At 41.7% G+C, this 72,089-nt stretch overlaps 2 protein-coding genes across 2 annotated transcripts; both read right to left on the bottom strand.

Moving 5' to 3' along the window:
- Positions 1–37,164: 37,164 nt before the first annotated feature.
- Positions 37,165–43,235, bottom strand: LOC134286340 (uncharacterized protein K02A2.6-like). The gene is made up of 4 exons (XM_062847947.1): positions 42,519–43,235; positions 38,361–38,752; positions 37,610–38,288; positions 37,165–37,221 (listed from the first exon to the last, which is right to left on the bottom strand). Exons 1-4 carry the CDS (start codon positions 43,233–43,235, stop codon positions 37,165–37,167), a joined length of 1,845 nt encoding a protein of 614 aa, XP_062703931.1.
- A 9,450-nt stretch (positions 43,236–52,685) lies between these two features.
- On the bottom strand, positions 52,686–63,835 carry LOC134287894 (uncharacterized protein K02A2.6-like). Its single transcript, XM_062851077.1, has 2 exons — positions 61,074–63,835; positions 52,686–53,741 (listed from the first exon to the last, which is right to left on the bottom strand). The coding sequence occupies exons 1-2, from the start codon at positions 63,419–63,421 to the stop codon at positions 52,844–52,846; spliced, it is 3,246 nt and encodes a 1,081-aa protein (XP_062707061.1). The 5' UTR covers positions 63,422–63,835; the 3' UTR covers positions 52,686–52,843.
- Positions 63,836–72,089: the final 8,254 nt, after the last annotated feature.

Genomic DNA, 72,089 nt, shown 5'->3' with positions numbered 1-72,089 from the left:
TATAATTATTTTGTTCCACTTTTGCTTTCTCCATGATCAATAACATTCACTACTTGTTGGCAAAATTAGAACAGCAGTACTGTTTTGGTATTTATTGTAATCGATCTAATGTTTTCGCGTGTAAAGATACGTCATTTGTATAAAATTCAACTCAAAAGAAGTCAGTGGAGCGGACCTGGTGTGATGGTTAAAGCACGTGACTTTCACCCCGAGGACCTGGGATCGAATCCCACTCCCGACAAACTCGCAAAATGTGAGTTCTTCCTTCTGAAGGTTTTACATCCCGTGGGTCCCGAGATGAACTAGTCTAGGGCTAAAAATCTTGTTAAAACAATAAAACGCATGATTGATTTACAAACTGAGAATTCACTTATTCCAAAGTTGTATTTCTTTGTTCTTACTTAGAGTTTATCGATAAAAACAACCCATTATCATCATTTCACGTTCACAATCTTCCTATAACTTTTAAACTGTTCGTCCAATCAAGTGACTGATTGTTTTTGGGATACACAAATGTGTTGGAAATAACATAATGTTGTTGATGGAGCATCGAATAACTTATGAAAATAGCGCATCTTCTTATATATTGAGAGACTCATGAAGTTAAATTCCGTATATCTCGGAAACGGTTACATTCAGAAAGGTTATTACAGTAGACGTTCGGTCAGTGCAAGCGGTTTAACTGCAATGCTTTTTAACTGCAAGCACCTCCAAATGTCAAAATGGTGCGCCATGTTAGCCCAAATGAACACACGGATGAAGTTCTCGTTCATTTACCGTCAGTTAATGGTTTGTTGATACAGTCAGGCGTTCCAGTTATCGGATTTTTGTTCGCTAAGTGAAACGTATACATGTTGCAGTTATCGAACGTCTACTGTATCTTTGATATCCTTTTAGTAGTGAAAACGGTCTGATAAAAAGTTCCAAACCTTTTTTCACGTTGTTTACCCGACTACCTCTCGCGTAATAATACAAAACTAAGGTTAACAGAGAAGAAAGAAAAGCTAATGATCTGATGAAGGGTAAGATTGTCAATGTATTCTTGATTTGTTTTACACCAGACAAGACTTAACCCAAGTAACACACATGGTTACAAAACAGTGACGGCAGCGTATGTAAGGGTTGCGTAGTAAGTCACAGTGAGTTCTGTGCAACCCTTGCATACGCTGCCGTCACTGTTTTGTAACCATGTGTGTTGCTTGGGAACAATTGTGTCACAAAACTAATCCAACATCATCTAGATTCTACAAAATACTGTGCTGTTGCGTCAACAGGTTCTTCGCCACAGCTTACGGCTAAAATATAAACGACTCATAAGAAAGTGATCATTCTTCCAAAAGTGCCAGTGAAGAAACAGGGGTGTAAACAGTCATAAATTACAAAAGTTCCATAAACAAATAAAAACATGCATAAATAAATCAAAAGTTTCCATAAATAATTGATTTTTGAGCAATTAAAAAAGTCAAAAATGCAATGAATAAATCAACTGTTGCAATAAAAAAAAAGCCATTTTTCCCACCAAATAACATCGAAATTTCCATAAATAAATCCGATTTTTCCATAATAAATTAGAAAATTCACAATAAAAGAATATCGAAAAAGCAATAAATAATTTAAAAAGTGCAATAAAAAATGACTAAATTTCTAAATTTCTAATTTATTATGAAAAAATCGGGTTTATTTATGGAAAATTCGAAGTTATTTGATGGAAAAAATGGCTTTTTTTATTGCAACAGTTGATTTATTCATTGCATTTTTGACTTTTTTAATTGCTCATAAATCAATTATTTATGGAAACTTTTGATTTATTTATGCATTTTTTATTTGTTTATGGAACTTTTGTAATTTATTACTGCTTACACCCCTGTTTCTTCACTGGGACTTTTCGAATTATTTATGGGAAATTTTGTATTTATTATGGAACGTTTAATTGTCTGCCGTATACAGCAGATAGTACCCGATCAGAAAGGCATAAAAAAAACATAACATAATTATATCAACGGTTGATATCTATATCAAGGTTTGTTATATTCAGATATATTTGTTGGAATCGGTACGAAAACTAGTTTGTATTATTTCAAGGTTCTAACAAAGTCAGTTACAATAAATGAATATGTGATTTGATCATCAATACATCAACATTATAACAAAATCAGTAATAATTTTTGAAATGCAATGTGTAACTAATGGTGTCAGGCCATTCGGCCGAAGGTCATTAGGCCGAATGGTCATTAGGCCGAATGGTCATTAGGCCGAATGGTCATTAGGCCGAATGGTCATTAGGCCGAATGGTCATTAGGCCGAATGGTCATCAGGCCGAATGGTCATTGGGTCTCTTCTTGCCGTTACGTCCCCACTGAGACAAAGCCTGCTTCTCAGCTTATTAACTGAGAGCTTCCTCTGCAAATGACCATTTTGCATGTGTGTATCGTGTGACAGGCACGAAGATACTTTATTGATGCTGAATCTACTGATATTTTACCCATGAATTTTTCCTTCTTTTAAATATAGGCTGTTCTTTCTAGTATCATTGCTGAAATAGTTTTTGGCGCTGAAACTGCTGATATTCAATTCATAAATTTTTCCTGCTTTAAAACATAGGCTATTCTTTCTAGTTCCATTGTTAAACTAGTTTTTGTCAAAAATTGTTGGAAAAGGTAAAAACAACGGCTAACTTTCAATTCGTCCTGATGACCATTCGGCCTAATGACCATTCGGCCTAATGACCATTCGGCCTAATGACCTTCGGCCTAATGGCCTTCGGCCTAATGACCCAGCATCGTAACTAATCAATATTTTTTTGGTAGTTTTAAGTGCGTAAATTAACCGCTGTATGGCGTCTTTGTGTTTAGAAAACACACAATTGTTGATATCCTTTATTATATGAACTACCAAAAAAGCTCATGTCTACATCAAATTTGTACAGAAAGCTTATGACTTTGGAAGGTGGAAAATGAGGTAAGCAACTCCACCATTACGTGATGATATTGGGTAATTTTAAATGTTTCTTATCATAATCCAGATCACTTGCACAGTTCGTATGTTCAGCAAAGTTGTTCATGATTCTTGAAATTTTCGTATTGTGTAAAATTTTATTCACAATTTCACTACTACGAGATATTTGATATGTTAAATCTCATTATTCTGCTGTCCTAGGAAGTTCGGATCATCACTCATAAGCGAAGTTGTCGAGAAGTCCTTGGCTCTCAAGTGGAAAATGTTATATGTAATTGAACCGCGGCGTTTACATTTGTTTACAGGATTTTGTACATGTCTTGCAGATTGTTTGTTTATTATGGATGGCCACGGAGTACTTTCAGGGAATATTCCTAGAAATATTAAAAGTGTTTCTCTTGTAGGCCTTCTAGGGAGCTCACTAGAAGTTCTTGCAGAGATCTCTCCGAGAGTTTTCTCAACGATTCCTACGTGAATTCTTACTGGCGATCCTCCAGTCAAATATTCAAATATTTCTCAAAAAGTTCTTAAAGAGATTTCCCCTAGAGTTCCTCTAGAAATTGTGGTTGGAGAATTCTTCAGCAACTTCTCCAAGGATTTCTTAAGAAAGGCTTCCGATGATTCCTACAAAAAATACTCTAAAGATTCCTACGGTAATTCCTCCAAGGAATTCCTCTAGAGATTTTTTCCAAGGATTTCTCCAGGAATTACTGCAAAACAATCATAAGAAAATCCTCCACGTATTCTTCCGGGTAATCCTCTAAGGAATTCTTCAACAATTCCTCCATGATTACTTCCATGACCTTTTCTTTGCATTCTTCAAAGAACTTTGCCCCATGGATTTGTTGAAAGATTATTTCATATACACGATGGAATCCCAAGTAAACCACTACTATGAACCATCATCTCTGATCATAGATCACGAAAACACTTTCCAATTCACCAATTATATTTCACCGACCATTATCACTATAATTTCCTACAGCTTTTTTCCGCATAGATAATCTGTGTATGCAAATCATAGTTATGTACTACCAAATGAAGTGAAGTTGTTTTGTAAGAGTTATTAAAATGTTTAGTTCAACAGCGAAACGAAGTGTTTGGATATCCCTTTGGATTTCCTGAACGCTCTGTGTTCGAAAACAAGTATTTATCGAAAGGTTTCTTTACAAATTTTATCGACAATTACACCAATGACTCATGGAAATGGTTTTTCTATACTTTTAAAAATTCATTCATAGATTCCTTCAAGGGAATATTCCTGCAAGAATTTACGGTGGATATTCCTATCGAAACATTCACCACTTAAGCGCCATAATACTACTGAACAACTTTGCAGAAGGCATATCATGAAATAATAATGGAATAAAACATGCGTAACAAACGCTTTAAACATTTAAATAAACGCTGGCGCAACTAGTGCTTAGTTCCACACTTTTCACTATTTCAAAGTCGTTAACTATCTGTTCACGTTAGTTAATAACACGAAGATATAATTGCTATCAATTGTATTAGGAACAGTTTTGTGTGACGTCCATTCGCGTAAGTACAGCGATGAAAGCTCCAACTCCGAAGTAGTGGACGCTGGCTCTAGTGCACAACAAGCGCGCACGACATTGAAGCCGAGGGACTAAATGGGCAGTAATAACGTGCATGGTGACGTCATAAGTGGATATGGTGACGTCATACTTTCCCTCTCCGGTTTGTTGGATCAGCGAGTCTATTTATAGAGGACCCGGGTAGAGGTGAAATACTGACGATCAAGACGTGATATTGGTTTGATTGATATAAGAGATAAAAGATCTGAAAATAATATCTGAAAAATGATCCTGGAACATCTGAACAATATCAAAATTTGATATTCCAAGATCAAGCGAATAGCTTGCTGCTATTGGTTAGATCTTACAAGATCTAATTATGATTTGATGATGATGTTCCAGGAGTAAAATTTAGATATTATTTTCAGATCTTTTATCTCTTATATCAATCAAACTAATATCACATTTTGATCTCAATATCAAAATATGCTATTATCGAGCTCTTTTCCTCTACCCTGGGAGCTACCAATATGAAGAAACATTTCAGCTTATATCGCCCCTCACTTCAAGTGCTGCGATGGCCTCACTGGTAAAAACGACGAGCTCCTGTTCTAGGTTCTAGCCGTCGCAGGATCGAATCCCTGGGTTTTATGTATACTATGTGGAGAAGTTTTTTGATGCCAGTAACTTTTTACTGAAAATAAAATTTCGCTCTTAAAATTGATTACCCAAAAATGAGTTAATTTTTACACTACTTTATTTTTACCCAATATATTTATAACTGCTTTAAAACAACATGTGATATAATTTGATTGATTTTTTATACCTAATTTTGTTATAAGCTTGTTATAGTTGTATCAAGACCTGTTATAATTATGTTATGACTAGAGCAATTTTAGTTATAATTTTTGTTATTTTAACACCTAATAGGCGAATTTTATAATTCATTCTGTTATGAAAAATCTTTGAAATAAATTAAATAACTTGATCAGTTATAATTTTGTTATGCCTTTCTGATCGGGTATGTTCTTTAAAACGCTACAAAGCACTGCTAGTTTGGGAAGAATTTGGCAGATTATAACTAAATGATAACTCTGTTGCAGATTTTTTAACATATATGACGCCGTCTCCAAATTACGCGTCGCTCAAGGGAGAGGGAAAAGTACAACCGAACGTTACGGTCCGTACAAAAATTTTAGGACTTTCATACAAAAAAGCGTAACGGAAGAGGGGGAGTTGTTAAAACATGACGATTTTAGCTTTGCGTTCTAAATGAATGCTATAAGTTTTGTTTTATGGCTATTGACTCGAGTTATCAGTATTACAAAAATGATCAAACTATTTCTCGTCAATATAACAAACCTTACACATTTGGATTTATTTTGTTGCAAAAAATGTAGCAAATACTACAATAAATGTGTTACGATATTTTGTTATAGGCAATTATTTTGATATGCATAATGTAACAAATGCTGTTATAAATCTGTTTGAATAAATAATACAAGTTTTGTTATAGTTTTGTTTTTAAAATTATAACAAATTTTGTTACAATTTTGTTATAGTTATTCACATAGACGAAACCTTCCAGCAAAATTATATCAAATTGTGTTGTTATAATTTTTGTAACAACAGTTGAAAAATTTTGTTATAATCTTGTTAGGAGCTTCTGGTCGGGAAATAGACTAAAACACGGTGAATGGGTCCCTACTACCACGGTGAATGGTGGCCCACCACGGAATCAGGCGACCTTACTACCCTCTACTAATTGTACTATATCACCAATTTTTTTGAAAATTGTTCTACTTTTGTGAATATGTATTACATTAACTTTAACCTCTAATGAAAGCAATTAACAGCGGCACCAACAATATTTATAGGATTGGTGTCAAATGACAGCCCTTATTCGCCTCAAATCCTCTTAGATCCACGGTGAATGGTGCCTTGGCGGTAGATTAAAACAAAATCGCTAACGACAAATCAAGTCTATTATACGCCAACGAGCTCAATGTGACATCATACTACCCCGCTCGTGGGCGTCTGACAAACAAGGATTTGAATGAGGAAACTGGAAATACGTAGAACCAGTAATAGTAAAGCTTCTATCACCGCCCTCTTCAAGTGTTGTGATGGCCTCACTGGCAAAGTTGTCAGATTGCTACCGATGGTAGGTCACCAAGCATTTAGTCGCATCGTGCTAGGAGCGCGGGTTCGATTCCCGCCGCAGCTGTCAGGAAAAGTTTTCGGCTGTGCCACTGGGCGTTGCATGCTAGTCCGTTGTCTAGTGTCGTGCTTCCTTCAAAGAGCGAATAGCTCACTGGAAGTACTAAACGTGTCCGTGTCTTTTAAAAAAAAAATCCCGTTTGGATCCGAAAATTTTATACCGTACTGGATTTTTTTATGTTACCTACTTTTTTTAAAAAAAGAATAACACACTTGAAAATATTTACCCAAAAAAGAGTATAAAAATTTAGTCTTTACCCTAAGAGGTTGCCAAGGAATTATAGCACAATTTGTTATAATTTTGTAAAGTTCTATCATATTTTATGGAAGAAGTTTTGTAATATTTTTGTTATGTTCATAACAAAAGTTATTACATTTTTGTTCTTTTCTTGTGGGAACTTTGTTAGATTTTTTCTTATTTTAACTACTAACGGTGCATGTTTTATAACAACCCTTGTTATAAAAATTTATTGTAACAAAATAACACAGCTTGTTATAATTTTGTATGTCCATCTAGTCGGGTAACATTTTATAGTGTCGAATCGATTCAAAGCATTTGATTATATCGGTATTTTGTTATATCTTTTTAGGGGGCGAAAATGTTTTTCTCGAGCTTCAAGGGGGCGATACCTCCTAAAAGTTTTGGAAACACTGTTTTAGAGGGCCCCAGGGGGTTTCCTGGATGTCTGAGAGCGTTTACTGGCAGGGTTCCACTGACGCATGTATGAAAGTGAGTATTTTATTCCCTTGTGTGGCGATACTGAACAGTGTACTGTTGATGACCAAATCTGGTTTAGATGCAATTAGGAATGCAAGTGTTTTTGATAATTTGTGTGTTATTTGTCAAGATGCCACTAAAATGCCAATCAATCGTAATTATAATTTCTAATACTTTGCAAAAATTTTTATACCAACGAACATAAATTTCTAGAAGAAGCCAGCATCTTCACTTTCAAAACTATTATTCAGCTGCCTCACATGCCTCAGTAATATTGCCCTTGGGAAGAAATATCTTCCTTGTTTCACTCTCCGCATACATTTAGTTGTAACATGCCTAGATGCACACCTCCGTTTTGTTCGATTCAAGAAAGTTGCAAATTAGTGCTCCACGTCCAAGTTTCTCCGCCTTGCAATATGCTATAAATTTGTCGTGCTCGCGCATCTCTAGATAATTTTCTTGTAATTTATGATGGCTTTTTTGTCACTGAAAGAAACAAACTATCGGGAAGCCTAGGGCTCAAAATACCGACATATTTGACTTTGCAGGTAGGAATGTTATTATTGGGGCTAAAGTCTACGATGATACAAAGGCAATTACATCGTTTCCTAATCTATTTTTTATTCCAGTAAATGTTGTTAGCTAATTAAAGAAAGAAAATTTTCAATGTGTCTCCATGTTTTGTCGAAAAAGGCAAGCCGTAATAAACTTATTGAGTATTTTTCTTCATTAGATAGCCCCAGTAAAGCACCAAATCATTGACACGAACCCCAAAAGCAGCAAAAGCATCCATCGGCAAACACATAAAACATTAACCCTCTTGGACAGTTGGTATTTAACACGATCATTTCAGTAATGCCAGAGCTGACAGAGTAGTGCGATGAGGACGACAATGATGGCAACCGTCGTCATCGTCATCATCGACGTCGTCGTCCGTCCGTTGCTCAGGTTCAGGTTGTAAAACTGCTGCACTCCAGGAAATGAAGCACTCTTCCGTTTCTCATTCCGACCCGAGAGAGAGAGGGGTACCGTTTTTGCACCGACGGCCCTCACAACGTTCCGGGTAAGGTCCCGTGGGACGAATTTGCAAAACCCTTTCTGGCTGGTATACATTCGCCCTATCCACCTACATTTCTCTGCTATTTAACATTTTTGTTTGTTCAACCAACCAACGACGTTTCTGCTGCTTGCTGCTTGCCAACCGTGACCGTACACAAGTGAGCAAGAAAGACTCTGCTCTTCTGCCCTGTATAGCAGAGTTTGGGTAAACTGCACTGCACTTGTTCCTTCAGGCTAAATGTTAGTCTCAGAAGATTTTTTGAATTTGTTTATCTGAAAGTTGAAAAAACCAGATAAATTGCTGGAAGAAAATTAAAAGGATTTCCTGTTTAAACTTATATAAATCCTAATACTTCCACTGGTCAATATGATTAAAATGATCTCCAGTCAAGAGTTATTTGGGCTCCTGGGTAAACACATATTGGAAAGAGCAGAAGAGAAAGGAATGCACCGCAACCAGAAGTAGCACGAAGACAGTGTGATTGCTGAAGCATAGGAAAGCATGGATAGGAACGATATGCGGAGATTTGATGCAACTGTCAATGGTCCAAGACTGCAACAAGCCCGCCAAGTGAAATGACCGGAAAGCAAATTTGCTGACAGACAAAACAAGCAGGCAGATGGTCTTTGATGATTTGACAAATACATGAGCCCTGACAGATAATCTAAAAACATGATTTCCCGACGAAACTAATTTGACGAATGAATCAAACCAAGTGTCCAGATCGCAGTGGGTCGGGTTTGTGATCTACCTTGGATGAATTGCTGTAAGATGCTCTTCCAAATATACTATTCAACATTCCCCACAGGCTCATTTTACTCCTATTCCCCCGTACCTTTGTGGTTGTTGCACACTGGTGACGTCAGTCCGAGGGGGTAGCTGTATGATGCAAGTAGAAATATGAATTTTAAAATGAAGTGTTAATGTGCGACAGTGGAACGCTAGCAAATCCGGAATGATGTTGATTTATGATTTTCGGGTGTTGGTTGGCTCTCCGAGTTGCATGGCTGTATTCTGGGCTCGCTTTACTCTGATCCTAAAAGCAAACACATCTCACCGTAAACAAGACCGCCCATCCCCACCCACGGTGCAACGTATCCATCCCCTCTCTTTTAGGTAGGGGGATGTGTTTCTACCGGTTGGTTGCCGGTCGTGGTTGATGACGATACAAGTCTTCTCTCTTTTCGTAGGATGACAAATGGATACAAGCACGACGATGAGACGGATTTCCTTCGACTGGTTTGAGCCTTTGTAGACAACTGTTCCTCCCCGGCATCCCGGTCGAATCCTTTCCGCTCCCTGGTTGGCTGACAGCTGATGTTTACCCAGCAAAACCATAGGTAGAACTCATCTTGGAGAAGCGACTACTGCCAGCGTGGCCTAGATTCTCCTCGCTCTGCTGGCATCGTGTGTCTATTGTGTGTGTTCCAAGAAGGTATGCGTTCTCAAGCTCCATCAGGAAGCATCAGTTTGGAGTTATAGAGATTAAGTGTGTGATTAATGAAGATATACGTGTACTCTGGAGCTGACTGTCTGCTGACAACTGCCTGAGATGGGGATGGTTTCTGATCCGGAAAAAGCAAACCATTTGCTTCGAGGCTTACATACATATAAATGTTCAGTTGAAGAACCCCATTCATCCTCCATTGACGAATTGTACCGATTGAAGTTTGACGGAAGGGTTTCGAGTTCGGTGAGAAGCTGTTGCGTTGAACTACATGAGTTTGTTTGTCAAATTTTGTAGAGCCATGCCGACATTTTTTTAGGAACGTGAAGCGTAACATTAAGGAACACTCTTTTCATGATTTCATAATTCATTCATTTGAATTTGTAATGGTCTATCAATGCAGGTGTACATATAACATTACTTACTTTCAGTACTGAGTAGCATTGGGCACATCTGGCTGAGACATCGATTTTTGTGAATCGATTCGAATCGGATCAGCAGAATCGTTTCACCGATTTAATCGAATCCTTTGAATCGATGTTTTCACATCCAATTGATATTATAAAATATTACAAAACTATAAAATGATTCGTTTGCTGCATGTAGTTTAAGTTCATGGTATGTTTTATTTGTCTAAATAAAATCAATATCAAAATTTGAGAATGCACTTCACGACTCTGAATTGAAAATGGATATAACGTTGGGATGGTGGATTCTAAAAAAATGAAATTTGATATTTTTGAATGGAAAGAAAAATCCCGAGATCCAGAGGTTTCCCAGAACTTGCCATATGGTACTAAGATAAATTATCGCAAACTGCTGAGAGAAATTCCTCCAAAATTTTTAAAGATACTCCTCCACAATTTTGAATTGAGTTCCTCTAGAATTATGGGAGAGCATTCAGACTGCTTAAAATGATTATACCAGAATCCTGAGTGACAATATCCAGAAAAGAAAGCAAGACTTTTCCGGTATCTTGGTAGGAATTCTCACTGGATTCTGTTAAGGATTTTCGTACAACCCTGAGAGGGGTTACTCAATATCTATGAGATGGATTGTCTCAGAGTCCCGAGAGGAATTCTCCCAGAAACCTGTGATAGATTGTCCCAGAATTCTAAGAGAAGCTTTCCCTTGGAATTCTCCCAAAATGTTCCAGAATCCTGAGAGAAATTCCAATAGTGGTTCTTCCACATTCTTAAGATAAATTCATTCAGAATACTGAGAGCGATTCTTACAAAAAAAAAGAGATTTTCGGAATTCTAAGTTGATCTGCCCAAGAAACTTGAATGAAATTACCCAGATTCCTGAAAAGGGACCCTAAGAAGGATTACTTCATAATCCTGAGAAAGGTTTCTTCAAAATAATGGGCGGGATTGTCAAAGGAACCTGAGTTATACTCTAACAGAATTCTGGGATATAGAATTCCCCCAGAATCCTGAGAAGAATTCCTCCGGAACCTTTTGAGTATTCTCCCAGAATTCCCCTAAAATCCTGGGTGGAATTCTTTAGGATGCTGAGAATAATTCTGCCGTAATCCCATAAACCCGAAAGGTATTCCCCAGAATTCTACGAGAAATTCTCCAAGGATCCTGAGAGGGATCATATCTAATATATCTATAAATCTAAGCTAATTGTGGAAACGACCGACTGATATGCAGAATCACCCCGCTCATAATTTTCCGGACCGAAAAGCCAATTGTGGAGGGATAAATTCTATAAATCTAAGAAGAATTTTCCGAAAATCTAATAAGGTTTCTCCCTGGAAGGTATTACCAAAACTTCTAGAATGGACATCCCCAGCATCCTGAGAAGGATTCTCTGGGGTTCTAAGAGGTATTCCCACATAAAACAGATAAATTACAGCAGATTCCTGAAAGGCATTCTCCCAGAATCTTTGAAAGGACTCTCCTAACCTCCTGGCCTGAAAGGGAGTGTCTCAGAACTTTGAGAGTGAGTCCTGTAGAATACTTTAAATCAGGGGTTCCCAACCTTTTTGAGGTGGCGACCCTCTTTTAAGAATTTTTAAAACTTCTGCGGCCCAATGAAATTTTTATGAAAAAATATTAATTGAAAAACGAGTTATTTGGGTACAGTGATGTAGCCAGATATTTATTTATCTATTTATCTTTATTCGGGGATTTTCTGCCGTAGGCAGGTTCATCCCGGATCATAGAAAAGCAGAACAAGCCAGAGGGACTCACCTGAGAAAAAGAACTAAAGAAGTATTCCTTATGAGCTAATGTACAGAGTTTTATCGAAGTGATTTAGCATACTTGCATGAGAACAAATAGGACACAAATTTAAAACCGTCGTGCGGGGCTTCTTTATACACTTTTTCATAGTTTTTCAACTTTATGACATTATAACTCCCAGACTAGTGAATGAATTTCCGCAATTTTTATACACAATAATTGTGAGTATGTATGTAGGATGTATGCAAAATTTGAGCTAAATCCATCAATAAACAAAAAAGTTGTTCATACACCAATCGGACACATCTCATATAGAACCGGATGGGGGCTACTTTGGACATTTTTATCTATAACAAAACTGCATTTCAAATTCCAGGGTTATTTGGAAAACTACATTGTACCAATACTGTAGTATACTGTATCATACATAATTTCAATAAAAATATGCGTTTCAAGATGGTTCTGAGCTACCTTTGGTATTATGAGCAGCGTGATATTGCTATATAGATAGCCTGAAAAAAGGGACCATCAATCCTTTATTTGGACGAAACGGTCATTTATAACGTATAACGATACACATATTCGATTGTATATGCTACGTTGATACATTTTGAATGAATTGATCAACCCTTTGAAATTTATAAACTATAGAAACAATGCCTACAGACCAAATGTTCTGATACGATATGTATATTATATTGGTTTATTCGATGTTTTTTCGCGTCCTGACAAGCAATAAACGGTCTGTTTGAAAAATAATATCAACCAAATGAAGAGAAAACTATTGCTTTATAATAGTTCCTAAGACATCAAACAGATTTGAACCATATTTTGAATTCAAAAAATCCATATTCAAAAGTGTCCAAAGTAGCCTCCTCTCCTCTTCTTGGCGTAACGTCCTCACTGGGACAAAGCCTGCTTCTCAGCTTAGTGTTCTATGAGCACTTCCACAGTTATTAACTGAGAGCTTCCTCTGCCAATGACCATTTTGCATGTGTATATCGTGTGGCAGGCACGAAGATACTCTATGCCCAAGGAAGTCAAGGAAATTTCCTTTACGAAAAGATCCTGGACCGACCGGGAATCGAACCCGTCACCCTCAGCATGGTCATGCTGAATACCCGTGCGTTTACCGCCTCGGCTATATGGGCCCTCAAAGTAGCCCCGCATTTCAAAAGTAGCCCCGCACGACGGAACGCAAAAACAATTGATACATCATTGAAAGTTTTTAGGTAGCTTTTTAGTAAATTAAAATTCTGAACGAACAGAAAACACGAATTTTGTAAACAGGGATCGACTGCAAAGTATCACATAGTGCTTGAGGAATCACGATTAACTATTACAAAAAGTTTAACATGGCAAGAAGTGAGTGTGCTATATTTATTGTGGGAGGGATTTTCGACGACCAATAATACTTTTTTTTATTTGACACACACATTTCGTAAACAATGATGCCATGTACATTCAATTTGAGTAAGCTTCTGAAAGCATATTATACTGAAAATTTGTTCCTCAAATTGTGGCTTTTGGGGGTGGCGGTTGGAGGTTGGGTAGTGGTTAACCAAAAAAAAACCCAGATTAATCCACCTAGTGGTGATAGCGCCTTTCTCGTCGAATATGTACTCTAAGATATTTCCGTCGCCATAAGCCGAAGTGTTCTTGAATCCTGAAAATACTCTAGAACGGAGCAAATATCATTTTCTTCTTTTGTCACAGTGCTCGTTCGTCAAAGAGGGGGGTGGAGTTGATAAATAATAAATGTATTTGATGAAAAAAAATTCTCAAACAATTAAGCAAAACCGCTTAACTCATCGAGTTTGGTAAGAAATTTTCTGGAGGACTCTTCACCCAAAAATTTAAAAATTTATTGGTTTATTCATTTGTGCCCTTCCACAAAATGTTGAATTTCGACCCAATATTTCCAAGGGGGGCCCTCTTGACTTAAGAGAAAATCGGAATTTGTGTCAGCCTTGTTCAGAAAAGCAAGAATCTTATCAAAGCCATTATCGAATTTGGAAACTTATTGATGGCTCATATTCCTATGTTATGTTAAACGTATAAGCAGAGCTGAAAAATATTAAACCTCTCAGTTGACTGCTTGACCACCTTCACTAGCACTGGATGTCGAACATTATCAAGACATTTCAGCAATTTTTTTTCTGCACAGTTTGGCCTATACTTTGTTATCATTGGTTATACTGCCGTTCTACGCATGATTATCCCATGTTACATGGGATTCCCATAACATGGGACAATTGGGCGTAGAACGGCAGTATAAGATTAATGTAAAATTTGACAAAAAAAAGTGCAAGCAAGTAAAATTTCCCATAATAAAACCCATTCAAATGTCAACCGTGATACAGAGCGCGATAGCTCAACCAGTTGCATCAAAATTGTGCGAAGTAATTTAAGTCGCAAAAGGGGATTGATGCTATAAAATTATATTTTTTTCATACAATGTTGATCCATCCTACTGTATAATTACAACTTAGGAAAATGGTGGGATTTGACTAGATCACTTAAATTTTTATCAAGATTTTGTTCTTTTACGCATATATATCGCTTGCATCGATTTTGTTTTGTTGTAATTTCAGCGATGCATCTAATCCTGATTATGCAACACTGCCGGTAATCTTAGGTGTGGTCAATGCTTGGGTCAAAGACTATTTTCCTGCTGCCCGTTTATCTGGTTATCGAATATTTTTGATGATTTGATATTTCGCATGCATGGGTTTGGTTCACTTTTTAAACTGGCCACTTCCGGCGCGACATCTGGAAACGGTTCAGGAACACAACCGGTTCAGATATTTTATTTAGAGGATTGATTGGTGATTATCGGTGATGAACAGCTTGTTTAGCGTTAAGCGTTTCGACCTATTATTCTTCGGTCATCATCAGACGCATTCAGCAGGATTCACCCCTTCAACTTCGTCAGTTTACTATATTAGCGATTCAGACATGGTCTGAAACTGTTTTCCTGCTTACCGTTCATCAGTTTACCGATAAAGCCGCTATTTGGTGTGTCGCATGTCTGGGTTTGGTTCACTTTTTTAATCGGCCACTTCCAGCGGGACACCTGGAACCGGTTCCGGAACACAACCGGTTCAGATATAGTCTGAAACTTTTTTTCCTGCTTACCGTTCATCTGGTTATCAAAAAAGTCGCTCTTTGATGCGTCGCATGCATGGGTTTGGTACACTCTTATAGTTGGCCACTTCCGGCGGGACACCTGGAACCGATTCCGGAACACACACACAACCGGTTCAGATATGGACTAAAACTATCTTACTGCTTACCGTTCATCTGGTTATCGAAAAAGCCGCTCTTCTATGTGTCGCATGCATGGGTTTGGTTCATTTTTTTAGTTGGCTACTTCCGGCGGGACACCTGGAACCGGTTCTGAAACACTACCGGTTCAAACATAGTCTGAAACTACTTTCCTGCTTACCGTTCATCAGGTTATCGCAAGAGCCGCAATTCGATGTGGCACATGCCTGGGTTTTTTTTTTTAATTGGCCACTTCCAGCGGGACACCTGGAACCGGTTCCGGAGCACAACCGGTCCAGATATGGTCTGAAACTATTTTCCTGCTTACTGTTCATCTGGTTATCAATACAACCGCTATTTGGTATGTTGCATACCTGGGTTTGGTTAACTTTTTTAATTGGCCTCTTCCGGCGGGACACCTGGAACCGGTTCTGGAACACAACCAGTTCAGATATGGTCTGAAACTATTCTCCTGCTTACCGTTCATCAGGCTATCGAAAAAGCCACTGTTGGATGTGTCGCATGCATGGGTTTGGTTCACTTTTTTAGATGGCCACTTCCGGAGGGACACCTGGAACCGGTTCTGGAACACTACCGGTTCAAATATAGTCTGAAACTACTTTCCTGCTCACCATTCAACTGGTTATCGAAAATGCCGCTATTTGACGTGTCGCATGCATGGGTTATGTTCACTTTTATATTTGGCCACTTCCGGAGGGACACCCAGAACCGGTTGCGAAGCACTACCGGTTCAGATATAGTCTGAGACTATTTTCCTACTTCCCGTTCATCAGATAATCGAAAATTCAGTGGTTTGATGGGTCGCATGCATGAGTTTGTTGCATTTTCATATCTGGCCCCTTCCTGGGGTACCGGTCCGGAACACCTAAATGGCCATAACTCCGGAACGGCTGGACCGATCTGAACCAATTTCAATAGGAAACAATGGGGCAATGTACCGCGTCGAATGAACCATCGGTCGTTGAAATCGGTTCATATTTACTATCTATAAATGAGGTGACCTTTTTGTACACATACACACACACACACACACACACACACACACACACACACATACATACACACAGACATCATCTCAACTCATCGAGCTGAGTCGATTGGTATATAACACTTGACCCCTCCGGGGGCTCTATCAAATTTTCGTTTTTGGAGTGAACATATAGCCTTTCGGTACACCTTGGTGTACGAGAAAGGCAAAAATGAAAGCGGTTTAACTCGTTAAATTCAGAATTCTGAGTGGAATCTTAAGTGAAGGTCTTCCAAATCATCCCATGGATCATCCATAATTTTCTTAGAATCCTGAACGCGATTTCACCCTTGGTAGGGAACCCTGGTAGGAAATACCCCAAAATCCTGAAATGAATTCCCTTAAAATCCAGAGATACCATAGAATTCTCATAGATATTGCTTTATAATACTGCCGAGAAAAAAATCCTCCAGAATTTTCAAAGGGACTCTTCTCTAATCCAGAGGATTCCTTTAAAATTTTGTGAGAGATTCCTTCAAAATGCTGAAAATGATCAACCCAGCATCCTGCTGAGAGACCTTATCCGAGAAAAGAGAAAGACTCTTCCAATAGGAATTCTCACTGAATTCTATTAAGGTCTTCCCTAGAATCCAGTTTTCTGAGTTGGATTCTCTCAGAATCTTCAGAGGAACTCTTCCAGAATCTTGAGGGATTTCCTCAGATTCCCGAGATGGATTTTCCTTGAATTCTGTGACGGATTGCCTCAGAATCCTGAGAGAAGTTTTTCCTCGAGATTCTCCCAGAATGCTTAGACGGATATCCCCAGAACTCCCTGGCGGATTCTTCTAGAATACTGAGGGATGTCTCCTGAGAGAAATTCTCCTGCAGTATTGAAAGACATCCCATTAGAATCCTTAAAGAGATTGTCCCAGAACCGTGAGAGGAATCCTCCGCATTATTATTATTGTGAAGGATGCGCTAGATCCCTGAAAGGGACTCGCTAGACAATAAGAAGGATTCCTCTTAGGCTCCTGGGAGGGATTTCCCAAGAAACCTGAGATATACAGGTAATGCCTGTATTTAGTGGACCCTAGATTATATAAACCCTCGATTTTATGTCTATTTTACTTTGACTATATGTACAATTTTTCAATAGTTTAATTCTACAGTGCGCATTCTAAAAAAAAGTAGTATAATATTTTTGAATCGAAAGAAAAATCAAATGTAAAACATTGATTTTGTCAATTTCGTGGGGCTTGAACATCGATTAAAAAAATCGATTAATCAGAACAAATACATCGATGTTGCGAACATCGATTCAAAATTGCCCAACGCTAGTCCTGAGCACCCACGGTGGTGCAATTGCCCGGGACGGAGATCTTTCAATTCGGCTCTTTGCACCCAGTGCTGAAAATTTCATTTCGTCATACCTAAATTCAATCACCTACAGCTCATTTTAGAAGCTGAACCTGAGAATATGATATATGAAAAACTTGTGCGGCTAGACCAGTTCTGCAAGAAAGTCACGGAAAAACCGCTAGTTTTTGAGTATTTAAGGTAAATGTCACGGACTACCTATGAAAAATGCCAAATGATATTCACCGTGAATATCATTTGCATTTTTCGAAGGAAGTCCGTGACATTTACCTTAAATACTCAAAAACTAGCGGTTTTTCCGTGACTTTCTTCTGTCGATTTCTGTCAACTTGCTGGATTTCGTTGTTGCAAAATGCTTCGCGATCTCGTTTTTCCTGCTGGCGCTTCTTCTTCCGTAAGACTGAGTTCTGACTGTTCCACGCCTGTCTATAACGTGCCTCATTTGCTCTCGTACGGTGTTGCAGCATTCTCGCCCATGCTGCATTCTTCTAGTTTTTCAACTGTTCACCCTCCAGCCATCTTCAAGTGTAGTTACCCAAGCTACTATTCCGTTGGTAGGGCCACTGTTAGCTGCTGCGCGTAGTCTTGAGCCACTTCTACGTTACGAAGTTGCTCGATTTTGAGCCGCGGCGTTCGACTTCGACGCGTGATGATAACTGTCGAAAGTTTTGAGCGCATGCATACAGTGACTAAGTAGTGAACCGAATCTATATTCGCACTGCGGTATGTGCGGACATTTTTTATATCCGAGAAGAATTTACCGTCGATTAGAACGTGATCGATTTGGTTTTCTGTTTGTTGGTCGGGTGATCTCTAGGTGGCTTTGTGGATATCTTTGCGGGGGAAGAAGGTGCTTCGAACTACCATACCACAGGAGGCTGCAAAGTTTACGCATCGCTGGCCGTTATCACCCGATACGGCGTGCAGGCTGTTTCGCCCGATTACCGGTCTGTACATTTCCTCCCTTCCTACCTGCGCGTTCATGTCGCCGACAACGATTTTCACGTCACGCGGCGAGCAACCATCGTATGTTTGCTCTAACTGCGCGTAGAACGCTTCTTTCTCGTTATCGGGTCTCCCTTCGTGTGGGCAGTTGACGTTGATGATGCTGTAGTTGAAGAAACGGCCCTTAACTCTTAACATGCGCATCCTTGCGTTGATCGGCCGCCACCAGATCACACGTTGTCGCTTTTTGCCCAACACTATACATCCTGTTCGCAGTTCATTGGTTGTGCCACAGCTTTGGTAGAAGGTAGTTGCTCGATGCCTGCTTTTCCACACTTTCTGTCCAGTCCAACAAAGTTCCTGCAACGCCACGATGTCGAAGTTGCGGGGATGTAGTTCGTCGTAGATTTTCCTGTCACATCCTGCGAAACCGTGACTTGCAATTCCATGTCCCATGTTTCCAATCGTAGTCCTTTTTTCTCCTATGTTATTTGTAATGGGGATTTTAATGGGTGGCTTATCGGGCCTTCGCTAACAGTCCTGTCTCGCTGGAGGGCCAACGTGCCGGTTCTGTTTAGCGTTCCAACTAACACTAAGGCTGATGAAGCTACCACCTTGGATCTAGCTGGACGTGATGTAACATTTCTTACTCAGCCGATGGATGCCAGAACGCTGTTTGAGCCATGGTGAACAAACAAGAGCTGTTTGGGCTCGTTTGCAAATTGACCATCAATTTTAACTTCCATTCCAGGTCAGCCTAGAAAGTTGTGTAGTGTCGGTAGCGGTTGTCTTAATTAGCTAAGAATAACACTATGAACTGCTTGTTCCTGTGAAAACAGGTGACCCCTAATTCATGGTGTAATGTGGCTTTACGCTTACCGTGCCAAGGAATGAATGGTTAGAGGGGGAGGTGGGGGGCTCTAATTAAAACCTAACCACTAACGGAGCCTGTGGAGAATTGGGGCGTCTTCCACAGTACTACGCCCTCACTGCGCTAACCGGAGCAATGGTTGTGGACCCTGCATCTTAACTTCAGGAAAGTTTGGATATCCTAGAACATCCAAATAAAACGAAAACAGCTGCCAGCTTATGTTATGCGGCTCTAAAAGTATTCTGACATAATGGTCCCTTGAATGTATTGCATTGATTGCCCTTAGGCGCTTAAAAAGTATATGAACTGAACTCCATAGCATATTAGAGGCCCTAAGGTGACCTAGGTAAATGGGACGTGTTCACCAAAGTAAATCGGACATCTAGGATCCCCAAAACCTATTTTTTTTAATGATGAAAGTCACGAATGTGAACAATTCAATTCACTTTATTTATGAGACTTTCGTGCGTCGTTGGCTGATTCGTCTCATATATGAGAATAACTTTACGGAGCCTTTCCGAAAAGTATAAAAAAGCCACCTATTTAGAAACGCCCCCATAAGAGGGGGAGAGGATGTATGTTGATATATCATATAATACAACTAATGTCCTTGATGTATACGTAATTTCAATATAAAAGAATAAAATACCCCTGAGATCGTCCTGCCATTTATTTTGAAAGTTTTGAAAGCACTTTACAAAGTGTAAATTCAGCTGTGGATCGCTCACGGAGTGCCCTTGCGGTTAATAGAGCTGTAAATTAGGTTAAGCGGTTAAGAATCAAGAAATCTCTACTTCGAATTCCCTGGCCCCATCTGAAAGAAATCCTAGCTACCCTACTGAAAAACCCAGCAGCTTCATGGGTATTGTTCCGCAGTGTAATTAAAACAGAATTTCCTACTCATAACCCAAAATTATTCCGCCATGAATAATAACATGATAATTCATTCCAATCGTTTTCCCGATGCGTGACATCCTTTAAAAATAAAGTCATTCATTTCTCGAAACCGAGCGCACAGAAACCCACCCGCACCAAATATGACGAACGGAAAATTTCCGTCTCATGTCACATCGCTCACTCATAACATCAAGATATCACTTCACTTCCGTCACACCGTCGTTGTCGTCGTAGTCGTCGTCGCCGTTGTCTGCTCCCATCGCTTCCTCGCATCCATCCGGCCCATCCTTCGGCCAGGCACCAGACAATCTCGCATATCATATCGCCATGATTTCTCATATTCACGCAAATGATACGAGTTTTATAACTTATTTCACAAGAAACCTCACGTCCCCATCCACCACAGACACCCAAGGCCGTCGGTTTGAGGCAGGGTTGCCAGATTGATGCTTTTTTAAATCTCGATGTTCATCAAAGTGCTTTTTCCACATTTCGATCAGTTTATTTCTGTCGGTCAATCAGTTACCGTCTTTGTTCCAGGATATTTCAGTTGACAGCGCGAAACCTTTGAGTATGTGAGCTTCTAAAAGCTTTCGTGTTTCTTGGAATTTTTTTCTCAAAAAAAAAAACTGACGTTACTGCTCTGCACAGGAATCATACTCGTCCCCGGGAATGATGAACTACGGCAGCGAAGTGTCAGTATTCTACCAGTCAGTGTGCGCAGTGCCACAGTCGGCCCGGAGGGCTGTGCGAAAGCTCGTTACGCTCGCCCATAAAGCTCTAAAGGATAAACCCCTTAATGAAACCATATCAGCATATATGCGTCGTACAACGTGCACGCGAGCAAATTTAGTGGGCTGCTGGTGGGTGGCTGGACGGCTGAAGAAAGTGGCGAGACGCGAAGAATCACAACAGTATCAAAGACGACTCTTCGCTGCTTGGCTTGGCACACTGCTTGGTGCTGGCTGCACTGATGATATGGAAATTCAACTTTTATTACGACAACGTTCCAAAGCTCGTCTGCATGCACACCCCACCACACCCCACCTCCTCGTCTGTTTTAAAATAAAGGAATAAAAATGAGGGTACCTTCAATTTCGTTTCCACAATTGCTCCGAGTCCTCGGTAACAAGTTCTTGGAAATACAAAGGAGCAGGGCAGGACTGACTGCGTTACACCTCGATGTGTCACATAAACCGAGTACGTAGAGACAGACGCTTCACGGATGGCAGTGTGACACAAATGTGCGACTACGTGCGAAAGATAAGAAGTCGGAACTGTTTTCTTGGAGTGAGCGATGTTTTTCGCAAATAGAACGTATTTTTTCTTCTGGATATTTCGAAGTGATAAATAAGCTCGTTTGAAGACAGTATGTGGATTGTTGAATCGGTTACTCTCGAATGTGATTGAAATAATTTTCTTCCAACTCGAACCTCCACGAAGCCTTTACTTAAATTAGTTATTCCTAATATGGGTATTGGGTAATATAGAACCCTGGAGGCTGAAAATCAGACCGAAGGGATCAAGAAAGTCTTAGACTATGGAGTCGTAACAAATGGTTGAACAAGTTACCACTTGTCACTATTATTCGCCTTGCGTGCTAAAATAGTGCTAAATATTGGTCGAATAATGGTTATAATAGCCCAAAAAGTCAAAATACAGTGCTAATGGTTACTTGGAAAGTTAGGCTGTACGAAATAAGTTAGCAAATGGGTTCGGATAAGATACCAGTATACCATGTTTACTCAAAATGTTACTGTTTTTTTTTTTTGAATTGGTTATCTTTCCTTCTTTTCTTATAAAAACTGTTACAGAAACAGAAAATGGAAGATTACGAACAGATTCAACGGCAACCATTTTTATCGAGAAACAACGGACAAGAACTGGAACATGGAATATATTAACCCTAGCCCAGTAGGGTGAACTGATACAACTAGCCAATGAGGCATGCCGAATAAAACTTGAGATCCTAGGACTGTGTGAAGTCTGTTGGCCGAACTTTGGAGAACTCAGATTGGTGTCGGGTCAAATTCTGCATACTCTGGCCTACGAACACGCTCATCGTCACCTTGGATTTGGTTACCTGTTCAGCGCTAACACCCATCCATACTGCGCTAATGAATTGAGAACCTTAATGAGAGGATAATTGTAGCCACATTCAGAGTACGGGTTCGAAACCTTACCATGATCCAATGTTACGCGCCAACCAATGCACATTGGGCAGAATCAATCCCAAAGTTGGAAAAAGCGACTTTCTGTATAGAAGACTCTACGTGACCACCAACAGCTCCAGCGAAAACAAATTTTCTCAAGAATTGATTGGTGACTGATTAATGTACGGGCAACTGCTCTGAAGTAAATCATAGAGCCCGTTTTACCTCAGTTCTCCATAAAATTTGAGTATTTCCGTTATTATACGTAACAATAACTGAATAATAATCGAATACAGAAGGGTTATTTCTAACTAAGCTCTAAAATTATATGCAGCTGTCATCTGCCGTCTATAAGCAAACAATATTTTGGACCTTTTTGGAGTATGTAAGCTATCGCTCATCGTTTGTAGATATTTGGAATAGGTGATATTACTTATTTGCGTGAAAATTCAAAAATATCAATACTTTGAAACTGTGGCGTATGCGACACATTAGCATTATCAAATCTAATTGAATTATATTCATATCACACAATATACGTAACATACACACATGTACAAACTATGAATTCACAATATTGTAAATATAGTTTTAGTTCATGATAGACCACCAAACGCGATAGACCAACTATCATCCGAAAGAACGTCTTTCATTCGATCCGAAATTGTAGGTACTATTGACCCTACAACTGGTGACACCGACGTCGCGAAATCATTCGAATCGCGATTAGTCTAAAAGTGATCGTAAAAATCTGTTTTCGATACCGCGAAAATGCAGTACCGATATCACCCGCGTGTGAAAATCGCAATAGCGACCGAAGAACTTTCCGGAGTCGCGAACAAAACCAAGAAAGAAGATGACGTCGACTCCAAAGAACAGCCGGTCATTGCCAAAATCAGTTTCCCGGATTTCGAATCAAACGAGCTGCAGAAATTTTTGGAGAGCCCACCAACCAACATAACCGTCGAGCTGAAGCGACTGAAATCACCACTATCTTTTACACCGATATACTGCGACATCTCTATAGAGGCCATCCGTCCCTTCGTTCCACACAAATTTCGGCGGAGAATCATGGAGTAGCTACATAGTGTATCCCATCCCAGAGTTCGTGCCACTACTCGACTCGTCTCTGAGAGATTCATCTGGCCTTCTCTTCGTCGCGACTGCAAGTTCGTTACACACTGTGTTCCTTGCCAGAAATCTAAAGTACAGCGACACAACAAGACTCCGATACCCAGGATCTCAACCCCGAACGAACGATTTGCGCATATCCACATGGATCTCATCGGCCCGCTTCTACCATCCAAAGGTTATATGCACTGTCTCACCATCATCGACAAATTCACCTGATGGCCTGAGATTTTCCCACTACCTAACATGACATCGCACACCGTCGCACGTGCCTTCGTCAGCGGCTGGATCTCCCGATTCGGTGTTCCGACAAATGTGACTACGGACTGTGGGAGACAATTTGAATCCGAGTTGTTCCGCACACTGACACGGATGCTCGGAATCACACACCTGCGCACCACTCCATATCACAATGGGCAAATGGGCAGATCAAGCGCACATATCGTCAACTCAAAGCAGCTATAATGTGCCATCTGAACTCTTACGCGCTGGTTCGAGCACATTGGAAACCTTTTAAGCCGGCTATGTTACCAACATCTCAGCGGGATCCGCCAAGAGTGCGACGCATTAGGGAAGATTCAAATATTACGTCCATCGTTTTTCGGGATTTCTAGACCCCCCCTCCCCCCTCTGTCACGCACTTTTCCTATACCCAATACACGTACTGTCACACTTTTCTAGACCCCCCCCCCCCTCCCCCAAATCATGGACGTAATTTTTGAACGTTCCCTTACCCGCATTGCCTGCTAGGCAATGGCGGCACCAAGATCAACAAAGGTGCCCGGATCAAGAAGGCGAAGGCTGCGTTTGCGAGTTAAAGAAATGTATGGAAAAACAATCAGTCGATGTAAAAAAAGGTAAATTTTCAATGTGGAATCTGTGCTGCTGTGCATCAGCGAAACTTAGTGCGCATCAGCGAAGAACACTCAAGATTATTCTGCAGGTCTTCATCATTAGATGCCTGCGGAATATACTTCGTGCATGTCGATGTCATCAAAAGCCGATGGATATTTGGGGATTGAAAGCAGAGCAGATAAACTCACACTCAAGTCACACTCATGAACTTCTGCGTGAACAAACTCGCGCGCGATTTTGAATCATTTTTTACAGGCGAAATTTTCTTGCAAAATCTTGCTCTCACGATTCAAGTGCTGAAATCTCGTTCGCTTGTAAAACGAACTCAAAACAATGTAAACGGTATTCAATGTTATTGTATGCTATATATTTAATGTTGTTCTATCATACAATCCTAAAAAAAATCGATGTAAATATTAAGAACATCAAGGAATAAAGCAATTAGTGAAATCACGAGTCAACTCGTGCATGATTTTTTCGGCGGTGAGTTTGGCGAGTTAAAATTCGCGCGTGAAACAACTCAACCATGAGATTTGAGAATTTGAGTTTTTACCAACACTGCCACTGCACATACAACTTCTAGTAGCAACGGTTTTTGAACTAACATTCTTTCCTTTCCTCGGTAGACCGTAAGAACGTGGCCAGCGCCGTTATTGACCCAATAAAGTTTGAGCTCTCGAAACGTACATTGAGGATGATGGCAAATCCCAAGCCCCAAGCCTATTGGTTCTCTGTGTAATTTCGCTAGCTCAGGTCAATCACGGAGTAACAACCATCAAGTGTGCAGTCACCAATGTTCATGCTCATGCTTTCGCCAAAATCGTCTCGGAGCTACAGAGGAGGGGACACGTGGAATCAATTAGTGGGTAATTAAGGAGACACCTCTAAATCTACCAACGACGTCAGTCCCTCAATGGAAATCCCCGTGCTTCTTTTGTTGGTATCTATATAAATAAAAATGGAATGGTGTTTGTATGTCACGAATAGGCTCGGGAACGGGTCAACAGATCGACATGATTCTTTAACTGTTGCATTCCGCCAGGGCTCCGACGTGTTCGTACGAAAAAATAATTAGAAAAAGTGACCGGGAAGGCAAGAAAAACAGGAAAATCTGAAAATCCATTTTGAGGGGCATTTCATCATGGAACCGTCAAAAAACAGATTAGGCAGGCAGGACGACGTTTGCCGGGACTGTTAGTTTTAATTATATTTTTCAGTATTCTTTTCCTTTGCAGTGAACCTAGTACACCTAAGGACGATATGCCTCCTATAGAAAATACTGTTAAAAATATATAGAGCAAACCTCTGGAAATCTAACAAAGCAACCCCAATTCACGGTACCGTCAAACGGGGTTACTTGCAACAGGGGTGTAACTTGCAACACGATGACGTACATTAAATGTAAACTATTTTCTCATAATAATGAGAGCTAGTATGCTCCACTATTTCTGTTATCGAGATTATACATACCAAAGATTAATTCAGTGGAAAAATCAGCTTTGTTACTTTGTTTATTGTTTAGCTACACTGTTAAAAAAGTGTGTTCATTTTATGCCGTAAAAACAAGTATGGAAATCGTTAGGGACAATGGAAATTCGCGATTTCGCGGAAGCCGCGAAATCCGCGAAATCGGGCTATGGCCGCGAAATTTTAAGAATTCCACGAAATGCCGTGAAATTGGGTTACATTGTTAAAATACCCTATAAATTTCCAACATATTTTAGCAAAATTGACTGATAACTTTTCACAGTGTAAAGTTGTTTACGAGTTTATTGCATTTTAAATATATATTTGTTTTATACTTTTTTCAAATTTGCTACTTTTTTCAGTAAATTTATGATTACTCCTCACAAAACCAAGTAAATGTGGAGTTTTCTTCGACAATACGGTCAAACATATAGGACCGCGAAATTGCCGCGAAATTCACAATAGTAGTCCGCGAAATTTAAGAAATTTTGCCGCGAATTTCCATTGTCCCTAGAAATCGTGCTTTACCTCTCTCCTATGGTAAGTGCAATAAGTCTGACGACCTTGCGTGCAGTGAGGGTACCTAATAGAAAGCTTAACTAATCAATAAAAGTTTAATAAACTTTTCGACTAAGTAATGTAAAAAATGTTTATCATATTCGACAACCACTATGGGGTAACTTGCAACACTTAAAATTGATAAAAATGTCTAGTATTTATTTTCATTTCACGATATTTAGAATAGAAGTAATCGAAATGAATCATGAACTAACTCCGTAACGCGCTTATTTTAGAATGTCGACTCAATTATTACAGTTTTTGCACGTGACCTTCAAACATTGTTAAAGATTGCTATATTTTGAAATTTTATTATTGTTTCATCTTGTTGAAAGCTGAATTTAGTTTATGGGCGTTTCAAAACAATCACCAACATCAATTTTGGGTCTATATTGAGCAAAGTATTTCAGTGGAATGCCCAAATGAACGGCTTTGATAGTTATTTACAAAGTTAAATGGGTGTTTAAGTCATGTTATTTTAGCTGAAGTAGCCAAACACCAATGCAAACTGAAAATTATCTATACATGACGTACTCTACTGTTCATGAAATGACATTTTGTAAGTAGTACTAAGTCACGAGATCCATATTTATTTTATATTTGAGGGACGTGAGATCTGTTGTGAAACGATATACTCTTGTTTGTAAGACATATCAATTTGTTCGTTAAAACTGATATTTCAGCAGGTAAGTGTACATTAGACTGGGTCAACAAAGTCGATTTTTCGGAACAAATCTTTTTCGATTCATTTTAGCGTCCAAAGCAACTGTGCAAAATTTGGGAGTGATTGGTTGCGTCCCCGTATTCCGCTTTGTGATTGCAATTTGTATGGAATTTAGTATGGGAAAACGTGCTTTTTTGCATTTTTCTCATAAATTGAAATTTTTCGTCTAAAACGATCTAACCAATGTCGTTAAAGTATAGCCTAGGATATGCCGAAAAACTTTGCCGAAGACCGCAAAGTGATCCGACACTTGTGAAAAAAGTTATAACGTACAGATTGCCCGGTGGTGCTTAACATTTAACATGTAAAGGAATAACATCAATAATAAAATCTCAATTCTTGGCCTACACACTTAATTTTGATTACCGAGTTCGGTAATTTTTTGACGAGATTAAAACTGCTGAGCACCGAGCTCGTTCAGCAAAAATGCATTGTTTACCTTTTCCATACGATTTTGACAGTTGTTTTACTGAACCTCAGTAAACTCGATTACCGAAACTACCGAGATCGTACTGCTGTTATAATCTCGTCAAAAAAGTACCGAACAGGCAATTCAGAAATAAGTGTGTAAGTTACCAGGCGAATAACTTTTTTCACAAGCATCGGATCACTTTGCGGTCTTCGGCAAAGTTTTTCAGCATATCCTAGGCTATACTTTAACGTTATCAGTTACATGGTATTAGACAAAAGAATTCAATTTATGAGTAAAATGCAAAAAAGTACGTTTTCCCATACTAACTTCCATACAAATTTCAATCGCAATGCGGAATACGGGGACGCAACCAATCGCGCCCAAATTTTGCACAGTTGTTTTGGACGCTAATATAGGTTGAAAAAGCTTTGTTCCGGGTTGATACGATCAAATTTAAAGTTTCTCCATACAACGTTGACCCACTCTAGTGTACATCTTTTCAATGCATTTTTCATTCATTACATCAAAACTTATGATACGACCAAGTACTAGAATGTTAGTGCAGTTTAATGGTAGCTAACTTAGCTTTACGTCATATGTTGCAAGTTACCCCACAGATGGGGTAACTTGCAACAAGCATGTATTTCGCACCTCCTGATTGAGTGGAAAAGTATTTTGGTAAATTAAGTGCTGCATAATATTCTACTCGTAGTAATTAGTGTACACGATGCTTTACAATATATTTTAAAAGTTTATATTTTCAATGATATTGCGTCAAAGTCAAAAAGTGTTGCAAGTTACCCCATTTGACGGTAACTAGGAAATTCCACCAAAAATTCACCGTGCATCTCGCAAAGGTTCGCTTTACTAAATACATACATGTGCAGGGGTGAGGCGAAAGCTATGTCAAATTATGAACGAGAACTAATGTTTCTGTACTAATTATTCGATATTCAAATCAATGAGATTTTTTTTTCAAAGCAAAGCAACGATAACCGTACACATCGTAGTTGCTACTCCGTGATAGACCAGAACAATCGAAGTTGCACAGAGAACCAACCAATGAATAGTGCTTGGGACTAGTCATGCACTTTCAATGAGCGCAATTCGAGAGTTCAATATTTTAAAGTCGATAACGGCGCCGGCCACGTCCTTACGGTCATCGAGAAAGGGAAGGAATTTTAGCTCGGCAACCGTTGTTACTAGAAACCGTAGCATCCACAGCATTCTCACAGTTGTCTTGAGAAGGAGTATTTGTAAGTAGGGTAGGGTATCCACTAGTTATGTAAAATACACGTCACGGTCTTCACCGCGGTTATGATTTATTTGGTCGCGATGATTACCCCACACAATGGTAAGGGTAATGCACATACGTCAACGATCGATGAATATTAAACACGTCAGCGCATTGATCGCACAGTATCGAACTTAGAGTATACGGAGCATTAACTTTCAAGCTTAGATAGCTATTAACAAATTATGTATTTTACTAAGAGTAGGTAGTAGTAGTAGTAATTTGACCAATTATTTTTGATTTTCTATAATGATCATTGTGAGCTGCAATTACTTTATTCCCATATTTTTATCGCTTCAATATTAGGTCAGAACCAGAGCAACAAGATTAATTTGCAGAAATTACCAGATTGCAGGAGTCCACGTGGAAATGCATTGGTAAAATTACTAAGGTACACCGGGGTTTGTTGAAACGGGTGGGGCAAGAAGCCATAACACTGAGTTTTTGATTCAAACAATCTTTTGGAGAACGAAAAATTTCCAAATGGTATTGAAATTTATTTCAAAACATCGCGTTTCATCTTGCCTCACCCGTTTTAACTTGCCCCGGTGTAGCTTACAACTCCCTCTAGGATTTAAAAAAAAAAATCAGAATAATCTTGAAGAGTAGAATCGTAAGAGCAGTTGACTAGTCACCACCCTGGTTACCAAGATGTTGTTTAGACCTGATCAACTACTGAAAAACTTGTTATTAATAAACCAACCCTGTTACTGAACACACGTCTTTCTCTAAAGGTTGTGAGCAGGGTGCAAAATATTCATAGTCATTGACTGAAAACATCACGAATTTGAATGATTCTGCACTGAATATTCAAAACAAACAAATTCATTTTCACTCTCCCTCTTCACACAGTCAATCAATTCGTAGTCATTGAATATGAAGCCGATCTAGAAACATCTTCATAATTACCTACGTTTATGGCTAGGATTCCTTCCAAAATACTCCACAACAAATGGGCATAGATCTGTTTAAAGCACCGTTGAATGTAACCGGAACGTTAATTTTCTATCTGCAATTTAATACTTTGTAAGATGTTTACAAATATTCATTGACTTTCGTTCAGTTGACAGACGAGTATCGAGCAGCTGAATATGAATATGCAGGCAAGTGAATGAAAATTGCCGCACGGTGAACTTCAGCTCGTCTGCTCGAAAATGTTGCGCCCTGGTTGTGAGCTCAGTTGCGTTAGGCCACTGACGATAAGGTGAATCATTTCAAGATCGTAAAGTTCGTTGGAGAAGACGAAGGATGTCGAGTGCAGCAAAAGTTGGAATTGTTCAATTTGCCGGAGAGGGGTACGATGTATGGAGATTCCGAGTAGAAACGCAGATGTCTGCCCACGGCGTGAAGGAGATGCTCACGAAGGATGTACCCATGGATGAAGCGCAGCTGACAGCGTTCCGTGAAAAGGACGAAAAAACAAAGGCTCTTCTGGTGACGTACATTGCTGATTCGCATCTGGAGTATGTGCGCGACAAGGATACTGCGAAGGAGATGTGAAATTCCCTGGCGAATACGTTTGCGAAGAAGGGTTTTGCAACGCAAACCTACATTCGGGGGGGCACAAGAAATTCTCCTGTCCGAAGATGAAGAATCGACATGGTAAGGCTCAAGTCGCGACCGTTCCTGTGGATAGAGAAATTGCGCTGGTTCTGTCTCAGGAAGAAAGAAATGATCACAAGGCAGAATCGTTCATCGAATGGATCCTGGATTCGGGAGCAAGTCAGCATATGGCGTATAATGAAGATTATTTTCAAGATTTATGCGAGTTCGGCGAGCCCTTGGTGATCGAAAGTACGAAAGAAGGTGAGAAGCTAACTGCTACCAAAGAAGGAACGGTGAAAGGAAAGGTTGCCGTAAATGGAAGCGGCCTGACGTTGTCTCTGGGGAATGTGCTTTTTGTGAAGAATCTCAAGTTCAACTCGCTGTCGTTATCCCGTTTGCTGAAGGCTGGTGTGAAGGTAGATTTCAAGCCCGATCGATCAATATTGTCCAAGGACGGAGAAACCATAGCTGTGGCAAAGCTACGTGGAAGTTTGTATTATCTGAGGATGAGCTGTGTGACGTTCGATTCGGCAATGGTTGCAAAAAGCAGTGAAGATCTGAAGCTATGGCACAAACGGTTCGGACATTTAAGCTTCAAGAATGTTCAACGGCTGAAACAGAACGAGTTGGTTGATGGACTTGGCGAAGGCGGACTATGTGAGTGCTGTGCTGAGAGCAAAATGATCCGGTTACCGTTCAACAAGAGTCGACCAAGAACAACAAGACCGTTGGAGCGTGTTCATACGGATGTCTGTGGCCAGATTACACCGAGGACAGCAGATGGGTATCAGTACTTTGTGTCGTTCATCGACGACTACACCCATTTTGCTGTTGTCTACCTGATGAAACGAAAATGTCAAGTCTTCGAGTACTTCAAGGTCTATGAAGCTATGGCGACGGCCAAGTTTGGATCGAAAATGGCAAACCTGAGATGCGACCTAGGAAGAGAATATTTTTCAAACGAGCAGCACGAGTATTACACGAAGCAGGAAATCCAAGTTGAATCGACTGTTGGCTACACCCCTCAACCCAACGGAGTAGCAGAAAGATTCAACCGAACGCTTGCGGAGAGGATGAGAGCGATTTTAAAGGAATCTGGCGCACCGAAATCGATGTGGGGAGAAGCAGTGTTGAATGCAGTCTACGTGACGAACCGAAGCCCAACGGAAGCTCTGAGAGGAAGTGTTACACCCGCTGAGCTCTGGCATGGCGAAAAACCGGATGTTGGTAAGCTACGAGTATTTGGATGTCTTTCATTTGCGTGGATTCCGAAGCAGAAGAGGAGCAAGTTGGATGCCTCTGGTCAACGTAGCGTGATGCTTGGTTATGCCCCGACTGGTTACCGATTGTGGAATCTAGAAAAACGGAAAATGTTCGTAGCGCGCGATATAAAGTTTGACGAATCAAGTTTCCCATTCAAGACACCGGAGAAAGAGGAATTTGCGAAGTTAGTCATCCCAGAAGTCATTCCCATTCCTGTTGAGACCAACGAAGAAGAGCGCGAAGCAGTCGAGCCTGGAAACGCTACACCAGAAATTTGCGAATCTGAAGACGAGTACGAGATATCAGTGAAGAAGGTGCATCGGCGCTCCCACCACAATCAAATGGGAACAGCTGTGAGGAGATTGTTCCGAGGTCCAGTGATCGGGAGCGCAAGACTCCAGGTTGGTTTGCTGATTTTATTGCCCCTTACAGAGCCCTCTCTGCTGCTGATGAATTCCAACAGGTACCTACATGATACGCGAAGGTTGACGGACACCCGCACGAGACGGAATGGAGGAAGGCAATCGATGACGAACTGAAGTCCCTGGAGAAGAATCAAACCTGGACGATGGTAAAATGCCCAGATGCAGTAAAACCGGTTCCGAGCAAATGGGTGTTTACATTGAAAACGGATGCTGACGGGAATCCTGAGCGCTACAAGGCCCGATTGGTTGCCCAAGAATACCTGCAGCGGAAGCATGTTGATTATGAAGAGACATTCGCCCCTGTAGCAAAACTTTCAACGATTCGGACGATTCTAGCTGTCGCGACCCATCGAGATATGAAGGTTCACGAAATGGACGTTAAGACGGCGTTCCTCAATGGCGTTCTTCAAGAAAAGGTGTACATGCGTGTTCCAGAGCGGGTAAAAGGTCAGCCGTCCCAGGTGTGCTTGTTGAAGAAGTCCCTCTATGGTCTCAAGCAATCCCCTCGCTGCTGGAATGGTCGATTCAACGAAGTTCTCCTCAACATGGGTTTCGTTCGCTCTCGGCACGACTATTGCGTATACGTTCGTGGACAAGGAAAAAACATAGCATTCTTCGTGATCTACGTGGACGATTTACTCGTGGTTGCGGCTGATTTTCGAGCCGTAGAAAGTATCAAGAAGCGACTTAGAGAAGAATTCGAGATGACAGATATGAATCAGCTCCATCATTTTCTGGGCATCAAGATTGAACGAGATGAGGGCGGCATGTATCTATCTCAAGAAGCATTTCTCCGGAAATCCTGTCACGTTTCGGAATGGAGTATTGTAAACCAGCTAGTACGCCTGCTGAAACAAAGTTGCAGTTACGGCCAGCGACTGGAGGATGCAGCTATCCATATCGTGAACTGGTTGGCAGCTTGATGTTCCTGATGCTGGGATCAAGCCCGGACCTGTGCTACATTGTGGGCTACTTAGCAAGATTCCAGGATGCTGCAGGAGAGGATCACTGGAAACATGCAAAGCGAGTACTGCGATACCTTCAAGCTACCAAGGATATGAAGCTGACATTTAAGAGAAACCTGCATGAACCACCAATCAAAGTTTTCGTTGATGCTGACTATGCTTGTGACGAGCTGGATCGCAAATGTGTATCTGGATTCCTGATCAAGGCTTTCGGCTGTACTGTCCTATGGTCATCCAAGAAGCAGCGCGCAGTGGCAATGTCATCGATGGAGGCTGAATATATTGCAATGAGCAGTTCAATTAGCGAAACAATTTGGCTTAGCGGACTATTGACAAACTTGGGAGAATACAACTTGTACCCGATACCAATACACGAGGATAATCAAGAGGCCATTGCCATGGCGGAAAAGGAGGAAACTAAACGCGTGAAGCACATTGACGTCAAGTTTCACTTCATCAGAGAAGCTGTAGCAGAAGGAAAGGTAAAGCTTGTGTACGTGCCAACTCAACAGCAAGAGGCGGACATCCTAATCAAGCCCCTACCAGCCTTAACTCTAAGTACATTGCGGATTAAGATTGGATTGGAGACATTCAACTGAGAGGGGGTGAAGATTAGAATCAAGGTAATTTTAATGGAAGGTACTGGCATATAAGCAGTCAGTGGACGCGGGGAGAGGTTTATGGCGGGGGTGGTGGAGGTGACTGCTGGCGAGTTTGTGTACGCTGGACACGCTGTACACTATCGGTTTCTGTGTGGTTGCTAGGGTTGCTAGGGGTTGTTGTTTACCTCCAAACAAGTGAAAAAAAAATCCGCATAGGCCGAGCAGCTGCTTGTTCTGTTAATTTAAAGTTAATTATAGTGAGAAAAATCTACTTTTTTGGATGTTTTGAACTCTACAACATTAGCCATACGCATATCGAATCTTTATTGCCAAAATTTTAAAAGAAAAACTGAATAAAGAGATCATAATCTTGCGGAAGCCGTGTTGGTGTAGCTTCGGCAGCTTTAAAATGGGAATTTCACATTCGTAATCAGGCCCAAGCTCTTTGGTTGATTTTATTACCATATTAGCTCGCAAGCGCATGCAACCAGAAGTGACATCTTTTGGATCATGACTTGCTACTATTTATAAATTTCCAAATCAAAACAAACTTGCCAGCTGTCATTTCGAATTCCAATATGGCGGATTGTATGATATACTATATTGGATTACCTTCCTTTTACTTACCTTGATTAGAATCGTAGGAGCAGTTGACTAGTCACCACCCTGGTTACCAAGATGTTGTTTAGACCTGATCAACTACTGAAAAACTTGTTATTAATAAACCAACCCTGGTATTGAACACACGTCTTTCTCTAAAAATCTCACCCAGTTCCATGCCGGATTTTCACTCCTTCAATTGGATTCTTTAGCGGTGTTGAGATAATTCCATATTCTGAATCTTCATGCCAAACTGAGCCGAAATCGAAATTTTTATGAATTTTGGTGGCCGGGAACCTATTTGAAAATCAATTTGAAGTTTGTATGGGAGCGATTTATCGAATCACCCCTCGTCGCATTTTGTACTGGGTGGAGCTGTCATATAGTTGCCCCAGCTGTCAGATGGTGAATTAAAAAAATCCCTTTGAAATTGATTTTAGGTACAAAAAAAAATCTTAAAAAAATCATAGTGGCTCAGAAAAATAAGCTCTTTCGTATAAGATCAAAAAATCAGTACATTTTTCAAAACTTAAAAACCCAATTATCTGCAATACCGTTGGCTACCAAGTGTGTATCCATATGCATCACTTCACGAGAAAGGACAATGTGCATCTGTCCTAAATTCTTTTTAGTTTTTCCACCGAGCAATGCAACCCGATCGAGATCCCTCACATATATGAATGTTTTTCTGTAGAATAACAGATCGATGGTGATGGCTTCTTTATCATGTATAAACTGACAATACATTCAGGAAGCCCTTAATAATCCAACATTCTGAGTATTGCTATTTTCTGCCACACAAAATAAGTCCGATTTTTTTTTCATTTCAATTTCATTCCCACACCAACCCCTTCAACTATTGAATTAAGTCATAGAAATAATTACTAATTTGAAGCGCCACGGCGTACGCCATTGTCAACAATTATCTTGAAGTTTCAGCCACCAGCAGGTGTGAAAAAGAATAAACGCAGCTCGCAGAGGAAAAAGAACGATGCTCACAATTTTATTCACTAATTAGGGAGAGACGAACACTCCTGTGTCACGAAGCGTTAATTTATGGTATGTTTGCCGACAAAGCGGTCGCACTTTTCCCCCACCAACCAGTCCCAGTTGTCGTCGGTTGGTCGGTTGGTTGGTCTGTCGGTAACCGTTTCCAACCTTGGAACTCGTCGCTCACACACGACAACGACACCGCGAGAACGTGCTATATGGGTTGGTTGGTAGGTTGGTAGCTACCTTACAATTAAAATGTCACATTCTCGTTCGAAGCCGTTTCCGCGCTCGCTAGCTGTCGTCGGAGCATATCGTGGTTCTGCTGTAGCTGTACATAGTGCCAAAAGGCGGAGTCAGCTGGAGACGCCGGGGTCTGAGTTTAGTGTGACATTTTTATTTGCGTAGTTTTATAGGTCGGCCAGGTTTGGAGAAACGGAGGATAGGAGCTCTTTTTTTAAAACGACGACAGTCACATAAGTGGACAATTTACGAGGTGACTATATTTTAGAGCGAAACGAGTGTAGTCCTCTGGATCTTAAAATGTATAGTGATGTGGATGTGGAAAGTTTTCCACCATAGCAATGAAGTGCGATAGGGACATCTAGTTTGAAAAGGGTTCTGGCTTTAAGCTGAGATAAGTCTCTGACTCTCCCATACAATCATGCGAGCAGTGACGAATCGTCTTTTGAAGAATAAAACACGCAATTCTATAACGGTATCTTACGCCTGGCATCCACTTTGCCTGGCATGGTAGATCTTTGCTGTCTTGGGCAAAATAAGTGCCCAGCCTGGAGGAGTCCCTGAAGGAGTTCTTGAAGAAATCCAGCAGTTTGTGGAGGATTCCCCGAAAGAGTTCCTGAAGGAATCCCTAAAGGAGTTCCTGGAGGAATCCCTGAGGGACTTCCTGAAAGATTCCCTGAAGGAATTTTCGAAGGCATCTCTGAAAGAGTTCCTGGAGAAATCCCTGAGGGCAAGGATGTTTTCACTCAGTTCAAAACCCGATCAGTAACCACTCTTTCCCCACTCAATCAACACCCACAGCAAAGGGCCTGGCATCACCTATACGTTTGAAAACTGGCACAGTAACTCAAAATCGGAATGAATACTGAGTGATCTTGCACTGCTGTCATTAAAACAAGTGTTCATCATCGCATGTATTTGTCATGAACTGATAGAATCGTCTCTGCCAATCGGTAGTTCATTATCACTTTCCGATCCGATTGCGCCTTTCATGTTTTGTGTCTTGTGGAATTTAAGATGGCCTGCTTGGTCGGAGGAGAAAGGTGAACTGGCGTGGACCCACAGAGGGATGGAGTTGCTGGCTGAGGCGCCAGCAGCTCGGTGATGGGTGAGACTGTATGTGTGTCACATGGTGGATGAGCGAGGGATAAGAATATAGTACGATGTCGGTTAAGGTGCACTCCACATCCCCCTCCTTGTCCAAAAAAAAAAAAATACCCAGGTCTTCTAAACAAACTCCCAAAGTACCCTAATGTGTAGTAGAAGTGGTCAATTTCGGAGAAAAGTTAGCGTGATCGATAAGAGATTGGAATACTCTTTGAAATAGATGAGGTGTTCTGTATTTAATGAGTCAAACGATGAGCTCTTGATTTCAATTAACATTTTTTTCTACTGTTGAGATAGGGCTTGTCAAGGACTTTGATAACATAGATGTTTGTCAAGAAAGCATTTTGAAAGTAAACTAGGTTCGTAGCAAGTTCGGCGAGTTGGCGGAGCGTACGTGGTCCTTCGAGGAATACTGTAACCATAAGAGAACAAATTTATATACGTGTATATTAGAGCAATTAAAATGGAATGAAACATCTCAGAATCCCGTTATGACTAAACTGTTTTCTTCTATTTGTACATTATGCTTCACAGGTTTACCTACGAATCAAACCATCTAGGGTTGCCATTAAAAACTTTTGGAAAGCAGAAGCTAAAATACAGTATTACACAAAGATACCTTTTTTGTCGAACTTTGAAATTTTGTTTTAGAAGTTACGACGAGTTTAAATTCTGAGAAGTTTCACCTGGGATAATAACGATATTAGTTTACCTGATTTACATGATTATCGTGCAGATTCTTCGGCATGCACTAAACGTATATAATCCTTCAAATACACGGGCGCGTTTCTTTCCCTTGCTTGGCGTTTCACTGCTAGTTCCTGATCTTTGTGGGTGGGATCCGGAGCACGCCATTCATGAACCCGTTTAGTTTGTGTGACATGTCTTTTCAGCTGTTGGCCATCAGGTCCCGTAAGCACCAGGTTCCCTTTGTTCTGTTCCGTGACGGTGTATTTTCTGGGGTCAAATCGACTTTCCCCTTTCGTACGTGAGTGCCGTTCAATGATAACAGTATCCCCCGGAGTGATTTGGGAACGTTTCGCGCCTCGACGTCGGTCCTCGTATTGCTTTCCGGTTAGTTTGGCCTTCATGTCCCTTGAGTTAATCTTTTCGTCATCGTGGTTCACCTTACCAGGATTCAGAAGGGGAAGCCATCGCCGTATCTTACGCCCGAACATTAGTTCTTCCGGAGGAACTTTTGTTATTGAATGAGCCGCCGAGTTGTGGGCTTTGATTGCTGAATGGAGTTCATCGTTGTAGTCAGTTCCGACAGATACTGCGGTAGCCATTGCCTTGTTGATAAGTTTCATGCAGTTTTCTGCCAGGCCGTTTTGCTGCGGGAACAACGGGGTGGAAAACACGTTCGTTATGCCACGTTCTGCGCAGTACTTGCTGAAATCCTCTCCATTAAATGGGGGGCCATTATCGGTCCTTATGTGGATAGGAAATCCCTCATGATCGAAAATGTCTTCCAACACCCTGCGAGTATTTTCAAAACTAGTTGATCTTACGGGGCGCGCGATTACGAATCGTGATCTGTATTCTACTAACACCAATATGTAGATTCCACCAAATCTTGCGTATGGCCCATTAAAGTCCAGGGCTACGGTTTCCCAGACGGTCTTCGGGGCAAAGATACGCTCCATGGGGATAGCCTTTTCCGGTCTTCCGTTTGTGGCACAAGCTTCACAGGATTTTACCCATTCTTCTGCGTCTTTAGGCATTCCTGGCCACCAAACGCGCTCTCGGAGAATGCTCTTCAGTTTAGCCGTCATGGGGTGGCCTTTGTGCGCGATTTCCAATGTTTTCTTGCGTAACGCTTCTGGGATAACCACACATCCTTGTTTGACTAACATCCCGTTCTTGACGTAAAGGTCTTTGGCGACTGATTCGTATCGGTGCAGTTGCCTTGTCCATTTTCCGGATTCGAGGGCTTCCATTACCTGAGGAAGGGTAACGTCATCAGCAGTTGCGTTCCGTATGACCTCTTCTGTCAAAAAACCTGTCGCAACGGCTTCAATTCTTGCTATTTCCCATGGACTCTGTGCCTCGTTGAACGGATCATCGCTTCCAGTATACAGGCGGGATGACGGATCAGCTATGTTGAACTTACCCTCCACGTATTCTACTGTATAACTGTATGGGCTAAGCCTTAAAGCCCAGCCGTCCGCTCTGGTAAGGGCTCTCTTTGAATCTTCTCGAGAACGGTTTAAAATAAACGCAACACCCTTTGCGTCGGTTCGTAGCGTGAAGTGTCGACCTAACAAATAATACGAAAAGTATTCGACGGCCCATACGGCGCCTAGCGCTTCCCGCTGATTTTGGGCATATCGCTTTTCCGTTGCAGTCAAGGCCTTGGAAGCAAAGCTTATAATGCGTGGGGTATTGCCCTTGCCTTCTTGCACCACACGGTGTGTTGAAACAGGATTATTATCGCACTTTCATGAACCTAAAATATTTTTTCGTTATAAGTTAGCCTGAGCTATATAGAAAAAGATTCTGGGGGTTAAAAAATCTTTCATCGGGGAAAATTAAAATAAATTCGATTTTAGTATTTTACGACTTTTCTCATACAATACGGTATTACGCAAATCTGATGAAACTAAACTCCACCAGAAAAAGTCCCCAAACCAGGTTTAACTATATAGGTAAGCATGGTTTACCGGTTAATCCGAGGTGAAGAAATCGGGCCATAGAGAATAGCTTTTAATTACTCTTTCGGCACACGCCATTGATACACGTACTTTAAGGTAAGCAAATGTAATGTTTTTTTTTTAACATGAATATTTTGGAAATGTCATAAAATATAAAAAAGCAACAAACAGTGATGCGCAAAGTGTAGCAAGAATAACGTAATTTGAGGCTTCAATACAACATTTTAACAACTTTTATTAGTTCTTTTGTGCTTCTTTTCGGTATTATTGGATGATATTGACACATTTTGATTGCTAAATAGTTATAACACATGGAAGATGGTTGAAAGGTATCGAATGAACGAATGACTTTTGCAATTCAACTCTAAGGCAGCGTCCATTTATTACGTAACGCTAAAATCGTCATTTTTGGACCCCCCTCCCCCCTCCGAAACGCTTTTTTGTATGAAAATCCTTAAATTTTTGTATGGACCGTAACGCTTGGTCGTACTCCCCCCCTCCCCCTAGAGCATTACGTAATTTGTGGACGGCGCCTAATGGTTAGTTCTCACTTTGTAAGTACAGTGCAGTGGTTTTTCGGTTTTATGACTTAGTCGTTTCAATCACTATTCCTTTTGATTTCGTTTTTATCATGCTCCGCAAGGACAAGTGACATTTCTCCTCATACTGAATATGTTGTCAAAAATAATTCGCATAAAAGGAAAAATTTTACTTGAGAAAAATATGCTTTATTTTATGCAGTCATAACATTGAAACCAAAATGTAAGTTTTTATCAAAAGCAAAGTGTCTTTTAAAAAAACTACAGATGGCCCAGACGAATATATAAAAAAAAAATCACTGCACGAAACTACTATTATTGAAATTTATCAGATTACTTTCAAATGGATATGCTTCCAATATATTTGAGGCATATACTATAACATGTCAGAGCAGAGGGTGATATCTAGGGACAATGGAAATTCGCGGCAAAATTTCTTAAATTTCGCGGGCCACTTTAGTGAATTTCGCGGCGATTTCGCGGCCCCATATTTTTTACCGTTTTGTTGAAGAAAACTGCAATTTCGCATGCCAAATGGATAATTTATTTGATTTTGTGAGGCGTAATCATTACTTCTTCGAAAAAAATTACAAATTTGATGAAAACTCTGAAAGAAAAATAAACTTAAAATGCCGTATTCTTGTATTGTGCGAATACGGAATCGTGATGATCGTTTCACTGTTAAAAGTTATCAGCCATTTATGCTTTAAAATTTGAAATAGATGGAAACTGGTAGAGTATTTTCGTAATTTCGTAAAACTTCGCGGCATTTCGCGGGATTTCCTAAATTTCGCGGTGGTAGCCCAATTTCGCGGATTTCGCGGCTTCCGCGAAATCGCGAATTTCCATTGTCCCTAGTGATATGGACGTCAAAAATTGCAATCAGTCAAAACGATTTATAACACCAAATGCTTATAAAACCAAAAAGCTCTTAGAGCTCAACAAGAGAGCTCTATGTACATACACTGGCCTAGTAACTGGACACTGCCCGAGCAGGTATCACTTGAAAAATTTTGGCCATATTCAGAGTGATATCTGTCGTTTCTGTAATACGGAACGTGAAACCTCGGAACATCTGCTTTACAGTTGTGGTGCTATATACACGCGCAGGCAAAGATTTCTAAATAGTGGTTGCTTGCAACCCAGTGAGATCTGGTCTGCAAAACCTGGGAAGGTCTTGGAGTTTATCAATTCCATTGCACCTGACTGGGAGACGACGCGTCGTGGCAGTAGCTGATTACTTGACACATGGTAATCAGCTGGCTAGATGCGAATATCAAAACGGGACATGCCACAAAAGTTCAGCCTATTGGACGCAGTGGCTTAATTTCCCCAACAGGGGAGGAAAAAAAATAACATGTCATTCACATTGACATATATGAGGCATCGCATGCGTTACATTCGGTGGGATAAATTCTTAATTGAAACTTGTGATGTTTCTAAAAAGATTTCAATACAATTTCTATAATTAACCTTGGCCAAATGATTGTTCGATTTAAAAAAAAAGTTATGACATTCAAATTGCTTATCACGACTCTAGATAATCACGTTAATCCACTGTTTTATCTTACTCCACCCGTTTCATCTTGCCCCGGTGTACCTTATTTTAAACAAAATGTTGAATAATCGTTTTTGAATGCATTCACATAAAATGACAACGCCAATCTTATGTATTTTGTGTAAACTTTTTGTTATTAGAGTCTCAACAGCCCAGTTAATCCTAAAGGTATCATTTTATAAGTAACAAGGAGATAACTCCGGTGAGACTATTCACTGAACAAAATCTACAGAATTTTTAAAATTTGATGACTATATGGACAAAAGTCCTCAATAGATCAGAGGCAGCATTTTTACAAATAAGTCACGCACGTTCAGTAAGTCGACTCATACTTTTTGGCAAATATTAATGTGGATGTGGTTTGACATACAAAGTATGTGCAACTAATACCCGCCATTTTAGGCAAATTGACACATGGAGAGTATGTGCTGCAAATGTATGAGTCGCACTAATAAGAATTATTTGTTTACCTCCATAACAAATATCTTTGTACCAAACATATGGAAGGAATGTAGACTTTTATTACTTTCGGCAGACTGTAGTGGGCTGGACACATGAAACGAACGCCGATCGAACTTAAACACGTTTTACAGACTCTTACATTCGTTTCTCTCTAAATGGTTTTAGATTTATTATTAGAAAGGGGACTTTTTCTGGTGGAGTTTAGTTTCATCAGATTTGCGTAATACCGTATTGTATGAGAAAAGTCGTAAAATACTAAAATCGAATTTATTTTAATTTTCCCCGATGAAAGATTTTTTAACCCCCAGAATTCTTTTCTATACAGCTCAGGCTAACTTATAACGAAAAAGTATTTTAGGTTCATGAAAGTGCGATAATAATCCTGTTTCAACACACCGTGCACCAGGACCGCGCCAAGAGCATTTGGGGATGCGTCCGTGTAGAGTATAGTTCTATCTTTGTCAGAGAAGTACCCAAGAGCAACCGTGCTTCTTACTATTTTTGATTTGACGACTTCGAAAGCAGTTGATTGAACTGGTCCCCAGGTCCATGTTTTGGTTGTTGCGACTTCCCATAGTGGGCTGGTGATGTCGGCGAAGTTTCTTATGTAAGGGCTTATGAAGGATGCCAAGCCCAAAAAGCTACGGAGTTCGGAGGCAGTTGTTGGTTCACGGAATTTTTGGATGTGCTTAATTTTCATCTCGTCGATATGGAACCCTTGTTCGTCCAATTCATGTCCCAAGAAGTTGATGCGTTCCTTGTCGAATTCGCATTTCTCAATGTTCAATGATAGGTTATTGGCTCTCAATGCCTGTAGAACTTGGGCAACGGTTCTGCGGAGGTCTTCGATGCTGTTACCGAAAATCAAAATGTCATCTATGTAGACGATAACATTCTTTATGTCTTTCAGTATACGGCTCATCTCCCGCTGAAATATTTCGGGGGCACAGTTGACGCCGAACATCAATCTTGTGAAGCGGTACATACCACTTTCAGCAAGAAATGTTGTTAAATCTCGTGATTCTTTTGCCAGTTCAAGGTGGTAAAAGGCGCTCGTCAAATCCAGCTTAGTAAAAAATTTTGCTCCATGGAGTTGGGCTTTCATCTCCTGGATCAATGGAAGCCTAAAATACTCCCTCTTTATCGCTTTGTTCGGTGCCCGCATGTTCACAACAAGGCGAAAGTCATCCTTTCCCTTGGGAACGGCCGACATGCCGCTTATCCACTCTGGAGCGGATCTAACCCTTTCTATTATTCCTCTCTGTTCCATTTCTTGAAGTCTGCGTTTTGCTCCTTCCCTGTAGGCAGCAGGGACGTTGTAATAAGCGTTTCTTTCGGGGGGGGGACTGACCTGTCTACGCTAAATCTTACTTTGACACCAGGCATTTTGGGAAATATGCCCGGTTCTCCCACATCGCATTTGTTTACAAATGGTCCAACCTTCAGGAGCCCTAAGTCACTTGCAGTTGCACGTCCAAGGAGCGAGCGACGACCGTTTGGGACAACTATGAATTCTGCGCGAATTGGTGGCTTAGTGGTTTCCACAACCACGATTTCTGCGCAGAATATGCATTCGATTTCCATGGGTACGTCTGTAGCGTAACCTCTTAAAGCTTGCGTATTAGGCTTGTTGGTCACGTCGATTGTAATTGAGCCTGCCTTATACTCCCGTTGAAGTTGATCCCAGTCTTGCCCTCCAATTATGTTCGCGTCCGCACCCGAGTCGATGAGGAATTCTATAGGGCTGGACGTACCCAGCCTGCAGTGTATGAGTACATCTGCCATGGAAAGTGTGTTAACGCACTGTGGATGGAATCAAGTCAGAGCGTTATTTATTTTGATTACTTGACAGTAACCGTGCATATTTAGTGATTAGTAGATTACGCCGACGCAAGAGTAGTTGTCAAGGGTTCATCGAAGGGTATATAACGATGTTGAAACAATTCCAACTTTGAAGAAAGCGTTTTGGATGAAGTTCGCATGTCTTAACGATATTATCTAACTGGCATGATGTGATTGGCTGGTTACGTCATACTTATGCCAGGGGTGCCTTGTAAATGGGATACTTGTCAGAACGTCTATGGGGTAGAGTGGGTGTCGTGGTAGTCACCGTACCATACTTTTCCATAGGTACAATACAAGTGGTGGCATATCAAGTAACGATTAAGTAGTCATAGACTAATTTTGTGATCACGAAGTCCCAGAAATATCGGTTTAATGTTTAAGTCGCAGTTAGGCGCCGCGGCTCGTTTATAATCTGCGAATTTATCTTAAAAAACCATTCGCTGCCATCGCCCGGCTGGTAGTACTAATGAAACCATAAAAAAGTATGATAAAAGTTGGCCTAATCCTTTTTTCCACAATATCGATGGATTTTCTGATGTCAGAAAGTGTTTCTATAAAAAGTGCATAAGCCAAGTTTATTTAAATCAATCAAAACCAGTTTTAGAGTAAGGCAACAGTAAAGTTATCTTGTTAATTGTACTTTGAAACGCTTAATTTAAAAATGTGTCATATTCGCTGAGGATCGAAGGATTACCTGTGCTTTCATTGGAAAGAGGGAGATATATCTGCTTATAAGCAGCAGATTATATGCGTTTAAGCTCAACCAAATTGGTAACTTAGATAAAACCTAAGAATACCAGCTCCTAAAATTCAATACATATGCATTTGAAACTACTTAAGCAATGATTAATAAAAACAGGTTTTTTGTAACATACATGTTATTTTTTCAATCAGTATGAATGGACTGAAATTTTTTCAATAAATGTCGCTGTGTCAAGAGAAATAAAGTTTATCTTCGGACACTTATTTTGGAATTCAGTTCACGTGACCTTAAAATGCATATGTGTGTCGACACACGTTGTCAAAAACAATATACGTTAAAATAAAGGCTCATACCTGAGTATCCTCGTCCTCTGTCTTCAAATGTTCCTGTTTGGTCACGTTGGCCTCCCGTAGCCGACACGTTGCGGCGAAGTGACCACGACGCCCGCATTTGTGGCAGTCTTGGTTCAATGCCGGGCACGCTTGTCCTCTATGGGCTGGTCGATCACATCGTGAACATCTTCCACGTTTGCCCAAACGGAAAGTCCCTTGAGGGGAGTTACGATGCTGCTGTTGGTTGCCGTAACGGTAGGTTTGTCCATTACCATATCGGCGGGGTTGTTGGTTTCCCTGGCGACGAAATGGGGCTGCTCGCTGCTGGTTGTCCGCGTGGGTGAGTTGATTGTTGTTTCCATCGAAATTTCTTGCGCGAAAGTTTGAGGGATACGAACGTTGGTTTCCATGATGGGGGGTTTCTGTACGTCCTACAGCCTGTATGGCGCCTTCCGGTAGGCTGGTAGTTCCTTTTCCAAAAGCCTCTTTCCTTGCTGCCGCCTGAACGATATACGCTGCGTCGTATCCAAATGTTCTCCCTTGGTTGGCCGTTGAATAACTGGGTTCGTACGAAACGAACTTGATCCGCAGGGCTGTACCGGCACAATTGAACTTTCGCCATCAAACGCGCATGAAAGGCCATGGTTGATTCACCGCTCTCCTGCTTCATCTTGGTGAAAGCTTCGTGCTCCGCCGCCGTATCCGTCATGCCGTGGAAATATTCCGAAATGTTGTTGACCATCTTCCGATAACAGTCCGGTACGTCAAGGCTCGGCCGGAGTCCTGCGGCGCGCACTATCGTCTGCAAATCATCTCCGATGGCAAGGTACAGGAGTTTGGCTTGGCGTGTTGGATCAGTAATACTGTTTAATGTAATGGCAATCTCGAACTTTTCAATAAAGTGGTGGAATGCTTCCCACATTCCACCCGCAGGGATTTCCTTCGGGAATGAAGGGATATTGTCCAGCCGAATCGCGGACGCTGGTTCCGCTGGCGTAGAGCTGCCGTCAAGTCCTCCCCATGTTGCGGCTGATTCTTCGGTCGGCGGTTTTGTGGCTTCTTTTTTCTCCCAAGGCTTTTCCAGGAGCAGTTGAGCCAAGTCGACAATGGCTTTCTCCACCACTGCTATCCTGTCCGTACTACTGGGTGGCGGTGGCAAGGGCGGAGAGACAGTCGTTTCCTCAAGCATTTGTGGATCAACCGCTTCTTCAGCTTCCGAGTCGTGCTCTGAGTAGCTATCGCTTTCGCTCGGGAGCTGTTCAATTTCAGTGTTGTCCTCCTCGTCGCTTGCGTGCATGATTCGCACGTATTTGCCGGGTTCCGGTTCCATTCCGTACTTGCCGGGCTCCGATTCCATTCTTCCCCTCGAATAAATCCGGACGAGGGAAGAACTGCTACCACTTTCACTTTATCGATTTTATTACTCGCGGACAAAGTCTATCACTTTCCACTGGCTTCAATTAAATTTCAATAATTGTGAACGGATGAAGAAACCCAAGTAACACAACTTGTTTTATATTAGTTTAAAATTCACTATTCATACTTAATCGACTGTTTTTTTTCTTGAATTATGGACTTGATATCGAACACTTATATAATCAAAACAGCGCAAAAAATGGCGGCTTATAAAACATCTTACAAGTTATATAAGATGTATTGCTATACACCAATTGTACTCCCACGGTACGTTCTAACCAACTCTATAATATTGATTGGTTAAAACCAAGTTATTTGATAGTTGTTAAACTTGCCGAATGCGATTATAATGCAATTACATTCTTAGGTTAGAATCAAGCTTATTTCAAGTTATTCAACCTGTAAAAAACGTTAATATTGCGTTCCGATTCAACTTTTGTAATTAAGCTTTTTTTAATGTTATATAACTTGGAAAATCCACTTATACTACCTGTTGCTGAGCCCGACGGTAAGTGAAGTGAATAAAATACAGAAAAAAACAATAACAAAATGTTTGTTTTTTTTTTTTTTCAAATAATGCAGTTAGCTTCTGAATCATTAAAATAAAATCCAAGTGATGGAGTCGGCATGATATTTTTTATAATTCGGACAGCAAACAAAATAATGTGTCATACTTAGTGGCATTAGTATTGTTTTATTTGCGCTTCAAGATTTATGGAGAAACTTATAATTTCACTCATGTATAAATCATGCGCCACTAGGTTGAATTCAAAAGTGTGACCCAAATATGCTATTTGATGCCGATTTTATGATTTTTTCATAATGCACGCGAAAACGCAAAATGGCAGATGATGCATGGGGCTTACAGTGCCGTTTGAAATGCTTCGAATAATATTTCATTATCAATAATAATTATAGTCAAATCCATTACTAACTGAACACGGCTAATGGAAAGTCGTATACTGTAAAACTTTTTCCATAAGATGATCAATGAATGAATCTAAATAATAAGAATGTTATTTAGTTCGTAACATATTTTTGTTTGTGTACTCATTTATTTACTCGGTACTGTAATTTATTTTATTTCTCTAATGAGATTAAATTAAATTTCGATTAAAACCTAAGTTGAAATTGCTTCGAGATTATGTCTTGCGAGCAACTATACAACAGTTTGAGCAACAATTTTTTTATGACGTTAATCATGCGCCTTGATAACATCTTTTCAACATACTTCCATGTTAGTGTATTTGGCAAACATAATTACAACGTCAAAATAACCATATTACAACAGGTTTCTTAGCCTGGCTTTATCTGTCATTACGTCGAAATTCTATCAACAATTAATGTAAACAAACCGCTCTGCTGATGGTCCGGAATTTTTTAACTATTTTATAGGTTCCGCGAGATTGCAAATTCACAGTGAACGATCATAACGACTATCCCATGTCCGGTGCCATTCCTAATCCGTGAATCTGTTCGCGTATTGGGAGAATTGACCTGCAGTTCGGCAACGCATTCAATTAAAAAACAACGAATCACACGAGATTGGAGCTTTGGAAGTCTTCGTGGTAGATGTGCGTAGATTCGTCGAAAATTTCCTGGGATTGCTAATGGAGCGTAGCGCCGATGTGGTGATCGGATGTTTTCAGATTGAGTGTTGAGTGATTGAGTGAATGTTGAGTGGGAGTAGGATGTTTTACGATTTGTGGGAAGGTGAACCGGACGAAGTCGCAACCGCTGCTTTTTGGGCAGGGGCTTGACTATTCTTGGAAATTTAGCCAGATATCAGACTGTTGAGCGTGTTGGAAATTATCAAATCCTGCTGTAGACACGACATGCTTATTCTCACATCTTTGCGGCCTTCCTGAATTCAACAGATAGCCGCAGCGATGATGGCTTCATCAAAACCACAAAGTCCCATGAAGTGGGAACATTAATATTGGCTGTCAAAAGTGAATGATGATTGATGGATAATGCTCTAAAAGTGTTGAATAATTGTATTACCAAAATCTTTCTTTACGATTTAAAGCCATTGATGGTTGTTTTCTCTTTATCATTTGCCAACATTAAAAAATCTTTTAAATAACACAAGATGTTTTCTGATGCACTTATAGTGCAATTATATAGCATCTTCTGAAGTTTTGATTTTTGAAGATGTTTTCTGTGTTACTTGGGAAATCATGGCGAGGATCGCCACTGTGGAATTTAAGATGGCCTGCTTGGTCGGAGGAGAAAGGTGAACTGGCGTGGACCCACAGAGGGATGGAGTTGCTGGCTGAGGCGCCAGCAGCTCGGTGATGGGTGAGACTGTATGTGTGTCACATGGTGGATGAGCGAGGGATAAGAATATAGTACGATGTCGGTTAAGGTGCACTCCACATGTCTTGATCGAATCAATGTCTATCGCAGTCTGATAATTTTCGGAAGCTCAGTTTGCAGCTATTTGTCGACCGATTTTCAAAATAAAAACATTAATCAACTGGAAATACAAACTGTATCTCATAATTGATCAGACAAACGCCGATTTTTAATCAAAATTGTCAACTATGGTTTGCTTTGATGAATTCAACTTAAATTTTGACACGGTACAGTACCGTGTAACCACGAATATGCTGAATTTGCTGAAGGAACAAAATGTTTTCTTTTAGTATTGCATAAAGTTAGTATTGCAGTAAGTCATTTGAACAGTAACCGACAAATCGTTTCACTTATGTTTGCTTCTAGTCATCTTAAAACGATTTCAGTCAGTCAGAGCAACCATCTAACAAAAAGCGATTCCCGGATAAAAACTAACCATAGGGTATTTGGTGAAAACCATTCCTCTACCATACAGTGTACCAGCTACAATATAGTGTATTGTAATGGAATGGTTCGCTAAAAGCTGTACACATTGGTAGCTACCATACATTTACATCCGATCTTTATGTAACAATATATTATACTGTTTTTCTTACGTTTGAACCTTTCACTATTCCGAAACAATTTTTTTCCGTGCTTTTTTAATTATTTATTCAGTTTATGATTTTTTCCGTGCTTTGTTTTGTTGATGTTCGTGACATTTTTGTTGTAAAGGAAATGAAAGAGAAAAAAGTGAATAAGTTGAAACATCTATTTAAAGTCAATAAAATATTTAAATAGTGGTAAACCAGGTGTCCCAAGGATTGCATATCCAAGAGATATGGCGGGCTAGGTATGTAGAGTGCGATGAGAGGAATAGGAATGTAGGTCAACCCGGAAAGACGCAGGCCAGATTACCGTAAATCAATGGATGAGTTCAACACTATTCTTTCTCTTCTTCTCTCATGTGAACTTGTCTTGTACCACAACCGAATTAAATGCGATTTATTTTTGGCGTAGAGCCATTTTTAACATAAGGACTGGACTGTACACTGAAACGACTTCTGATATACGTTCGTCTTCGCTTTTTAACCTAACTTATAGTTGAATCGAACTTGACAGTTTTCTCATGAGTTGTTATGTACATATTTCATAGTTCAGTCAAACTGGAGCCTCAATATTGCAATAACGGTTAAGCACGCTGCAATGATACTTATGTACCTCGTCACCCACTTCATGCAACTACATTAGTGGTCTAATAACACTTAGCGCGCCCGTGTAGCTGCCGGCTTAGAATAGCACTACGGACCACCTGTTCCGGGGGTAAAAGTCCACCAAACAGGTAACCCCAATCCAAGGTGTCAGGCGACCCGTGCTGAGGGATGAATGGTTGAGGGGGTTTGAAATATGCTCGATCTTTAACGGAGCCCGTAGCGTGGGTAGATCGCCTTTTTGGGTTGCGTTGCGGTGATAGATATACCAAACCGAAATCTAGTGTCGTCCTATTTGTCAATTTTGGAATATGTGTTCTGGTAATTGAAGACATTATAGTATTTAGTCCTTGCTACTGGTGTTGTGATGACTTCCAGTCTTTCAATAAAACTAAGTTTACCAACTTCACTTTGCATATAGTTAAAAACCTTACCATCCGAGGCTAAACTCAATGCAAAGGAAATCAAATTGGGTTAGGGATCCATGTATGTACTAACTCTTCGAAGACTGGAAAGTGCTAGTACGCAAGGAACATACTAGAATCCTTAATACTGAACACATGTTCCTTTGTTGGAATGGTATTGCTGCTAATGTTAAAACCCGGGTCCTAAACTTCCTACTGGGGAGAATTTAGCAGTAAAACAAGGGTGATGCTAGGTTTCCGATGCATGACCAATATCAGTACTCTTGTTTTGTTTTCTAAGAAAACAAAACAAAAACTGTATCAAAATCGATACTTTATTGCCCCTCAATGGCAATTGAGTAATGCGACATGCACTACACTAAGGACACGGGTAATGTCACAATAGATCTAAAAACTGGTCGCAGTGACAAACCCAAACAGGAATAAAAAAAAACACTTAGCGCGCTAGGCACAGTTCCATCATGCCGCTCAAAGTGTTGCCACAAATAATGCTTAGTTTGCAAAACCCGGTTATCTGGCTGGTGGGACATGGGAGCTTAAGCTTCAACTGTTAATGCAATCAGAGGCTACTCAGACTTAGACGAGTTTAGGTTAGTTTGGCTTGAACTGCCATTATCGAAGGAACACGACGAGATAATATGACATACAACATAACAAAAGAGAACCATTCCAAAACCATGATTAAATTTATTACCAGTAGTGAAATTACAATTAAAAACAATATATTTACGGTACATTTTATTGTTTGAAACCATACGTGTACCATACAATGTACGGTATATTAAAGCCCACGTATCAGTATTTCGAACAATTCATTTACAATAAAATGTATGGTTTTGTAAAAAAATATATATGGAGAAAAATATTTTTTTATATTGTTACGATACTTAACAACCCGTATAGTATATTGTTAAAATCTCATTTACAATTCACTGTATGGTGTGTCACATTACATCTTATTGTTTTTGTATTTTTTATTTTTACAGTGGTGTTTATTGTAACAATATGGTTCTAAATAGTACTGTTACAATACAACATTCGGTTTTTCTACTGTATTTTTTATTCGGGTTCCTTGCCATTTGAAAAAAATATGTCACTTAAATGACTAGCTGAGGCTGAGCACGGAGCACCAACATTCCGCCACACTGAAAAATTATCTGAAGTCGGGTCAATTTTTAACGAATGCTGGGTCACTGATGGACGCACATCGGATAACGGTTGGGTCTATCTTGGGTTTGACGTCATCAATGATGACGAGACCAGAACATATGCTTGCTAGCTGGGGCAATTAAATTATAAGGTATGTGCCGGTCGTCAGTCGTCGGAGAACCCTGACTGCTGCTTGGGTTGGTGTAAATTTAATGATCAGAGGCCAGTCAATTATCCTGATTGTAAATGGAAAACGCTTGATTCGTTCGTGCGGAAAAGTGTACTAATTTATGATTTAGTATTTGGCTTTTGGGACGCATTCGGGATTCGAGTGGTTTCCAGGGACTTTTGGGGCCTTCCCCTGCTGATATATTAGAGGACAATTAGAGGACAAATGGTGGACTTGTATGAACATGCAGTGAAAATCTCTTATTTAAACGAACATTTTTCACGTCTTTTATTACATTATTTGAAATCCAACTGGTTACACCTACACTAATACAGATATAGAGTGTTTTGGGTGCAACAGGAAGAAACGTGAAAAAAATGCCTGTCGATTGCTGCCTAATACTACATCAACAAGAACTTTTGGAAGAAACTGATTCGATCAAAATGAACGCACTCAGCAATCTTCTGCGAAAATGATCGCCAAGTGATTGAGCACCGCAATGTTTACAACCGACTGTGGTGATCCGGACCATAACTCAACATTTCTTTTCCGAACTTTGAAACTTCAGACTGAAATTTAAAACGCCAACCAAAAACACGTCTGTTCTCGCCAAACATGGAATACTGAATCACATGAACCCTTTTTTTCATCTCCGGTCTCCTTCATCGCGCCACATTCACCAGTCACTCACTTCCGCATCGACTTTGCGTTTTTTCATTGCGTTTCATTCATTCTCGATTTTCCTTTCATTCTACTTACCGTGTATTTTGATCTGAAATATACCAGCTGGGTTTTCGCTTGAAATATTTCAGGCGATTTCGCTCCCTGTTTTCATTTCGCTTATTTACCTTCTGTCATCCGTCCGACTCCAACCGAGTGGCTTTTATTTACTATTATGTAAAAGTACCGCTAGTCAGTGTTGTTCGTGCTACAAGACCTATTTACTACATCTGCTTCCTCCTCTACTCTTGAAGGTCTTTTCTGTGTGCTGTACTAATCGGGACAGATCAGTAAACCGTCGGATCAGCATTTACCATTGACCAGCAAAGACATGAAGCATATTCGAACAATCATTTTGAAGTAAGAAAACAGAACGAGTTGTATTGAAGTTTATTCTAAGTGTTTATTTTCTGTTGTTTTCTAAGCCAATTCATTTTGATTTAATTTTTTTTTTTAAATTCAAACTCGTTAAAAGTAAAAAAGAAATTTGCACGTTATTTCTCATTGCAGGTATTTAAAAGAAAACGCGGTAGACGTACTGATCGTCAAATCTCTTGGGACGTTTGATGGTCGTTCTATGACGAAGATTTTTCGAGCAGGAAGGTCCTGGTTCCTGAGTTGGCGAGCTAAAAGCCACCTCCACCTCCTCTCCTGGAAGATCAGCATAACCTTCGTTAGCAGCCGATTGTGTTCCAGCCTCGACTTGTGCGTCTTCAGGCAGAGTTCCGCTGTGTACCTCTTCGGATGAGTCAGTTTCGGGTGCTTTTTTCACTTCCTGGATATTACGGCCGTATTGCAGTCCAGATTTGCTCATCACGACTACCTTTGCTCCTTCTCGTGCGATTACTGTGAACCTTTCGGACATGAATGTTGGATCCGTTTTACTTTTCTTTTGTTGAGCCAGCAAGACGATGTCTCCGACCCCAATGTCGGATTCCTTGGCGCCACGGGAAAAATCAGCGCATTTCTTGCTTACCAGCTTTGCCTCCGCGTCCTTTTCTACTAGTTCTTCGTGATCAAGATGGCTTTTCTTGTCGTTGAACCACAGACTTGGGAAGGTTCCGCGGTACTTCCACCCCACCATCATTTCAAAGGGCGTAACTCCCAGGCGCGAATGGGGAACAATGGTGTTGTGCCGATGAACGTATTCCCGTAGAGCAAGCCGCCAGTTCCTGTGATCAAGTTTCGATGCTGCTAGTGCTTTTATTATACTCTGATTTTGTCTCTCGACCGAACCGTTAGATTGCGGGCTCAGCGGTATTGCCTTTCTAACCTCAATGCCTTTTTCTCGCCAGAATTGATTGAAGGCCGTACTTTGAAACGGCGGCCCGTTGTCGCTTTGAATCACCAAAGGACAACCCCACATCTGAAAGACTTCACACAATGCTTGATTTGTACTATCTGCATCTAACCTGTGTGGGTACAAAAGAGCTCACCGCTCTTAGTGTGCATGCAGCTGAACTTCAGTGTGTTTAACCCTTTGGGTTTACGGTCCGTGAGTGCCACCTCAACGGCCTCGCGCATGCAGCACACTGATCCCAGCCAGCATTCTGTTACCGACCAGCAACGAGGTAAGACGTGCCACGTGTAGTGCTGGGTGATTCCTTTCCGGCGAGCGTTCGGCTTTGCACAATGGCGGTCCTTGCCAGGTGTTGCTATTTTTTTTTGTAGCAACATAAATTCGAAACCCATTAGTTTTATCAAGTCATTCAGGCGTCGGAAAGGAATCATCCAGACTTATTTCAAATGGAATACTATCGGTAACATTTCTTTGAGTAAAAACACGACGGAAGGAAAAAAATGCAAAAGTGGACTGAAATTTTCAGTATGCGAAAAAATGGCGGATCATCAAAATGGTACAAGCGAAAACGTGATACTGTACGAGCAAGAAAAATGGCAGCGTTTTACTACGAAAAATAAGCATTTTAGTAGCGGATCACTTTGATCGCGCACCATAAAGCGGACTGTAATAGTCGCGCATTACAAAGCGGATTTCAAAAGTCGCGCACTTCTTTGAATAAAGCTTGCACCACGGAAAATTGATCGGGCGGACAAAAAAGTCGCGCATTATTATAGCGGGTAACACAACCGCGCATCATTTGAGCGGACAAAAAAAAAAGGTCGCGCATGTAATAAGCGGATCTTGCAGATCGCGCATGTAATAAGCGGATCTTACAGATCGCGCATATGAGCGGATCTTACAGATCGCGCACGTCATGAGCGGATTCCGCAGATCACGCATTCAAAAAGCGGATTTCTAGAATCGCGCATTTAATAGCGGACCAAAAGTCGCGCACTTAAAAGCTCCAAACGAGCCGACCAAACGTCGCGCAATAAAAGAACAGGTACGCTGACCGCGCTTCCTGTAGCGAGGGCATAAAATGCTTGATAAACCACTCAGATTGAACATTAGAATTGCTTACGTTCTATGTCAACAGAAATGCAAATACTCTGCGAAAAGTAATCCGATGTTTTTTAAGAATCGCCCCTGTTTTTTGAAAACAACTAAGCAAAATGTTGATGGTCTCATTCCAGAATAGCGGATAGCGACCTGTTGTGTAACGTAATGGCGAACGACGGCAGATATGTCCGACTGGCCGACGCTCCGGTCGGCGATGGCAACGACTCCTCGCCAGAAGATCAAATAGACGGCGAACGATCACCAACTTCGAGCTCGAGTTGTTCTTCCAGCTCAAGTTCTTCTAACAGCGACACTAGCAGCTGTAGCAGCAGTTCTGACAGCGAAACCGACGTAGAGGACAACCAAGACGAAGAAGTAGCTCAAGCCTATGGCAACACATCCACCAACGTACCGGCCACTCCGATGGGCTCACCGGATGTTGCATGTTCTGACCCTGCAATCACATCGACCGGAAACTCCACCCATGAGGCACTGGAAGTAGCGAACGCGAAACGTATCGAACTAATGGAGAAAACTATCGTCGGCATCAATGAAGCTTTGAGCCGTTTTCAGCCCGGCCTCCCCCGACCACCATTAAACGACAATCCTGACAACAGCTGGAGTTTCCCAAACGAAATGAATCCATGTGCAAATCCAAGTACATCCGCCGGCATCCGCTGGGACCATGTAAAGCCGTTCCCGAGTGGAATCCCCACAAACAAAATGTGGGAGGAGTGGAACCGCTATATCGAAAATTTCGAAATAGCGGCTGCACTCGGGAACGTGAGCGACCCAGTCAAAAGAACGCAGTTGTTGTTTCTTTCCCTGGGCAACGAGCTTCAGGAAATCGTCAAAGCTGCCAAGCTGCGCCCGTGCTTAACAGACCCGAACTGCTACAAGACCTTCGTGGCAAACGTGAAAGGTTACTTCCGTTCGATGACAGACACCGCCGCTGAACATGAAGCCTTTACACGAATGAAACAGGAAAACGGGGAGAAAGCGGTTGCCTTCCATGCACGCTTGATGTGTAAGGTCCGCAACTGTAATTACAGCGCTGATGACGAAGACCGATTTGTGCGTGCCCAACTGCTAAACGGACTGAAAAACCGAGAGTTGGTGAAACAAGCACGGACCTACGGGTTCGAAACGAATTTCATTGTCCAGGCAGCCACAAGGGATGAGACGTTTGAAGCTGAGACACACCGACGTGAAGATACTGCCGGTGCCTTCGAGGTCAGAAACATACGTCGACCACCACCGCACGGTGGAAATTCGAAACGACCGAATGCTGGAGGTCGATCTGAAGGACCACCAATCAAGCAACACCGAGGAAATCCGATGAATCAACGCTCCCAAGAACGACGTCCACGATGTAATCGTTGCTCTCTGTTCAGCCACCGTAACGGTCAATGCCCTGCATTGAATCGTAACTGCAACAGATGTGGCAAGCGGGGGCACTTCGCGGCTGCATGCAAGCAGAAACAAGTGAATTTCACCCAAAACGAAGGAGTCGACCAACCCATGGATAGATTGGTATCACTCCCTGAAGACAAGTACGAGGATGACAAGCAGGTACTAAAACATTGACCGATATTTTGCATTTGAATTTGTTCGATAATCGATAATCAAAATAAATGAATTTTTCAATGAAATAAAGAAAAAACGTAACAGAAAATTTTGTCTAACATTCATCGAAACACCCGTTTTCATCTACTACAGGAACTTAATGCACTCACACTACAAGATGTGTTGATTGACTGTTCCGTTGGATCGTCTAGCGCTATACGGTTTCTGATAGATTCAGGCGCTGATGCAAACATCATCGGTGGGAAAGATTGGGAGCGGTTGGAACAAGAGGCCAGGTCAGGAAAGGCCAAACTTGAAATGATGAGCGGCACTTCAACTAGTAGACTGCACGCCTATGGAAATCGAGAACCCATGGCCATAGAGTGCGTCTTCAAAGCAGAAATCTTGAGTGCAGGACCAGGTCCCGCGCGACCGTCAACATCTGCTGTTTTCCACGTTGTACTCAGGGGAACAAGGTCCCTACTTGGACGGTCCACAGCGAGTGACATGGGACTGCTGCAGATCAACAAAACGATCAACCAGTGTGGAACAAATGACGTTTTCCCGAAAATGCCTGGGGTGAAGGTGCGTTTTAGCGTCAATAACGACGTTTCACCATCCAGAAACGCCTACTACAACGTTCCAGCGGCATACAGGTGAGTTTTCTCTCTCTGAATATTATGAGATTAAGCATTAGTTAGGAATTGTCTCAAGTGGACATTACATTGTCATATGGAAAAGGCTAGCAATGTTGATAAGACACGTATAACTAGCAAGAAAGTAATCACTAAAAAGATTTACAGATTGGTTTCTTCTGAACTAACTTAATTAACTACAAGCAACCATTACGTAAACGTGGTGGTATGTTTTAAACTACCCATACCTATTACATCTGATGTCTCGTGCGTTGTTGCGTTGAGAATCACTGTTTCACTATTCCTTTCGAGATCTGCTTAATATCATGGCTTCCCGTTCATATTGGTTACAGAGAGGCCGCACGAACCAGATTACACGAAATGGAAGCCCAAGGCATAATAGAGAAGGTGACATGGGCCCCCAATTGGATTAGTGGAATGTCCGCGGTGGCCAAAGGTGGCAACGACTTTAGACTTGTCGTTAATATGCGCGCTCCTAATCGCGCTATTAACCGGGAATATTACAGACTGCCCCTACTCGACGAGATGAGAGTAAAACTTCATGGTTCAAGGTATTTCTCGAAGCTTGATCTCAGCAATGCTTTCTACCATCTCGAGCTGTCCGAAGAGTCTCGGGATTTGACAACCTTTTTGGCCGAAGATGGCATGTATAGGTTTACCCGGCTCATGTTCGGTGTTAACTGCGCGCCGGAAATCTTCCAGCGCGAGATGTCCCGTGTCCTGAAAGGAGTAGATAATATTATTGTATTCATCGATGACATTTTGATCTTCGCTGAAACATTGGAGTCCCTCCGCTGTACAACCATGAAGGTACTACGGATCTTGAGGGAAAATAACTTAACTTTGAATCAAGCGAAATGTGAATACGACCGGACCAGAATAAAATTCGTTGGTCATCTGCTCGATGCTGACGGATTCCATATAGACGACGAGAAGATTAAAAGTGTGCGCCGTTTTCGAGAACCAACGACCCTATCGGAGCTCAGAAGTTTTCTGGGCTTGGCAACTTTCTTGAGTCCGTACCTCGAAAACTTTGCGAATATCACTAGCCCCCTATGGGCTGCTACTGCTTCCAAAGCTTGGACATGGGGCCCAAAAGAAAGTGAAGCATTCGCATTGATCAAGCAGCAAATCATACAATGTACCATATCATTAGGATTCTTTTCCGACAAAGATAAGACTTACTTGTACACCGATGCCTCACCCGTCGCACTCGGTGCTGTACTGGTACAACAGAGCCCAAATCAACCTGCGAGAATAATAAGCTTTGCCTCCAAAGCTCTTACCCCTACCGAGAAAAAGTACGCACAAAACCAAAGGGAAGCTTTAGGTGCAGTATGGGCCGTCGAGCACTTTTCCTACTTTTTGCTCGGTAGGCATTTTACGCTCCGCACTGATGCTCAAGGGGTATCCTTCATCCTCAACCGGACCCGAGAGGAGTCGAAGAGGGCGCTGACGCGCGCTGATGGATGGGCGCTAAGGTTGACCCCCTACAGTTATACTGTTGAATATGTTCGCGGTATCGATAACATTGCAGATTCTTCGTCCAGACTATACGACGGGGATGATGCACCCTTCGATGAGGAGGCGAGCCCGTGGGAAATAGCGTCCCTCGAGGCAAACTCCATTGAGTTTCTGACGGAGATAGACATTAGAACCGCAACCGCAACGGACGAAATACTGCTGCAGGTAATTTCAGCCATTGAAACAGGAATGTGGCACAAGGACCTACGGAAATATCAAGCGGTCGAAAACGATCTTACTGTTCAGAACGGCATCCTCCTCAAGACAGGCTGTGCCATCGTGCCGAAAGCACTCCAAACACGTGCTTTAGAGGTTGCTCACGAGGGACACCCGACGACCGGTAAAATGAAGAGCATAATGCGGGAGCGCGTGTGGTGGCCAGGTATGGCCAGCGCAATAAGCAAATGGGTGAACTCGTGCGAAACATGCTGCGTTAACGGTAAACCAGAGAGGCCAACTCCGATGAAGCGTGTGTTTGTCCCGAAAACGGCCTGGGAGTCTATTGCACTAGACTTTAATGGCCCTTACACAAGGTTTGGCGGCATTTTGATTCTGGTCATAGTTGACTACCGGTCGAGATACATCATCGCTAGGCCTGTAAAATCAACCAAATTTGAATGCCTACAGAAAGTCCTGGACGACGTGTTTGACAAAGAAGGGTACCCGAAAACCATAAGGACTGACAACGGACCCCCCTTCAATGGCTCAGATTTTTCCGAGTACTGCAAGAAACGGGACATCTGCACCACATTCTCGACACCTCTTTTCCCACAACAAAATGGGCTTGCGGAAAGCTCAATGAAGGTCATAAACAAGGCTATGGCCACTGCAACAGCTAATAAAACCGATTACGTGGAGGAGTTGAAAAAAGCCATAAACGCTCACAACGCGGCCGCACATAGCGTAACGAATGTTCCTCCCGAAGAAGTTATGTACGGCCGTAAAATCAAACGAGGCTTACCTCTGATGCAACACGGAAAATCAAACCACGACGAAGAGGACTTCGAACGCAGAGATCGAGAGGAAAAACTGGCCGGAAAGTACCGCGAGGATTCTCGACGTGGAGCACGCAGATGTAGAGTACAGCCTGGCGACGAAGTCGTGATCGAGCGACAAAACCGATCGAAAGGAGATTCCCGTTTTTCACCGACAAGATACACCGTAGCCCAAGAGAAAAATGGAAGTCTCACCTTGAACGATGGAGAAGGAAGGATTGCGAAACGCCACGTTACACAAACCAAAAAGGTTGGCCAGTGGCGGGATCCCCAACGCCAGATCACCAGACCTACACATGAAAGACAATCAACCACCGAAAACGAACCGTCCGAAGCAAAGAAGAGACCGTCTCGAGAAAAACGAGTCCCAACATATCTACATGACTACATTCAATCAGTCGAGAACGACCAAAACTTTAACCCAGAGTGAAAATATGTAATTGCAACGAAAACATTTTTAAGAGGAAAACATAGACGTAGTCCTGTGTCAATATAAAGAAAAAGTTATTTACCTTGCATTTTTATTTACTAGTTTGTCCACATTGAATATGGTTGTTCGTTTCTCAATTCACTGGATTTCCATTTCTCTTCGTTGCACCTATCGAGTGTCCTTGGTTGTACAGGGGTAAGTATGCTTAGCAGTTCGCCCGATATTGGATGAAACCGATCCCGTCGGCAGGCTTCCTCAATCACAATTCTGTATCGGGTCGTGTCCTTCACCAGCCCGATTTGAAGGTACCATCCGGCGATCATCTCCTCTGGCTAGTCCTTCCGGCTCATCCCGAAGAAAATTCACAAAGCTGCAACTTGACACTTTTGAAGATTGGCAGTGCCCCTGCGATGCACTACACTGATGCTGAAACGAATGGGTATATGCTGTTTAGCAACTTAAGCGTGCAAAGTAAACAATAATACTTACAAATATGCACCGAAATCTTCGTAATACCCGATTCGTAATAGTCAACATCAAACCAAAGGAACTTGTTGATATAACGCGATGTAGAAGAGGCAAAATCAACAAACGGCATGATTGACAGCACACTGTTGACAACGATGAACTTCGAAATCAACGGGGGGTGAGCAAATGCACTTATGGTTCCTTTTTCGAACATACACTGAAACTCTTTTATGCAAACTGCAAATGAAAATGATCGAAAACTAATAAAACACATGAAAACAAAAATAAAATCGTAGGTTGAGGCACCGCACGGTGCTGGCTCAGATTTGACAGCATGCAAAAGCAAGTGAGCAGTGTTGCCAGTTTTTTTTGTTTTGATATTACAAAAATATAATTATATGATTAAATTGAAAACAATGATCTGTTTTTTTTTTTCAAAAAAAAAAAAAAAAATGAACATTTTTTTGGAGAAGAGGGTGGATGTGTGGGTACAAAAGAGCTCACCGCTCTTAGTGTGCATGCAGCTGAACTTCAGTGTGTTTAACCCTTTGGGTTTACGGTCCGTGAGTGCCACCTCAACGGCCTCGCGCATGCAGCACACTGATCCCAGCCAGCATTCTGTTACCGACCAGCAACGAGGTAAGACGTGCCACGTGTAGTGCTGGGTGATTCCTTTCCGGCGAGCGTTCGGCTTTGCACATAACCCTTTCATCTCCACCACGCACAGGTAACGAGAATAGGTGTCGATTACTACCAACAATTCTCCCGTACCGAAGTTGGGGACCGAGAGAAAATCAACTTGCAGAATCTCCCAAGGCCCCTCCGGTAACACTCTGCTGGTCAGCGGTAATGGAGGATTCCGCTTCGATAGTTGGATACACGTTTCGCAACTTTTGACAAATCGACCTACTTCCAAGGACATCCGGGGCCACCAAAAGTACTGTCGCATTATGCGTTTGGTAGCGACTTCTCCTACATGGCCTTCGTGAGCCAGAGCCAGCGCCTTTCTTCGCAATACAACCGGGAGTACCGTCTTATCGTCTTTGAAGATTAGTCCACCCAAATTCCGCAAATTATTCTTCTGTGCCTCAAATGCTCGCAGCTCAGTCGGCCAGGATTGACTGGTTATCGCCTCTCGTACTTTCTCTAACTCGCTGTCGTCTTCCGATGCAACTTCGATCTCATTCCATGTCATCGGCATACATCCAGTATCCAAAGCGTACAGGTAATGGTTGTCTTCGGAATCGTCAAACGGTTCATCCTTTTGCGATGCCGGAATCAACCTGGAAAGAGCGTCTGCCACGTTCTGGCATCCTGGGACCCTTTCAATCGAAAAATCGTAGGGTTGAAGCCGCAGTGCCCAGTTTTCAGCCCGAGATACCGCTCTTTTCCCCAATCGATGGCTCGAGTTAAAAATATATTGATTCGCCTCTGCGTCTGTACGAATAACGAAGGATCTTCCTAACAGGTAGAAGGAAAATTTCTCCACCGCCCACACGACTGCCAAGGCTTCCTTTTGTGTTTGCGGGTATCGCGTTTCCGTTTGACTTAGAACTTTTGACGCACATGCTACTATCCTGGGTACTTCTTCTGAATTAAACTGCACGAGCACAGCGCCCAGCCCTACGGGAGATGCATCTACAAACAGTTCGGTGCGATCACTTGCGCTAAAAAAACCCAAACGTTTGATCGTTCCCAGAGCTTCGTCCCTGAAGTAAATGAACTCTTTTTCTTCATGCTCGGTCCAATAGAAGACATCGGATGCAGCTAATGAACGAAGGTATTCCGATTTGGTGGCACGATGGGGGATAAACTTGTCGACGAAGGTGATTAATCCAAGGAAGCTCTTAACCTCCGCGCACGTTGTAGGCCTCCTGAAATTCTTGATAGCCTCCACTTTTTCTTCGTCAATCTGCCACCCATCTGGAGTCAACTTGAAACCCAAAAAAGTTACACATTGGCTGCCAAATGTGCACTTGTCTTCATTAAGCTTAACATTATGGTTTTCAAGGCAAGCACGCACTGCAGCAAGGTTCTGATCGTGCTCCTCCTTCGTCGACCCGAAGACGAGAACATCGTCGAGGTAATTTTTGCAGCCTTTGCAGCCCGCCAAGATTTTTCTCTGCATAGCCTCTTGGAAAACATCAGGCGCATTGCATAGACCAAACGGTAACCTGACACAGCGAAACATACCGAATTCTGTAAAGAAATTGGTAAGATGCCGCGAATCCTTATCAAGTTCCATGTGGAAATATGCATTTGCTAAATCAATCGTCGAGAACCATTGCGCGCCATCCAACTCCGCCAGGATCTTCTCCAATGTAGGCATTGCAAAGGGGGTTCGGTGAATGTAACGGTTGGGTCCTCTGAGATCGATGACTAGCCTAATGCCGTCTTTCCCTTTTGGGACTACCAACATCGACGAGCAAAAAGCCGTATCCATACCATCGACCACCGGCTCTATGATGTTCGCTGACACCAAACCCATCAGCCTTTGTTCAACAAGTGGTTTCACAGCAAGCGGTATGTTCGAGAATACGTTTCTACACGGTGGCTTCGTCTCGTCATAGTAGATCTTTACAGGCGGCAGGTTGAATTTTGGGAAGATTTGATTTAGCTCCACCGATGCAATGTCTGCTTTACTAATAATCGATCTGCAATGGTTGTCCTTTGTCGACACTGGTACCTTCAGACCAAGCATCAACACGCTGTACCTGGTTGCTGTCGGTCTGCTTAGGAGTGCTTGGTTCTCCCTGACAACATAAAATTTTTCAAGTAGCATTGGCCTGTTTTCCGCAATGTAGAGATAGGCTTCAAACGTGGCCAGGACTTGGATGCCCCTGTCGGTTGCATAGGCTTTGAGCGGACGGTCACTACTGTTCTGAATGTTGAATACTTCCGCGCAGAATTCTGGGCTCGACATTAACTGTTGAAACATTACTTCCGTGAAAGTGTTCACCAGCGCTCCTGAATCAATGAGGAACGTACAAATAAGTCCTGCCACTTTAGCCTTTATGTATCCGTCGTCTTGATCGCTTGAAGCCACATGCATCTGGTTATGATCACATAGTTAGCACAATTAACTTTTTTTTTTTTAACCTATTGAATACTTACTCGTTGTACCGGATCAAATCCTGCGTTTGAGCACATCGCTTGTTCGACAGCGTTGATCTTCGGACTAACTAATGCAAGTTCATCTTTCGAGTCCAGGGTCTTTTGAAACTGGGTTGTATTCGTCGTTCTTACCTGTCAAATACGATTCCTTTACAAATCTGCACGCTTTTAGACACAGATAAACAGTGAACCAGTGCTATGTCTGTTTGTCTGTGTTTTGAGCTAATGTTGATGACATTTACATACAAATTGTTATTTCTTTCCAAATACTCCATTGAATAAACAAAAACCTAATCAGTAAACGTATTTATTATTTTCCGATCATCGATCCAGAAGCAATTTTTCGAATTCAGTTTATCCAGCTTTTTACGCTGGCTATAAAACTGCGAGGTGATTCGAATTTGACAATTCTTGCCGACAGATTTTATAGTTTATTCTTAGTAGGCGGGAATATTAGTTTGTTTATCAGACTGTCAAAAATTTTCACAACGATTGTTTGGGAGCTACGAATTATTCGTTACCTAAAGTTGCTTCATTCACCAATTCATTTTATTTTATTAATTGTCCTTTTTATTATTTTAGGATACCCAAGGACTGTTACTCCATGATTCCCAAGAGATAGTAAATTACTGGCTCGAAGTACAAAATTACAGGCAATGCGTATCATACTCCGATTGAATGAAGTGTACTTACTCTCATAATTTTCATGTGAAGAAAAAGTGCAGAAAAAAATAATTAGTTCTTAAATTTATTTGTTAATGATCTATGTGATAAAATGTTGGCAAAAATCTATAGGAAAGAAGGTATCGTAAATGTTGTACGTCATTCACATTACCGTATACATTTGTACTAAATTCGTACGTCCATCTTTGGGGGCGGGATGCTTACGCAATCAGCGGATATTCTCAAAATATAAGAACATGAATTGAGAAATTTCTGGGCGAATTTCGACCCCATTAGGGGGCATCCATAAAGTACGTCACGCTTGGAGGGGGAAAGGGTTTTTTTTTTTCAAATGAGCGACTAGCAATGTATTCAGTATAAGTAAAACCTGTGCGAAGGGGAGAGGAGGGTTGAAAATTCCCATTTTTGGCGTGACGTACTATATTGATGCTTCCTTATTTGGAACTATATAACTCTAATTCTCGAGTAAATTGGCAAGAAATCGTGAAAACCGTAAATCAGGTGTAGCCTGGTGCAGTTACAAAATTCTTGACCTCAGATTGCGCAGTGATTTGCGATGGTTGTGAAATTTGGGGTAGAATTTCACACATTCGACATTTAATCCCTTAGTTCCTTACATCCAGCTATCATTATCTGTTCATTTCCGACCTAAAATAGCGAGAAAGTTAGGATCAACCTTCAAATTTTAGAAATAAAACTGATTTAAATACTGATTTATGTTCTGTAATACAAGTGAAAATTGTTGACGTTTGTTTTGTACATGTTCTGCTTGCTTTGATTGAACCATAATAGTTTTTATAGTGTCGGCAAGATACGTCACAAGGGGGTTATTCAAAATTTATGGCAGGCTAGCGTAAAAAGCTGGATTGTCTTCAGACCATTTTTTTTACGTATGAATCATAGTAGTCCAAAATGTTGAAAAAAAAAACAGCTTGTTAAATGTCATCAAAATACTAGTTATCAGTCAATTCACTTACTTTTTCATTTTCCGTAGGTGCCTCTTCAGCTTTCTCGACCGTGGCCACAAACCCGGACGATTCCTCATTGGACGTCATCTGCTGCTGCCCGAATGGTACGTTTCCTTTTTTGACCCGAGCTTGACAGGCACGACGAATGTGTCCAAGCTGACCGCATTGGAGGCAAACCTTTCCTTTGGCCGTGCAGTTACTTGGAGAATGGAAAACACTTTCACATCGCCAGCACCGTACTGGCATTGGATCTGGTCTTCCGTCGCGAAATTGCTCTGCGCGAGGTGGCTGCCAGCGACCGCGAGCTGATTGCATCCCTCGCTGATAAGGATGGTATCGTATTTGATTACGATCCCCAAATCGTTGCTGTTGACGGAAAGAGCTACTCGCTGAGGCCATCCCCGCTTGACCTGTCTGGAACCGATCCTGGAATCGCTGACGATGAAAAGGAGTATTGACGGCCGCCACTAAAGCTTGATCCGGGCGTCCTCTCTTCCTCATAACATACTCCTCGTTCAATCGGATCGACTCGATTTCCCTTATCTTGTCGACGAGATCCGTAAAAGTACCTTTCTTGCTTAGCATTTTTAACGCCGTCGTGCGGACCTCCTTCTCCCGGGCATGCTCGGCAATCGTTGCGACGATCTCTTCGAACTCCTTATTGTCATCGTAACCACACAAGCGTGCCATGGATCCTACTCTTGTGATGTAAGCCAGGTCTGTTTCATCAGCTCTCTGTGTCATCAACGCCAACTTCCGTCTCATCAACATGATGTCGGAGCCGGAGCCGAAATAGGATTTGAGTCTTTGTAGAGCATTGGAAAATGGTCGCGTGACAGGGTCTGGATCCTCCGGCTGTGACTTTGTATTTCTGAATATTTCCAGCAACTTTATCCCCGCCTTAACTTTGAATACCGTGAACCTCGTTTGTTCGTCCTCGATTCCGGCAAGAATCATAGAGTCGATTAGGAGATCTTTCCAAAGCTCGTACGTTTGTCTGTGTATGTCCCCATCGTCTGTGGGTTTACATTCCGGAACATTAATTGAGGCCACCGACAGTTGGTTTATGGATGATAAAAACCTCGACTCATCCTGACTAGTAGCCGCCACGTTCCTTGAGTTGATCCGTGTGTCCTCGTAATTCGCTCCTGTATTTCTGGTGCTGCTAAAACCATTTCCATCGTCTAGTCCAAGTGTACTGGCACTATTAGTTGAGCCGTCGTCGCTTGTCAGTTGCTGATTCATTCCTGCGACAAGTTCCTCGTTATCTTTCCTGCTTTGCTTCAACTTTTTCGTGAGTGCGGCCGACTTCGCTTTCTCTGCCGCTAGTTCTTTAGCCATTTGTTGGAGTTTATTCTTCTTCTTAACTTTTGGCCGAGTTTCTATCAAATAAACAAGATTGAATAATCCTCGTTAGGTAATTTATAGGTATTTTTTTTTTTTGACAATACTAAATAGAGTTTGATTTTATTATTCTATATCAGCAAAAAAAACTTCAAACCCGATTGATTGAATTTTTCAAGGATTCATTTACGTAATCAATCTAGTCTCAAATACGACTTCAGACGTTTTGAACAAGCTTCTAAGCCCATGATTTGCACTGAAAACTGTACCAGTCACATCCTCTAGCCATGGCTTTGAAAACAAACTATCGCGAGTTTTAAAGAAAATCCGTAACTTTCACGATGAAATTATCCCAGGCCATGAGTTCTCATAGCATATTTTCCAACCCGTGACCTCTCGCATGGGAAAGCTCATCAGGTTGCAATTATTTTCCGATTTTCTACTCATGACCTCTGGCATGAAGAAACTTAAACTTCTTCCGCGAATTTCAAGGGAAACCGTGACTTTTCCAGGACGGGCCACGATTTCTCATAGCAAATTTCCCAACTCATTACCTCTCATGGGAAACCTCATCAGGTTGAATTTCTTTTTTTCGTTTTTCTACTCATGACCTCTCGCATGAGGAATGTTGAACTTCTTCCGCGAATTATAAGGGAAAACCGTGACTTTTTCACGATGAAATTATCACGGGCCATGATTTCTCATAGCAAATTTCCCAACCCATGACCTCTCGCATGGGAAACTTCATCAGGTTGTATTTTTTTTTCGTATTTCTACTCATGACCTCTCGCATGAGGAACGTTGAGCTTCTTCCGCGAATTATAAGAGAAAACCGTGACTTTTTCACGATGAAATGATCACGGGCCATGATTTCTCATAGCAAATTTCCCAACCCACGACCTCTCGCATGGGAAACCTCATCAGGTTGTATTTTTTCGTATTTCTACTCATGACCTCTCGCATGAGGAACGTTGAGCTTCTTCCGCGAATTATAAGAGAAAACCGTGACTTTTTCACGATGAAATTATCACGGGCCATGATTTCTCATAGCAAATTTCCCAACCCATGACCTCTCGCATGGGAACTCACATAATAATTATTTCTATCCATTCTACTCCATCATGGCTTCCTACGATGCTCCAAAGGATATTGCAGATATTTCCATTGTATGAAACCTTCTACTTTTACGGTTTTACTTACCCTCCGGCTGCGCCATGTGGTGATCCGGACCATAACTCAACATTTCTTTTCCGAACTTTGAAACTTCAGACTGAAATTTAAAACGCCAACCAAAAACACGTCTGTTCTCGCCAAACATGGAATACTGAATGACATGAACCCTTTTTTTCATCTCCGGTCTCCTTCATCGCGCCACATTCACCAGTCACTCACTTCCGCATCGACTTTGCGTTTTTTCATTGCGTTTCATTCATTCTCGATTTTCCTTTCATTCTACTTACCGTGTATTTTGATCTGAAATATACCAGCTGGGTTTTCGCTTGAAATATTTCAGGCGATTTCGCTCCCTGTTTTCATTTCGCTTATTTACCTTCTGTCATCCGTCCGACTCCAACCGAGTGGCTTTTATTTACTATTATGTAAAAGTACCGCTAGTCAGTGTTGTTCGTGCTACAAGACCTATTTACTACACCGACTTCGATCAATGCGTGAGAGAATCACGGCCTTGCTGCCCGACTGTCCATTCGGTTGGTGCGGCTTAATGAACTTAGCCATTAAACGTGTAAACTTGTTCATTTCCCGAGTGGCAGTGTATGTAGGCTGTACCAACACACCGATCGAAACGGTTGTTTCAAACAGAGAGAAAATATCAGTTTCTCTCACTGATTCTCTCGGAACTCAACAACACTGCCTGAGGGAGTTCCTGAAGAAATCCCTGAAGGAGTTCCTGGAGGAATCCCTGAAGGAGTTCCTGGATGAATCTCTGAGGAAGTTCCTGGAGGAATCCCTGAAGGAGGACCTGGAGAAATCCCTGAAGGAGGTCCTGGAGAAATCCCGGAGGGAGTTCCTGGGGGAATTCCTGAAGGAGTTCCGGAAGCAATCCCTCAAGGAATTTGTGGAGGAATCCCTGAGGAAGTTCCTGGAGGAATTCCTTAGGGAGTTCCTGAGGAATCCCTGAGTTCCTTGAGGAAGTTCTGAGGGAGTTCCTGGAGGAATCCCTGAGGAAGTTCCTGGAGGAATCCCTGAGGGAGTTCCTGGAGGAATCCCTGAGGGAGTTCCTGGAGGAATCCCTGAGGGAGTTCCTGGAGGAATCCCTGAGGGAGTTCCTGGAGGAATCCCTGAGGGAGTTCCTGGAGGAATCCCTGAGGGAGTTCCTGGAGGAATCCCTGAGGGAGTTCCTGGAGGAATCCCTGAGGGAGTTCCTGGAGGAATCCCTGAGGGAGTTCCTGGAGGAATCCCTGAGGGAGTTCCTGGAGGAATCCCTGAGGGAGTTCCTGGAGGAATCCCTGAGGGAGTTCCTGGAGGAATCCCTGAGGGAGTTCCTGGAGGAATCCCTGAGGGAGTTCCTGGAGGAATCCCTGAGGGAGTTCCTGGAGGAATCCCTGAGGGAGTTCCTGGAGGAATCCCTGAGGGAGTTCCTGGAGGAATCCCTGAGGGAGTTCCTGGAGGAATCCCTGAGGGAGTTCCTGGAGGAATCCCTGAGGGAGTTCCTGGAGGAATCCCTGAGGGAGTTCCTGGAGGAATCCCTGAGGGAGTTCCTGGAGGAATCCCTGAGGGAGTTCCTGGAGGAATCCCTGAGGGAGTTCCTGGAGGAATCCCTGAGGGAGTTCCTGGAGGAATCCCTGAGGGAGTTCCTGGAGGAATCCCTGAGGGAGTTCCTGGAGGAATCCCTGAGGGAGTTCCTGGAGGAATCCGTGAGGGAGTTCCTGGAGGAATCCCTGAGGGAGTTCCTGGAGGAATCCCTGAGGGAGTTCCTGGAGGAATCCCTGAGGGAGTTCCTGGAGGAATCCCTGAGGGAGTTCCTGGAGGAATCCCTGAGGGAGTTCCTGGAGGAATCCCTGAGGGAGTTCCTGGAGGAATCCCCGAGGAAGTTCTGAGGGAGTTCCTGGAGGAATCTCTGAGGGAGTTCCTGGAGGAATCCCTGAGGGAGTTGCTGAAGGAATCCATGAGAGAGTTCCTGGAAGAATCCCTGAAGGGCTTTTTGGAGGAATCCATGAAGGAGTTCATGGATTAATCTCAGAAGGGGTTCCTGGAGGAATTCCTGAAGGAGTTTCTTGATGACTTTCAGGTGGAATTTAGAAATTGTTCCAGCAATTCTCTGGAGGTTCCTTTACGAATTCTATCAGGAATTTCTCTAATAAATTGTTAAATAATGCATCACTACAAAGAATTCTTCCGCGGATTTTTCTATGCATTTCTCCAAAAAACTCTACAGTGATCTTGCAAGAATTGATGATCCAGAAAATCAGTAAGAAATTTCTTCGGAGATTCTTCTGTTTTTGCCTTTCTCGTACACTAAGTGTACTGGAAAGGCAATATGTTCACTCCAAAAATGACTTTTTGATAGAAGGCCCGGAGGGTCAAATCACATATACCAATCGACTCAGCTCGACGAATTGAGGTGATGTCTGTGTGTGTATGTATGTGTGTATGTGTGTGCGTGTGTGTGTGTGTCTGTATGTGTGTGTACAAAAAAACTCACATCACTTTTTGGCAGTAAAACTCATCCGATTTCAATGACCGACGGTTCATTCGACGCGGAATCTGGTCCCATTGTTTCCTATTGAAAATGGTTCGGATCGGTTCAGTCGTTCCGGAGATATGGCCATTTAGGTGTTCCGGAACGGTACCCCAGGAAGGGACCAAATATGAAAATGCATCAAACCTATGCATGAGACACATCAAACCACGGCATTTTCGATAACCTGATGAGCGGTAAGCAGGAAAATAGTCTCAGACCATATCTGAACCGGTAGTGTTCCCGAACCGGTTCTGGGCGTCCCGCATGAAGTGGCCAAATATACAATTGTACCAAACCCATGCAAGCGACACATCAAACCACGGCATGTTAGATGACCTGATGGACAATGAGCAGGAAAATCATCTCAGACCATATCTGAACCGGTAGTGTTCCGGAACCGGTTCTAGGCGTTCCACTGGAAGTGGTCAAAAATACAATTGAACCAAACCCATACATGCGACACATCAAACCACGACATTTTTGATGACCTGATGGACAATGAGCAGGAAAACCATCTCAGAACATATCTGAACCGGTAGTGTTCCGGAACCGGTTCTAGTCGTCCCGCTGGAAGTGGCCAAATATACAAGTGAACCAAATCCATGCATACGACACATCAAACCACGGAATTTTCGATGACCTGATGGACAATGAGCAGGAAAATCATCTCAGACCATATCTGAACCGGTAGTGTTCCGGAACCGGTTCTAGGCGTTCCACTGGAAGTGGTCAAAAATACAATTGAACCAAACCCATACATGCGACACATCAAACCACGACATTTTTGATGACCTGATGGACAATGAGCAGGAAAATCATCTCAGACCATATCTGAACCAGTAGTGTTCCGGAACCCGTTCCGGGGTTCCCGCCGAAGTGGTTAAATCTGAAAGAGAAACAAACCCGTACACGCGTCACATCAAATAGCAGCTTTTTAGATTACCTAATGAACGGCCAGCAAGTGTTTCGGAATCGGTTTTGAGTGGCCCGAAGAGGCCAAATGTAAAAGTAAACCAAATCCAGGCATGTGACACATCAAATCGTGGCTTTTGCGATAACCTGATGAACAGTTAGCTAGAAAATAGCCGTCACTTTAAAGACAGCTGGTAGTGTTCCGGAATTGGTTCCGAGAGTCCCGTCGAAATTGTCAAACCCTGCATGTGACACCTTCAATTTGCAGCGTTTTTGGTTAACCGATTAGCAGTTAAGCAGTTGCCGGCTGTTCGAGTCCGTATGAAGTTGATCATCAATATTAACTTCTTTTCTCGATCAGCCTAGATAGCTGTGTAGTGTCGGTAGCGATTGTCTCAATTGGCTAAGAATAACACTACGGACCGCCTGTTCCGGTGGTAAGAATCCACCAACAGGTGACCCCTAATTCATGGTGTGATGCGGCTTTATGCTTACCGTGCCTAGGAATGAATGGCTAGGGGGGTCTAATAAAAACCTAACCGCTAACGGAGCCTGGAGTACCAGGGCGCCCTCCACAGTATGTAGCCCTTACTGCGCTAACCGGAGCAATGGTGCAGTGGACCTTGTGTTTCTCCGAGACAATCAGCTGCCCTTCTTTAGTCTCACTTGAGGCTAAATAAGGGCGGGATTATGAAGATGCTGTTAATTAGTTTAAATTTTCACCTATATGATTTCGCATTATGCGATTTACACAGTGTATTCTGTGTATCCTCGCCTTTGGCGTTTTCCAATCGATACCGATTTGGTTTTATTGTTGCTGTTCTTTGTTGTGCTGTTGTTGCGAAGAGTTTAATCTTACCTAGTTTGGGTAGTGGCTACGGTTAGGATAGCTCAGATCAATCTTCAGCATAAAAGAACAGCAACGATCAATCTTTGCAGACTTATGCAAAATGGTACAGCCCAAGTGGCCTTGGTACAAGAACCTTACTTTCGTAAGG

Source organism: Aedes albopictus, chromosome 2 (assembly GCF_035046485.1).
Source record: "Aedes albopictus strain Foshan chromosome 2, AalbF5, whole genome shotgun sequence".
NCBI lineage: Eukaryota > Metazoa > Arthropoda > Insecta > Diptera > Culicidae > Aedes > Aedes albopictus.
Note: the sequence above shows the minus strand (reverse complement) of the source record. Positions and strands in the feature narration are given on the sequence as shown.

Bases quoted from the DNA above. Each gene is read 5' to 3' on its own strand.
- LOC134286340 (XM_062847947.1), bottom strand. From the start codon at position 43,235: ATGTCGGCCGTTCCCAAGGGAAAGGATGACTTTCGCCTTGTTGTGAAC. The intron at 38,753-42,518 runs GTAAGAAGCACG...ACCCTTCCTCAG, and splicing joins AAGTCGTCAAATCAAAAATA to GTAATGGAAGCCCTCGAATC. The intron at 38,289-38,360 runs GTTAGTAGAATA...AAATACTCGCAG, and splicing joins GGTGGAATCTACATATTGGT to GGTGTTGGAAGACATTTTCG.
- LOC134287894 (XM_062851077.1), bottom strand. From the start codon at position 63,421: ATGCATGTGGCTTCAAGCGATCAAGACGACGGATACATAAAGGCTAAA. The intron at 53,742-61,073 runs GTTATGTGCAAA...GTACCCACACAG, and splicing joins TGCGTGGTGGAGATGAAAGG to GTTAGATGCAGATAGTACAA.